The sequence below is a fragment of the Microtus oregoni genome, unplaced genomic scaffold (assembly GCF_018167655.1).
Source record: "Microtus oregoni isolate MIOR12 unplaced genomic scaffold, Mior012 000050F_003, whole genome shotgun sequence".
Taxonomy (NCBI): Eukaryota; Metazoa; Chordata; class Mammalia; order Rodentia; family Cricetidae; genus Microtus; species Microtus oregoni.
The window spans coordinates 26,168-92,500 of record NW_024543227.1 but is presented as its reverse complement, the minus strand read 5'-3'; the positions used below and the strand labels follow the sequence as shown (position 1 = coordinate 92,500).

Genomic DNA, 66,333 nt, shown 5'->3' with positions numbered 1-66,333 from the left:
TGCTATGTTCAGAGAGTCCGGTTTTATCCCAGGCTTTTCCAGACCCAGGCCAGCTGGCCTTGGTGAGTTCTCAGTAGAACATCCCCTTTGTCTCAGTGTATGGGTGCACCCCTTGCGGTCCTGAGTTCCTTGCTCATGCTCTCTCTCCTTCTGCTCCTGATTTGGACCTTGAGATTTATGTCCGGTGCTCCAATGTGGGTCTCTGTCTCTGTCTCCTTTCATCGCCTGCTGAAGGTTAATATTCAGGAGGATGCCTATATGTTTTTCTTTGGGTTCTCCTTATTTAGCTTCTCTAGTATCACTAATTATAGGCTCAATGTCCTTGGTTTAAGGCTAGAAACCAAATATGAGTGAGTACATCCCATGTTCCTCTTTTTGGGTCTGGCTTACCCCACTCAGGATAGTGTTTTCTATTTCCATCCATTTGTATGCAAAATTCAAGAAGTCCTTGGTTCTTACTGCTGAGTAGTACTCTAATATGTATATATTCCATACTTTCTTCATCCATTCTTCCATTGAAGGGCATCTAGGTTGTTTCCAGGTTCTGGCTATCACAAACAATGCTGCTATGAACATCGTAGAGCATATGCTTTTGTTGTATGATAAGGCCTCTCTTGGGTATATTCCCAAGAGTGGTATTGCTGGGTCCAGGGGTAAGTTGATCCCGAATTTCCTGAGAAACCGAAACACTGACTTCCATAGTGGTTGCACAAGTTTGCATTCCCACCAGCAATGGATGAGTGTACCCCTTTCTCCACAACCTCTCCAACAAAGGCTATCATTGGTGTTTTTTATTTTAGCCATTCTGACAGGTGTAAGATGGCATCTTAAAGTTGTCTTGATTTGCATTTCCCTGATCACTAAGGAAGTTGAGCATGACCTTAAGTGTCTTTTGGCCATTTGAAGTTCTTCTGTTGAGAATTCTCTGTTCAGCTCAATGCCCCATTTTATAATTGGGTTGGTTAGCCTTTTACGGTCTAGTTTCATGAGATCTTTATATATTTTGGAGATCAGACCTTTGTCAGTTGCGGGGTTGGTGAAGATCTTCTCCCAGTTAGTGGGTTGCCTTTGTGTCTTAGCGACAGTGTCCTTTGCTTTACAGAAGCTTCTCAGTCTGGACAGCCATCAGAAAGAAGTGGCTATGCCACACCCCACTTCTCAGGTATTGATTCAGTGTCTGTTGTGGACCCAGATATCTAACATTTTAATAAGCATGATTTAGTGTCTGTCGTGGACACAGATATCTACCATTTTAATAAGCACTCCCTGCAAATGTGATGCAGTAATGCATGGCCCTTTAGGGGAAATGGTCTGATGGGGATGGCGTGCATTTCAGTCCTGGTCATTTAAAGGAACCCATGCAGACTTCTGTCATCTGGGGAGTCTATGAATGTCATTGTTCTACAGTGTGCTGCACTATGCTGCTACCTGCTCAACAGGATGTGTTCCTACAAGGCATCACAGACCAGCTGCTGGTCACACGGATGGGAAGAGAAAAGGAAATGACTGACTTGGTGAGTCCCACATGATCTTGTCACTCTTGCTCAGGTAACAGGCTGACCAGACCACACCACACTTGGTTCTTCTCCAGGAGTTGGTTCTGCATGGAAAGTTCACTGTTTTCTCCCCTGTTCTACTAGAAGGCAGAGAAGGAGGAGAGAAATCTCATGGAGAGAGGAGGAAGGCAGATGAGAACGCTCATGCACTCTACTGTAGTGAATATAGGGATGGAGTAGTCTGTCTGCATCCAGTCAAGTCAAAGATGTGCAGTGACATCTTCCTCTTCTTTGTTGATCTCACAGACCCTTCCTATACAGACACACACACACACACAAACACACACACACTCACACACACACACACACACACTCACACACTGGTGGCACTGATGACTCACATACTGGAAACAAGGGCTCATGTCAGCTTCTTGTCAACCTTCTGTGTGTACTCTCTACAGTCTTGTTGTACTTCTCATAGAAGAGACCTGACATTGACAACCTTGAAAAGGAACAAACTTGGAGGATGAACACCTGACTCCCAAACTCCTTATAAACATAGAGAAATGAAGACAGTGTGCCTCATTGGTAATTACAATAAGACAGAAAAGAATATGAAGGGGACAGAAGAGTCACACACGTGTGAGGGGACACCTTTAGCAAAGACACAAAGACACTTCAGTGAAGCAGGCATATGCTGGTCACCGAGTTTTTCTGGGACTGTTGGTGGTTATAGGAGGTACAGCCCAGCATCGTGATCAGCTGCCTAAGGATAACCCTGTTCCTTTGATGACCATGACCTTGGTAAAGCTGGATCTATGATTAGGCTGCAGAAAAGAATTTCAGGAAAAGCCAGAATGAAGCAAAGCTTGTGAGCTTATTCATGCTATGGAAGAAGCTCACATAGTATAGGGATGGCTCAGGAATGAAGGCCTGAGTGAGGACTAGAGAGACTTGAGATTAGGGTGTGTGAGGAGGGCAGGAGAGTGAGAAATGTGAAGATTTTTATGGTTCTCAGAGTTACATTGTTACATTATTACATTGTTTGAAAATTACATGCTTTGAGTCTTTGAAATGGTTCTGTTTTTCCACTTGAAGAAAATATACAATAGGTTATTAAAAGTAAAAAATAATAATGCTTTTAAATGTTCTTATCCCTTTTAAAAAAATTTTAGTAAATTAAATTGTAAGGTGAATATGTGATTCTGCAAACATTCTGGTCCTAAGTAAGCATAATTAATTAATTTTTTTAATGTTTTTCACAAGGAAGTCTGTGCACCATCTGAGTGAATACCTATTGCTCACAGAGGACACCAGAGTTTGAGATCTCTCAGAACTGGAGTACAGACAGTTGTGAATCATCAGGTAGGTGCTGGGTATCAACCCTGGATCCTCTGGAAGACATCCAGTGATATTAAAGAATGAACCCTATCCTCAGACCCTAGTTTATTTGCTGTATTTTTTAAACACTATTTGGGATGTCTTTAGTACTACTTGCATTATATCTGTGGGTAATTTCGACTCTATCAGTTGGGTGGAGGCTTCTTGAATGTCAGTTAGAAAAATGTAAAAATGATCACAGGGACGGGTGGTGTTGGCTCACGCCTTTAATCCCAACACTTGGCAGGCAGAGGCTGGCAGATCTCTGTGAGTTCGAAGCCAGCCAGGTCTACAAGAGCTAGTTCCAGAACAGGAACTAAAAAGCTATGAAGAAACCCTGTCTCGAAAATCCAAAAAAAAAAAAAAATGATCACAGGGTGAGGGGCTGTGTATTCCCCTCTCATATCCCCTTCAATGCCCTGTTTTTCTGTCTTATTATGGGACAAGTGGGCATCCTCATGGACAAATATAAATATAGACAAGTTGTTTATCACCGGATACAAAAGTCAACCAAAATTAACAAATGATCTACATAGGACTAGAGAGACATCTCCGAGGTTAAGAGTGCCTTTGGCTATTGCAGAGGACCTGACTTCAGCTTACAGTCCCCATATGGTGGCCCAGAGATACCTATAACTCCAGATCCAGGGGAGCTGACAGTCTTTTCTGGTCTCAGCAAGCATCTGCATTCAAATGTGCATACGGCACACACAAACATATAGGCAGATACCCAGTAAATAGTGAAAGCAAATCTAAAAGGTAATTAATCCAAAATACAACCTAAGCATGAATCTTGTAACAGAAAGCAATTGAAAGAATTATAGACAAAATTCATAGATATAACAAACCCCTTTTATGAAAAGAAGAACTGGACTGTTAGGACTTCCATAAAGTGAAAAATGTACACTGTGATATAAAAGATATTTTCCCTGCCTGGGAAAAAATGAATGTAGGAAATTGTGTATTAGATGACAGCCTTATTGTTTCCAGAATACAGAAAGCCTAAAAAAGAGTCACTAAGAAAATACACAATTCATGAAATAAAAGTTGTCCAGAAGGGTGAGTAGATGCTCCACTAAGCGGAACATACAGCATCAACATCCTTAACACTTAGGGAAGAGAGACAGGTGACTCTAGGGGACTCTTGACACCCCCACAAAATATTCAGAAATAATAATACGAAGACCTGGCAAGGTTGTGGGGGATGAAACTATCATACTGACTGCTGGTAGCCATGGGAAATAGGACAATAACTTGGAAAAATATTTCTCAGTTTCTTGATATGTTAATTGTCATTTGACCAAAGCTGTAACAACTTTCCTGATGGAGCAGAGCTGTTACTTTGAGGAAAGCTTTCCCTGAAGCAGATCTGTAAGCTGCTAAGCTTATACTGACTTTGTGGTATTCCTTGCATCTGGACGGCCAGGATCCCTTTACATTTGAGCTGAAATGTTTACACTACACATATATGTTTTTAATTGTACTCATTGTCTGGCAGAAAGACATCTCCACTCTGCCTTATGGCATCCAGGTCCAGAAGGTACTAGCCAATCACAGTCCAGCCAGAGTCCTCAAAGCCTGGTCTGGCTGGTAGACAACCAGAGGCCTGCCCAGAGCTACAAGGCTTCCATTACAATGAGCAAAATGTGTGGTGGAGAAACAGGAGAGAAAGAGTAGGGGGATGGTTCATGTGCTGTGAAAAGAGGGAGAATAGAAGGTGGTAAGGAACAGGCTGAGGGGGTGGTCTTCTTCTCATTCATGGTCATGGGGTCATCAGGACCGAGGTTGCTACCAAAGGTCATTTCTGGGTCTCTGTTCTTATTGCAGCTTGGGTCTATGTTAACATCCATGGTCCACGCTGCCACCAAAGGGCACACAGGAGCCTGGAGTCTGGGCTGTGTCCTCTGGCCTTGTTGGGATCTGAGCGCTGTGTTGCCATTGGAGTGACAATGATCTGAGAGACCCGAGCTGCCAACCTGGGCCATGGTGTTGTCCATGCCTGAGCTGCTGACCAGGGCCATATCTGTGACCCAGCAGTAGCCAGGGTCTTTGTCTTCCTGACTCCTGTTACCATTGAAGGCCATGCGGATGCCTGAGGTGTGGGCCACCACCTGAGGCCACGTTGGTGTCCAAAGGCTTTGCTGCAGCTGGTGCCATCCTGATCTGTGTGGTCTGTGAAACCACCCGGGAAATGGTGACATCAAGGACGAGTTGTTGCCAGGATCATGTTGGGTCTATGGTCCTACCAGAGCTAGGGTATGTGCTGATGTTTATGGCCCATGTTACTACAGGGGGCCTTAAGAGCCATGAATGATGATATCCAAGGGCCAGAGTGAGCTGGTTCTGCCCTTTGGTGGACATTGTGTCAAGAGCTGGCCCTGACTTTCACAGGAGAGCTAGTCCCACACCTCACCATGGGCATTGGAAAACTGGGCCTGGTGCCATGGGCATAGGTGAGCTGGCTTCGGCCCTATCCTTAGGCAGGCAGCTGATCAGCTCAGCTACCACCCAGGTCCATATTGGGGTTCTTGGCTTGGCCCATCCTAACATCTATACCATCTAAGGCCTACTGGAATGCTGGAATTGACTGGTCCTGGGGAACAATACCTGCAGAATCTCTGTTACTTGGGGTGACTGCAGGATATCCTAGAGGAGTTTTGTTGAGGGTCCCATGATGATAGTGTACCAGAAACTAGAGGCCATGAACAAGTTCAATGACTCATTGCAATGAATGTTTACAAGTAAATATGTTGGACAAAAAGGTATACTGTGTGACTCACCTTATATGTAGATCGTATTAAAGTGTAATAGAAGCCCGAGTACTGCTTCTGATGACTTCAGTTGGATCCCCAGGATCCACATTGTGGAAGCAGAGAAATGACTCCTGCAAGTTGTCCTCTGACCTCTACAAGTACACTGTAGATCATGTATGGCCTTGCCAGACACACAAAATAGGCAGACAAATAAATGTAAAAAATGTAAATGGACATAACTTACCAAACACAAAACAAAAGCCAAAAATAACCGATGTTCTTATTGCTGACTGAAATAGACTCTAAAATGATTGCTTTTTTCAAGACATATATCTGAAACAAAGGCATTAAAATGTTAACTTGAACACTTAAAAAGAAGTAAACACATACCATCCAGGAACGAATTATTAGAAATCTAGAGTTATAATCTTAACGTTTAAGAAAGAACTAAAACTAAAGTGGAATAAAACAATTTTAAAACATGCAGGAATGTTATGTGTAAAATTCATTAGGAGAATGCTAATCTTTCATACTTATATTTCAGTCACACAGCAAAATATGGATTGAAGGAGAATTACAAGAAAGTATAAAAGCCGGTTAATAATTGCAGATGAATGCAAAGTAGATTTCTCAATGTGACCACAATCATAGGAAAATAATTTATTAAATGAGAGGCCCTGCATAACCTAACCTCAAAGGCATATGCCCTGGGAAGACATATGGAACTCTTACGTCTGATATAATCTTTTTTGTTGAAAGCATGGATTATTCCGTGATGGGAACTTCATTTGATGTGTAATGCAGTTTCTCCCCCTTTCCTTATCAGCATTTACAGGTTATTATTGACAGTCAGAAACAAATGAGAGAAATGTCCCAGAGACAAGTCCATGGCCATCGCCACAGATATCACACGCAAAAGACATACATAATTTTGTAGCTCTCACTATCCTGTGTGTGGTCAGAGATGAATGTGTTTTAACGTGGTTGTACCCCTTGAGCTCTCAGTAAACACCAGGGAGCTAGGAGAGTGAGAATGAGAGGTGTTGTGTGTGTGTGTGTGTGTGTGTGTACAGGAATTCCTTGGCAGAGGCTGGTCTGCAAAGCCTGGTTGATTGACTCTTAGACCTGCAGTGATATGGAGATGGTGGAAGTCGCAGTCCCAGGGCCTAATTACAATTTCCTTTGTGTTCTCTTGAGCCCATGAGTAGCCACTCCTTGGGCCCCCTGAGTTGGACTTACTTAACACCTTGTCACTAACAGATGACGTTGGACCTGACATTTAAAATATCAGAATATGTCTCCTTATCAAAGCTTTAAGTTTCTACCAGTCAAAGGACTGCTTTTCATCACATAGCAGCTAGTGCCTGTAGCTGAGGTTTCTCTGCTTTACCATAACAGTCTACTTAATATTATCACCCATGTACTTAAGGAGAGTCTATAGTTTCTTCATTCTGTGATTATAAAAACTTCATGAAACTGTTTCCACATTGTAACTTGCAATTTGTACTAACATAAACCTGTCTCACTCATGTTTACTCACAGATATTTGACTCCAGAATGAACTCTCTTCTTCCTTCGAGGTGAGAGCTGTGTGTTTACATTGACATTTGTTAGTGTGTGTTGTGTATATACTCATGCTTGTGCAAATATGTCCCTGGATATATATGTGTGAAAGTTAGTTAATCACTTACTGCTGTGATAGGCTATGTGTTATAATTCTCCTGGTCCTCTTCAATGATGACCTGGTGTGTAGTACACTGCTTACTTATCTCCATAGTTCTTTACTCATGTGCTGACCGATATCAGTATGGCTCAACACCCATTTTCCCAAACTGTTTTCCTCTATTGCTGTTCTCTATTTCCATGCTCCATTTGTCCCAGTATGGCTAGAGGAATCCTTTTAAGATGGCATCTGTGTTCATCTGGTGCCTCTGGAGAATTTCCTGGGTCTACGCATTGTACTCTCTGAGCCCCTGTATGGAAAGGAAGTAATGATGCCTACCTCAAAGAATCATTTTCAGGGCCTGAATGGAGAGGAAACAAAACCTGTGTATTTTTGTGGTTGGCCGATTTCCCTTGCCCCCTTTGTGCTGCCCATGGAAGGCTGTGGCATGAAAGTAGGGGCCTGAGTGCACACAGAGAAGGGGAGTTCTTGCCATGGGAATGGGAAATGCACAAGCTCACATTCCCAGTATGTGTCTGCAGTCACAGTTATCACTGTATATGCCCAGGGTGGTGAGATGACCTGGGAGGAGGAAAAACATCATTGTGTACCTTCCATTGATGTCGTCTGCACAGACAAGCACCATCATTCCATCCCCTGGGATTTATGTGCTTCCTCATCCTGGTTTCCTCTATTTCATGAGTTTTCTTTTCCCTTCTGCTACCTTCTAGTGTAAACATAAAGGGAAATATCTGCAACCCAGAAGCAGGAGTTTGTATGGAAGAACCCAGTGTGCTGTGATGTCTGCCAGACCGGACAGAACATTGGGACAAAAGGGTGAGTTAGATCCCTTCCCCCATCCTTATCCATTCAATATAATAACAATACCTCATCTTCTGTTCATTAGCAATCCTGAGGTTAAACATGATCCTGTGTGCATAAATGCCTTCTCATCTCAGCTGGATAGAAAGACCAAAGCACTTTGGAGTAAGTATGTTACAGCAGCTATCCAAGATCTCCCTGATAAGAGCTAGAGAGTGGAACTCAAACATTGTGATTGCCTGCGAGTCTAACCCTATTTGATATTATTGTAATTATAGCTCCTTCACAATCACCCCTTGTAAGAACAAAATCTACAATACATTTACTCTATGTCTATAGAGGACCACATCACATCACTACGCTTCCTGCTTAAAACATCACACAGAACTGAGAGATATTAAGAGGAAAATGAAATTTGTGTTTTGTTTAATCATTTTCTGCATTGATTTTATTTTTCCTTCTTCCAGATATTTCTATGTTTCCTCTATATGTAGGGATAGGTCCCGCCCCTTGGGGGGCGTGTTCGCCTCGGGCTAATGTCTGCCTATAAATTTGGCGAGCATGCTCCCAGCCATCACTTCTGCTTTCCTGGTCTCCACGGGAACGGTGCTTCTGTAAGTCTATTTCTACATTAAAGCTATAGATATATATTTTTTTACAATCTGTCTGCATTTGTTTACGCCGTTACAGATTGGCGCCCGATGTGATGGACTAAACCCACTTAAAAAACCTGAGAAGGCTTACAAATAAGGGAGAGAGAGTTTAACACAGATTTTTGCTGTTCGTTGGTGGCATGCTGTAGAGAGATTTCCTGATTCGGCAACAGTAGCAGAAAAAACGCTGTGTCATTTTAAAGTGCGACTTCCTGGGGCTGTGCCGCCATTGCGATCTCTTTCTGGCTCCTGAGGGAGACAGAGCTTTTGAATAGAGCATTTGGAGTAAAGTGCTACGATTTGTTTGATGGCAACTAGACTCGCTGTGTTCTCGGGTCTGCTCTGCTTGCTAGAGGCAAGCAAGCGCCTCATCTAAGAGAGGCTTCCTGACTCAGCTTCAGCTGCAAAACCCTGCAGCTCTTAAGAGGTCCTGCCACGAAACACTTAAATGGTGTTGACGAAAAGCTGAACGCATGCTTTTCAGTTTTCAGCCATAGCAGAAAAAAAGCTGCGCCATTTAAAAATGCGGGGAATGCAATCTTGTGCAACCACTATGGAAGTCAGTGTTTCGGTTTCTCAGGAAATTCGGGATCAACCTACCCCTGGACCCAGCAATACCACTCTTGGGAATATACCCAAGAGATGCCCTATCATATGACAAAAGCATTTGTTCAACTATGTTCATAGCAGTATTATTTGTAATAGCCAGAACCTGGAAACAACCTAGATGCCCTTCAATGGAAGAATGGATGAAGAAAGTATGGAATATCTACACATTAGAGTACTACGCTGCGGTAAAAAACAATGACTTCTCTAATTTTGCATGCAAATGGATGGAAATAGAAAACACTATCCTGAGTGAGGTATCCCAGACCCAAAAAGATGAACATGGGATATACTCACTCATAATTGGTTTCTAGCCATAAATAAGGGTCACGGAGTCTACAATAGGTGAATCTAAAGAAGCTAAGTAAGAAGGGGAACCCAAGGAAAAACATATAGTTATCCTCTTGGCTAAGGGAAGTAGACAAAATTGCCGGGGAAAAAATTGGGATCTTGGGGGTGGGGTGGGATGGGGGTAAGGGGAGATGGGGAGAGAAAAGTTAGAAGGGAAGGAGGTCGGGCCTTGGGAAAACAGGAGGATTGGGATAAAGGAAGGTTGGACAGGGGAGCACGGAACCACAATTCTTAGTTAAAGGAGCCACTTTAGGGTTGGCAAGAGACCTGACTCTATAGGGGCCCCCAGGTGCCCAAGCCGAGGTCCCCAGTTAGTTCCTTGGGCAGTTGAGGATAGGGAACCTGAAATGACCCTATCCTAGAGCAATACTGACGAATATCTTGCATATCATCATAGAACCTTCATCTGGTGATGGATGGAGATAGAGACAGAGACCCACACTGGAGCACTGGACTGAGCTCCCAAGGTCCCAATGAGGAGCAGAAGGAGGGAGAACATGAGCAAAGAAGTCGGGACCACGAGGGATGCACCCACCCACTGAGACAGTGGAGCTGATCTATTAGGAGCTCACCTAGACCAGCTGGACTGTGACTGAAAAAGCATGGGATAAAACTGGACTCTCTGAACATGGCGAAAAATGAGGGCTGATGAGATGCAAAGGACAATGGCACGGGGTTTTGATCCTACGTAATGTGATGGCTTTGTGGGAGCCTAGCCAGTTTAAATGTTCACCTTCCTAGATATGGACGGAGGGGGGAGGTCCTAGGACTTTCCACTGGGCAGTAAACTCTGACTGCTCTTTGGACTGGAGAGGGAGGGGGAAAGGAGTGGGGGGAGGGGGAGAAGGGTGGGAGGAGGGGGCATAGGGTGGGAGGAGGGGGAGGGAAATGGGAGGCTGGGAGGAGGTGGAAACTTGTTTTTTTTCTCCTTTTCTCAATAAAAAAAAAAAAAGAAAAAAAATAAATAAATAAAAATAAAAATGCCGCTTTCTGGGCTGTCCTGCCAGGGCAAACTCTGACTCTTTTACGCAGGCGGTTCGTGCGGTTTGCAAGCACAGGCTGCTGAAGTTCGCTTGCTGGCAGGGACCTTGAAATGCCATAGAGTTGTGGCAGTAAACATGGCTACAGCCAGTACCTCAGCCATGAGGCTGGAAAGCTAAGGAATGGGCTGGATCCAGTCGGCAAAGCCACACCTTTAATCCTACTGATATTGCTTGGTAAATTAAAGACTCATGTGGTCAGAAAAAGAGAGATATACAGTAAAGAGAGATTAAAAGACAAAGAAAATTTTTAAATGGTTTAAAGTGTGTTAAAAATATATGCAGACTAAAAGTTGAAGTTCTTAAAGTAAAAAACAAAAAAAGGAAGAGAGTTGTTGTGTGTGGTAGCACACGCCTTTAATCCCAGTGCCTAGAAGGCAGAGACAAACAGATCTCTGTGAGTTCAAGGTGTAGTAGTGTACACCTTTAATCCCGAATGCCTGGGAGGCAGAGACAGGCGGATCTCTGAGAGTTCAAAGACAGCCTGGTCTACAGAGTTACTACAGGTCAAAGATACAGAGAACCTGTCTCAAAAAGCAAAGAGTTAAAAGTAAAAATAAACAAAATAGAGGTTAAAACAAAGCTGCACAAAGATGTAAAATACACAGAGAATTTTGATACTGTATGCTATTATGCTCTCTTTGAATTATTTGAATGCTGAGGAAGGAGCAACAGCTGCTAAAAGATATTTATTTATAAATGCTGCTGAACTAATCCAACATAGATATTTAGAATTTGGATCTAAGGATATGATACTTTGGAAAAGAGATTCTTCTTTTGTTTTCACAGAGGATCAGACCTTGTGGATTGCATTTATCCCGATATGGTATGATGGACCACACCCTCCTGAAGGGTTGTTGTGAACATCTTCAGAAAATTGCTTCGCTCAACTGCCAACTGAGATGAAACTAGCACACAGGTTATACCATGAAAGACCTAATTAATGACGCCCCCATTCAGCAGGAAGCAGTTTGGAGAGAAAAAACTGCGCCCATGTTCCCAAATATTGTTTATAAATGTTCTTTTACATTTAAAGGGGCAAATGATATAGGTATGAATAATTTGCATTGGTATGGATTTTAAGGTCAATTTGGTTATATGTATATGTATTTCTTGATCTTGATTAAGGTATTGTGATTGTGTAGTTCATTTAAAAATATAATGTATAATTAGAAATATAGATTGTTAATTGATAATCATAATAGTCAAGTTTGTAGTCATGTTAGTTAAGATTTTCTAGATGTACATAGATATATTTTAGATAGGCATTCTTCATATCTTTCAAAGATTATAGAATATGGCATTTTAAATGTTTTAATAACTTAGGACATTTTATGACAATGAGACACTCTGCGCCTGGCAGCACCAATCTACTTTAAGAGGAAGATGGGCATCGAAGAGGCACCTTATGGAGTTTGATAGCCATTTGGGCAAGAAACTGCTCTTGCCTGGACTATTGCATAAACTGGACACAGAGAACCCACAGAGAGAGGACTACTGAACTTGCCTAAGGTGAGATGATCTTTTGGGGTTCCTGATTCATGAAAAAGTCTGCGAGACATTCTGCAGGACACAACAGATAGTGACTGAACTGACTTTGAATTTTCCTGCTTTATGGAAATGTCTGCTGAATACCATGGGCCTGAAGGCTGAAGATGGATGCCCCAACGGTACAGAGGAACCTTGGGTGACTATCCAGGCAGCAAGATGTCTCTGTCATTTCTAGAGTTTTAAAAGTTGCTTTTTTCTTGTTTGCTTAGGTAGTATTGTATCTTTCTGGAGTCTTTGATGGAGTTAAGAATAGTTAGTTATAGTTATAGTTTTCCTTAGTTATGATAAAGATTATTGTAACTTTTACTTGATAACTGTTTTGTTATATGTAATTTTGCTATGTTAAAGTTAAAGCCTTTTTTTTTTTGTTTAAACAGAAAAAGGGGAAATGATGGAGGAAGGTCATTGGCTAATAAAGGAACTGCCTTGGCCCATTTTATTGGTTAGAAGATAGGTGGGAGGAGTAAACAGAACAGAACGCTGGGAGGAAGAGGAAGTGAGCTCAGACTCCACAGCTCTCCTCTCGGGAGCAGACGCCTGAGAGAGACGCCATTCTCCTGGCTCCTGGGCAGACACACGCTATGAAGCTCAGGCCCAGGATGGACATAGGCTAGAATCTTCCTGGTAAGCGCACCTAGGGGCGCAACACAGATTATTAGAAATGGGCTAAATTAATATGTGAGCATTAGCCTAGAAGAGGTTAGATAGAAATGGGCCAAGCAGTGATTTAAATGAATACAGTTTGTGTGTTGTTATTTCGGGTAAAGCTAGCCGGTGGTGGGAGCTGGGTGGCGGAATGCAACCCGCAGCACCCCACAACATCTATAGATTTGCTTCTGTTTGTAAACTTCCTTTAGTCCTTTTTAGCAGTATGTCTCATATTGAGAAACACTTATGTTTACTTTTGATGATATCTTTTTATCTCCACTATAACCCTGGAGAATAATATATGTAGACCAAGAGATTCAGAATTGAAAATTGCTTCTATTTCAGCACTTTAACAAATATTGTGCTTTATCCCTTGGACTACATGCCTCATTGTAATTACGTGGTTTTCTTTTTGTCTTTTTTCTTCTACCAAAAACAGAATTCCTTCAACGTGATCTCAAGGTTTTTTTGCTTTTATTTTCTGAAGTTTGCCTATATCAATCATTTCATGTATTTCTTGGGTTCATACGCTACCTGGTTTAATCAACACTGTTTTAGGCATATCTCTTTGTGTTCCCATCCACAAGTAGTTTGCACCTTCTGTTTTCATGGCCCACATATTTCACTGCCTTCTCTTTTCCATCCTCTTTTAAGCCCGTGTTCTTCTCCTTGTAGTCTAATTCTAGTTTCATGACCTGCAAGCATGACCACACACAGCCAACTCATAAACGAATTCAAGTCTTGATTCGATATCTGAGAGAAAACTTGGGTCTTTTATCCTTACTGAGTCTGGTTTGTTTTACTGAGCTTCTGGAAAACGTGGGTCTTCTCCTACATTTATGGATGCAAAGAGTTCACCATTCTTGGAATATTTTTCTCTTTTTGGGTTAGCCAGGATTTCTACTGCTGTGAAAGATGCCATGACCAAATGCAAGGTGGATAGGAAAGGGTTGATTTGGCTTCACTTCCACAGCACTGCTCACCGTAAAGTTAGTCAGGACAAGAACTTCAGTAGGGCAGGCACCGTGAGGCAGGAACTGGTACAGAAGTCATGGAGGGGTGCTGCTTACTGGATTGGTCACAGGGCTTGTTCAGACTGGTTTCTTATTGAACCAGGACCACCCTCCATCAGTCACTCTTAAGAAAATGCTGTATGGATCTGCCTACAGCCTGATCTTATGAAGGCATTTTCTCAGTGAGGCTCGCTCCTGGCTGAGGACTCCAGATTGTTTCAAGTTGATGTAAAACTATCCAGCACACTTGGGTACGCTTTATCCCTTCATTTATGTATATATTCATCTGTGGCTTGATTTTGTTTTGACATGTATTTCTAGCCGGCCTGGAACTCACTATGTAAAGCAGGCTGGACTGGGACTTTTCATCATCTTCCTTCCTTTTTCTCTTTAGTGCAGAGATTTTGGTCACTCCGTACCACACTTATCTTGCAGTTTATTTTTCTAACCCCTTCATTTCTAAACTGATGATTAAGTATTATTTTATTTTACATAGTGGACAATTTGGGTTTCTCTCTGAAGGTAAAGAATAATCTTATTTCTTTCCAAGAAAAATCACAAAATGTAGGCAAGCTGTAAGTTTCGGTGACTGTCAGGAGGAACAAAATGGACTAGAGAGGTAGAGAAGGTCATTGCCTTTGAGTTAAGGTTCCAGAATTCAGGAAGGTTCAATAAGCAGCTGCATTGGTGGTGGAGCACGTTTAGGACAATGGTTTTCCCAAAAAGAACGAGATGTCCACAGTGTCAGGACAGGCAGGCTTAGGATTTTTACTGGGGTCTGGAAAAAGTAAAAAGAAAAGTGACACCTTTGATTTATAATTCTGAAACGGTAAGGGGCTGGGTAAATTGTTCTGTTCTTGCTTCTTTGTTTGTTTGTTTTTTGACTTGCAGATGGTTCAGTAAGGAAAAGTGCTTACTTCGAGGGCAAGCCTGATGATCTGAGTTCAGATCTCAGAGCCCATGTAAAAGCCAGATGTGGTGCTCACATCTGTAATCCCAGGATTCCTACAGCAAGATGGGAGGTATAAGCATGAGAACTGGCTGAAAGATTGTGGTCCAGGGACCCTGGAGTACACAGTGTATGCGGCAGAAACTAGAGAACTCTGCCTCAAAAGGTTGAAGACAAGAACTGGCTCCAAAATAATTTGTTCTCTTACCTCCTCTCTTGTACGATGACATTTCCATACCTGTGATCACACAAATGTGTGCTCATACGCACACACACACACACACACACACACACACACACATTGGTGTACTTAGTACTATAGATCTCTAAGCAGCTGTCATGGTGACCAATTATTTGGGGTTAAAAAGTGTGTGTGTGTGTGTGTGTGTGTGTGTGTGTGTGTGTGTGTGTACCTTTCAGGGAACCAGTTCCAAGGTGCATGTGTGCCGATCAAAGACAGTTTGTGATGATTGGTTCCCTCCTTTCACCTCATGGGTCTGGGTATTGAACTCAGTAGGCAGGCAGGATTACATGTGCCTGTCTTTTTCCATTGAGTCACCTGCAAATTGAAATATTTCAATACATATGTGCATTTGTATACAAATTTAACAGCTTCATGTGGAGTTGGTTTTGGTGAATCTTCCATATTTATCTGGAGAGTGAGTAGGTTGTCTTCTATCAGGTTTCAGAAATTCATTGAGCTACATATAGGATCTACAGGGAAATTAGCTTTCATAAATCTTTTCAATGTATTATTTCCCATATGATTATTGTTGCATCGAAAGCAGTGTGTTCCAATCTACTATTGTTCCTGAGCTTTTCCTTATCCGTTGCATTAGTCAGATCTCACTAAAGCAGTGGTTCTCAATCTTCCCAAAGTTGTGACCCTTTCTTTAATACGGTTCGTCATATTGTGCTGACCTACAACTACAAAGTTATTTAATTGCTTCTCATAACTGTAATTTTGCTATTTTTATGGACAACAATGTAAATATCTTTGTTTATCTATGGTCTTATCTGATCCCTGTGAAAGGGGTCAAACTCAAAGGTTGAGAATCACTGCTCTAAAGAAACATAACTGATAGAATGTGGTCAAGCTAGTCCATTAAGGGCTATTGTCCCTGCACAGAAAAGCCATAAATGGTAGTTGTTCAGTCAACAAGACTGGATGTCTCAGAGGTTGTCATTTGGCATGGGAGTTCTAGAGGATTCTTAGGGACCTGCTATTAGTCTTTGTTCAGTATTGGACTCCCCAAAACATAGGTTCACCTCCAGCCAAGGCCTCAGAAGCAGGGTAGATGAACTTGCTGGTAAGAATGAGGGCACACAAAAGCAAAAGCTTTCCTCTTCCATGTTATTTGATGTGGTCTTCCAACAGAGATATTGCCCAGATTAGGGTGGGTCTTCTCACCTCAAATAATTCAGTGAAGAAAATCTCCAACGGGAGTGTTCAGATGCTTGAGTTTTAGTTGATTTCAGATATAGTCAAGTTGAAAACCAAGATTAGCCATCACATTCCTCAAAAAAAACTGCCCATGATTGCTATATCCCTTGAAAAAGTAACATTTTGCCACTAAAGTTGAGCCCATAGAATTATTGTGGGTTTCAAAGATATCTCTTAATTGCATATTCTTTTAAGCATTTCTCAAATATCAGAATTTTTATCTCAGGTTTCCTTTTATTTGTAATTGGCTACTATGTTTTTGTTCATTTCTAAGTGTTCAGTGTAACATTTAAGGGGTATGTGCTTTAAAAGTCAGTAGTTATCTTAACAGGCAACCTGAAGAGTATTTTCTTTGCTTGATAAATTCATATACATTTACATTTCTTATGATATCAGTACGCTTGGTCATTTAGAATCATCTGTTCTATTATATAAGTAGCACTTACCTTAATGATGTCTGTGAGATGCTCTGTATCCTAGATACAAGAATTCCTTGATCTTGTGCATGGTTTTCAAACTTGTATTTCCCCATCAGGGCATTGTCTTCATTTATCAACCATTACTTGGAAGAGTGTACATCTGACACTTGATGGACGTCCTAACAACACGCTTCTCAACTTATGAAAAGAGGTTTGTTATATCTAAGAAGTTTGGTTTTTATTGTTTTTATTGAGCTATACATTTCGCTCCGCTATCCTACCTTCCTATACTCTCCCCTTCCTCCTCTCCTTTGACCCCCCCCCCCACACGGCCAGTTTTCTCAGGAATTCTTATCTTTTTCTCCTTCCTATGTAGACCGGCAATGTCTCTCTTCCTTCTCTAGGTTGTCTGGGGTTGTGGAAAGTAAGCTGGTTTTTCTTTGCTTTATGTCTAAAAGTCACTCATGAGAGAGTACATATTACATTTGTCTTTCTGGGTCTGGTAAGAAGTTTGTTTTTAATCCATGTTCCTGAGCTTGAAGGTATTTAGGTTGTCTACTTATTATATTGTCTATTTAGATTGATTATTCAGTTTTAACTTATTTTTATTTTTCGTCATGAGATTGGAGTGTATTTGTGTGTGAAATATGTACACATGAATTCACATGCCCATGGTGGCCAGGAGAGGACACTGGTTCCCCTGGATCTAGAGTCACAGAAAATTGTAAGCCACTCAGGTCCTCTGCAGTGGCACAGTGCACTTTAACCCCTGAGACATCCCTGCAACCTTACTTAGACCTGCTTTCTCTCAGGGTGCATTCTCACAGAGCCCAAAGGTCTTCAAAGGCATTTTGCTCTCAGAAAAAGTCTAGGGCACAAGGGAGGATGGGCAGGGCATCTCTATATGCAGCTTGTGCCAGATTGTGGTCATAGAAACCAAGATGACATTTATGGAACACAAGAATACATGACAAGGACAGCAGACGTTCCCCGCCCCCAATAATGGGACTGAGCTGAGAGTGTGAGTGCCCTATGGTGGGGGCTGACCCCTATGGACACAGGAAGATAAAACTCTTAGATGCAAGCCAGAAAATGCTGCTTCACTTCCTGAGGGAGAAAGACATGGAGGCTTCTGGATATACAAGCATGTACCCGTCCTGATTCAGAATGACCATAAACCATTTTCTGGGAAAAGGTGGGGTGTTTGTGGAAAATAAAATAGGCATCAGTGCCTGCACTCGCCCAACTCCCGGCTCTGTGAAAAGGGATGTGAATGGCTCATCCACAAATCTCTTGAACCTGTAGTGATAATGCCTGCTTAAACCATCACCAGTGATAAGCGTGAATGTCTCAGATGGATGTGAAAAGACTCCTTTGACAGACTTGCTAAGAATGTGATTTGAACATAAAAACTTTTATTGATTTTATAGAGCTATACATTTTTCTCTGCTCCCCTCCCTTCTTCTCCCCTCCCCTTTTATCCACTCCCATGGTCTCCATGCTCCAAATATACTCAGGAGATCTTGTCTTCTTCTACTTCTCATGTAGTTTAGATCCGTGTATGTCTCTCTTAAGGTCTTCATTGTTTTCTAGGTTCTTTGGGATTGTAGCACAAACTTTTCTAGATTTTAACAGAGACTTTTCTCTGGGCACCAGGCTGGTGCCAAATACTTAGAAATGTACTTTAACAAATTCTGTTGATTACAATTTCAACATAATTTCTTTATAGATCCTCTGGGAATTTCACATCATGAACCCAAATCTGTTTGTTTTGAGGTACCTGCATATATGCCCCTCACCCAACAAGAGAATAAGCCACTAAAACAAAGGTAAAGCAAACGAAAATCTGAACCCAAGCCAACGACCAACCTCTTTGCCCCTCGATCTTTCCCCCCTATACAACACATCTGGTCATTCATCTTAGTGGCATTGGGATCCTTGGTGATCACATACCACACCATTTTGTCCAATCAGCTCTTGTTGCAAACATTTATTGCAATGAGTCTTTTGTCTCATTTGTGGCCTCTGGTTTCTGGTACCCATCGTCAGTGTACCCTCACCAAAACTCACCTCAGACATTCCGGGTCCACCATGAGTAATGGAGATCATACAGGTATCATTCCAGAAGACCTGTCCCTTTACGAGTTCCAGCCAGTTAATGATGGGGGAGATGTTAGGATGGGCCAACCCAAGGCCCTGAATATGGGCCTAGGATGTAGTTGAGCTTGTTAGTCCAGCCCACTTGAGATACCCCCCTCAGGCTAGGGGCAGAGCAGCTGTCCTATGGCCATGCCATCAGCACCCGTTCTTGTGAACAGACTTCACTGTGGTTTCCCAGCCACCCAGACCCGAGTAATCACACAGAAACTATATTAACAAAACAGCAGCAATGCAGGCCCCACAGATCGGCATGGCCCCAGTGTCATCATGACACTCAGACACCAGCATGGCCCCAGGTGGTAGTCCAGATCTCTAACAACCACATGGCCTTCAATGCTGACAAGAGCCATGGACATGAACTCAGACCCTGGCCTCTGTAGGGCCACAGAGCCAGACAAGACCCTTGGCAGCAGCTCGGGAATGGACAACACCAAGGCCCCGGTTGGCAGCATGCGTCTCTCAGATCAGGGACACTCCAGTGAGAGCACAGCCCTAGGACACCAACAAGGCCAGTGGACACAGCCCAGACTCCAGGCTTCTGTGTACCCTTTAGTGGCAGCATGGACCATGGACATTAACACATACCCAGACATATCATTTAAAAACAGCTTGAGTCCTGATGGTTGGCGTGGTAAGAAGACCACCCACCTCAGCTTGTTCCTCACCACCTTCCCGTCCTCCATTGTCCCTCTTTTCATAGCTCATGAACCATTCGGCTGCTCCTTCTCTCCCATTTCTCCACCACACATTTTGCTCACCATAATGGCTTCCTGGAAGTACCGGGTCGACCTGTGAATGTCTTCCCGCCAGCCCAGGCTTTGACAATGCAGGCTTGCCTGTGGGTGTGTGGCACCTGCCTGAACAGAATGGTGTCAGGCAGCCTGGGGATATCTTCAAGGCACCCAATGACTGCAATGTTTTAAAAATTGTGTGTATATGTTGTAAACATTGCTGCTCAGATGGAAAGGGATCCTGGCAGTCGGGAGGCAAGGAATACCACAATTCACCATAAGCTTAGGAATGCACAGCCCTGCTTCAGGGAAAGTTTTCCCCAAATGAACAGCTCTGCACTGATAGTTGAGGGTTTCCCCAGCCAAGTTGTTGCAGCTTTGTTGTTACAGTCTCTGAGAGATTGGTTAGCTTTTTGCCGAATTGGTCAGTGGAAGAGTGTGTTTCTATGGCTTTGGTGTCAGGGGCAAAGTGTGTTTCTTTCACTGGCCTGTTTAACCTTTTGTCTGTGGTTTCAGGGCCAGTGAATTGATTCTAATCTCAGGGTCAGTGTATGTTTCTTTTGCTCTGGTTTCAGGATCAGGGTGTGCTGCTTTGGACAGAAATGGGTGTTGTTTCCCCTAGAAACAGATATGCAGTCCATTGTGGTCCACCAAGTGAGTGCTGAGAACCCAGCCCAGGTCTTCTATAAGAGCAGCAAGTCCTCTTAACCATGGAGCCATCTCTGAAGTCCAAGTCATCGAACATTAAATGTAATTACTATTTTTCTACTTTTCCCCATAATGACAATAGACATCTTCTTATACTCAGGTAGGTATAAGTTTCATTATTATTTACCAATCCATAAAGTTTCATTTCTATGTTCCTTAGGTTCTCAATCCCAACCACTGCCCTATCCTGTCTGCAGGAAAATACAACAATCTGATATCATAGATAAATTTATATATGCTGGAATGTATTAGGATAGAACCAGAGTTCAGAGACATCTGGCCTTCATTCATCTTGAATATATGTTTAAATTTATCTATTTTGTTGCCCATGATCATTGTTCATTCTTACTATTAAATGGTGTCGCAATGTATAGCTACGCTGAAACTTTGATAATTTAGTTTTATTTCATGTGTGTATATGCTCGCCTACATATAGGTATGAAGAGCAAATGTATTTCTGGTGCCTGTGGAGGCCAAGAGAGGGCATTGGATCCCTTGGCACCATAGTTACAGACAGTAGGGAGCGCCATGCCAGTTTTGGGAAATGAGTCTTTTACCTGTTGGCTATTGTTTAGGTTGTTTTCAATTTCAGTGTCTTGTATATAAAGCTGGTGTGAACTGAAATAAATAAATCATTAAAAGAAAATATGTCCTCTTTCTCCAGGTTATATATTTGGGAATGTGATGGCCAGATGACAATTAACATATGAAGACATTGGGAAATACTTTTCCAAGTCTCTGTCCTGTTTTCCATGGCCACCAGCAGTGGGTATGAGAGTTTCATCCTCCACAACCTGCCAGGTCTTTGTATGACAAGTCTTTATTTCTGAGTATTTTATGGGGGTGTCGACAGTCCCCTCAGAGTCATCTGTCTCTCTTCCTTAAGTGTTAAGGATGTTGCTGCTGTATGTTTCTCTTAGTGGAGCATCTACTCACCCTTCTGGCCAACTTTAATTTCCTGAATTGTCTATTTTCTCAGTGACTCTTTTTGAGGTTTTATGCATTCTGGAAACAAGAAGACTGTCATCTGATACACAATTTCCAACATTCATTTTCCCAGGTAAGAAAAATATGTTTCTAACATATATTTGGTAGAGTGGACATATTCTCACTTTATGGAGTTCTTAACAATTCAGTTGTTCATTTAATGAAAGGGGGTTTGTCATATCTAAGAAGTTTATCTATAATTCATTCAATTGTTTTCTGCTACATGATTCATATTTAGGTTGTATTTTGGATCAATTACCTTTTAGATTATTTTCACTATTTACTGAGTGTCTGCCTGTATGTCTGTGTGTGCCATATGTACGTTTGAGTTCAGTTGCCCACCGAGACCAGAAAAGACTGTCAGTTCCTCTGGATCTGGACTTATAGGCAACTTTGGGCCCCCATACAGGTGCCTGAAACTGAAGTCAGGTCATCTGCAATAGCCAAAGGCACTCCTAACCTCGAAGATGTCTCTCTAGTCCTGTGTAGATCATTTGTTCATTTTGGGTTGACTTTTGTATCCTGTGACTAACAACTTGTCTATATTTATAGTTGTGCATGGGGATGTCTGCTTGTCCCAAATAAGACAGAAAGACAGGGCATTGAAGGGGATATGAGAGGAGAAAGAGTCTCTCACCCTGTGATCTAATTTATATTTTTATAACTGACACTCAAGAAACCTCAACCCAACTGATAGAGCCGAAATTATCTACAGATATAATGCAGCTTTTTCTAAGACATCTCAAAGAAAGTTTTAAAATAACAAAATATAAACTAGAGTCTGAAGATAGGGTTCATTCTTTAATTTCTCTGGATGTCTTCCAGAGGATCTAGGGTTGATATGCAGCACCTACCGGATGGTTCACAAGTGTCTGTAACTCCAGTTCCGAGACATCTCAAACTCTGGTGCCCTCTGTGGGCAGTAGGTACTCACTCATGTGGTGCATATATTCCCTGTGGAAAAACATTAAACAAATAAAAATAAATTAATGAATTGTGCTTACTTAGGACAAGAATACTTGTAAATTCACCTAATAACCTTACAATTTAATTTACTTAAAGAAATTTTAAAAGGGATAAGAACATTTCAAAAGATTATTTTTTCATTTTTGACTTTTGAATAACCAATTGTATATTTTTTCCTAATGGGAAAACAGAACCCATTTAAAGACTCAAAGTATTCTTACATGTAATTTTAAACAATGTAACTTTGAGAGCCATAAAAATCTTCACATTTCTCACTCTCCTGCCCTCCTCACACACCATTGGCAATGACACCCAATCTCATGTCTCTCTCTAGTCCTCACTCAGGCCTTCATGCATGAGCCATCCATATTCTATGTGAGCTTCTGTCCAAAACATTAATAATCCCACAACCTTTGCTGTATTCTGGCTTTTCCTGAAATTCTTTTATGCAGCTTAGTCATAGATCCACCTTCACCAGGGTCAAGGTTATTAATGGGACAGGGTGATCCTCAGGCTGCTGGTCACTGTACTGGGCTGTTCCTCCCAAACACCACAGGGAGTCCCAGAAACACTCGGTGAAGAGCATATGCCTGCTTCACTGAAGTGTCTTTGTGTCTTTGCTAAAGGTGTCCCCTCACACATGTGTGACTCTTCTGTCCCCTTCATATTCTTTTCTGTCTTATTGTCATTTCCAATCAGGCACGCTGTCTTCATTTCTCTATGTTTATAAGGAGTTTGGGAAGTCAGGTGTTCATCCTCCAAGGTTGTCCCTTTTCAAGGTTGTTTTCAAGCTGCGGTTCTTCATATTCCTATGAGTTCCAGGATAAGCCCATTAGTTTATGAAAAGTCTGTTGAGAGTTCTCTTGGTATTGCACTGGATCTACAGATCTGTTTAAGGAGAACAGACACATGCATATTCCATCGCATGAAGGTGATTGTAGCGTGAGTTCTAATTGGTCTTAATAATAAAATCGGGAGTCAGATATTAAGTATTTGGAGCTATAAGATCAGAACAGCAGAGCAGCCAGACACTAGTTCTTTCCTCGACAAAATCCTCAGACCAAATGGAGCATCCTGTCTCTACAAGACCTCAGACTGACTGCCTGAATCTCCTATCTCCTCCCACCTTATAGTCCTCTCTTGGCCCAGCCATATCCCTTTCAGTCTCCATCGCCCTAATGCTGGGATTAAAGGTGTGTGACACCAAAGAACTTTGCTGAAAGATGTGAGTCACCACTACCTGACTTTGTTTATTTTTTAAACTGGATCAATCTTATGTAGCCCAGGATGGCCTTGAACTCACAGAGTTCTGTTTCTTTTTTTTTTTATTGAGAAAAAGAGAAAAAAAAACAAGTTTCCACCTCCTCCCAGCCTCCCATTTCCCTCCCCCTCCTCCCCCCTTACGCCCCCTCCTGCCCCCCTTCTCCCCCTCTCCCCACTCCTTTCCCCCTCCCTCTCCAGTCCAAAGAGCAGTCAGGGTTTTCTGCCCTGTGGTAAGACCTAGGACCTCCCACCTCCGTCCATATCTAGGAAGGTGAACATCCAAACTGGCTGGGCTCCCACAAAGCCATCACATTACTTAGGATCAAACCCCCGTGCCATTGTCCTTTGCGTCTCATCAGCCCTCATAGTTCGCCATGTTCAGAGAGTCCAGTTTTATCCCATGCTTTTTCAGTCACAGTCCAGCTGGTCTTGGTGAGCTCTCAATAGATCATCATTATATATTGTGATGCTTAAATTATCCCATAATGTGCCCATGGGAGGACACACATTCAGGTGGACCTGCTCTTCACTTGTTATCTGCCTAGAACTCTGGATTATCTGACCATCCCTGGAAGACTGTCACCAGCAAATGCTAATTGTCAGTGACACTTTGTGTCCTCTGTCTATCAATGTCTGGTCTCTTCTATGAGAAGAACAGCAGGACTGCAGAGAGAACACGCAGAATGTTGACAAGAAGCTGACATGAGCCCTTGTTTCCAGTATGTGAGTCATCAGTGCCACCAGTGTGTGTGTGTGTGTGTGTGTGTGTGTGTGTGTGTGTGTGTGTGATGTGTACATGGGTGTGTATAGGAAGGGTCTGTGAGATGAACAAAGAAGAGGAAGATGTCACTGCACATCTTTGACTTGACTGGATGCAGACAGACTACTCCATCCCTATATTCAGTACAGTAGAGTGCATGAGCGTTCTCATCTGCCTTCCTCCCCTCTCCATGAGATTTCTCTCCTCCTTCTCTGCCTTCTAGTAGAACAGGGGAGAAAACAGTGAACTCTCCATGCAGAACCAACTCCTGGAGAAGAACCAAGTGTGGTGTGGTCTTGTCAGCCTGTTACCTGAGCAAGAGTGACAAGATCATGTGGGACTCACCAGGTGAGTCATTTCATTTTCTCTTCCCATCCGTGTGACCAGCAGCTGGTCTGTGATGCCTTGTAGGAACACATCTTGTTGAGCAGGTAGCAGCAAAGAGCAGCACTCTTTGGAACAATGGCATTCATAGACTCCCCAGATGACTGAACCCTGTAGGGGTCCCTTTAAATGACCAGGACTGAAATGGAAGCCATCCCCATCAGACCATTTCCCTGAATGGGCCATGCATAACTGCATCACATTTGCAGGGAGTACTTATTAAAATGGTAGATATCTGGGTCCACAACAGACACTGAATCAAACCCTGGGAAGTGGGCTGTGGCATAGCCACTTCTTTCTGATGGCTGTCCATGTTAAAACGTGTTGCTAGTGGGTTTGATATTCTGTCTTCCAGGATATGGAGTCACAGACTGTTTAATTCCATACCATGTCCTCTTGTTACTGCCTTAAATATCGGTGTCTTATATGGCATATCAAATAGGCAAATCAATTCTTTAGATATGTTTATCCAGCTATTCACATACTGGCCTCTTTTGTGGGCACCGTGTTTCTGCACTGAGATTACCACGGATCTTGGAGTATTGTGTTATATGGGTAAACTGTCAGGAAGCAGAGGAAAGCAGTCCTAGATACACCTGAGATCATGCTGTCCCTCTTTCCTTCCCACAGACGATTTTCATAGTTCTCCTCTTGGAGTTCTACAGTGTTGCTCTGACAGTCTTTGTGTCCCCTTCTGTGTTCTTTGGGATGGATCCTTAGAAGAAAGATCCCTGGTCCCCAGAATGCACGCTTGAGGTTTTCACTAGCATAAGATCCATCCATAGGCTTGGAGAACAGTTGCATTCTCTCCAGCAATGGAGAAGAGTGTCTTTTTGCTCTCAGACTACCCACGGGGAGAGCTGAGAGGAGGTGACTGCTATGTGAGAAACCTGTGGTGAGCATTTCCTGAAATCAGGAGAGTTACATGCTCAGACTAGACCCTCTGCCTGTCTTTGTCTTTGAAGACGTGGTTCCTCTTCCTCTCTGTGTCCTGTAGCTCTGGTTCTAGTTCCACAATGTGGGAAAGGGAAGTCACGTGCTTGGTGTAACCTCAATGTCCTCCTTAAACAAATTGCTTTCTTATAGATCATCCATACTTGGTTAAGTATGGAGACATGTTAACTGCACTATCACATGGAAAGCAGAATCAGAAAAAAATCTATTCCGCACCCAGGATAACTTCCAAGACAGACACCACACAAGGTTTATCCTCCCTCCCCTCTGTAAGGGAGATATAGCCAGGAGCAGGGTGGGGCCTTATAGCTATCACTATGGGAAGGATGGGCCAAATTTTCCTTGGTTTCCAAGGCAGCATTTGTTTTTCTTTGTGGACCAGACAGTTTAAGGCAGTCTCTTTGAATGGTTTCCATGGGAATCCACTTGAGCAGATCAAAGAAGGGAAAAAGGAATTGTGTGAGACATGTAGATGTGGGGTTAGAATGATGATGCCTGGCCCACCATAAACTACTAATTCACAGAAATAAATTGACGACATGGCTGAAGAAAGTGTGTGTGTGTATGTATGTTTGTGTGTGTGTGTACGTTCACTAAATCTTGTATAATTCCTGTGTGCTCAAGGCCTTTACAGTTTCAGTATACAGTTTCAGTATCCATGAAGAGAACCAAAAGGGGACTACTGTCTTCTGAAGAGCACATTATTTCAGACAAGTAACTTGAATGGCCTCCTGCTCTCCCCAAATGTCACACAGTAGTCTCTTCTATTAATGACTGACATCTTGGAACCGATTCTAGTCTATGCACTTATGAGTACTCAGCCAACCACAATTCTCCCTCTGCAGCTTGATGGGGCAGAGGAAATCCCTTATAGTGGTATTTTGAATGGTGGTAGTTTGAATGAGGATGATCTCCATACGCCTCTTTTGGTGAATGTTTCAATCCCAATGGTGGATGGTTTAAGAAAGATTAGGATGTGTGGCCCTATTGGACGAGGTTTGTCACTGGGTGTGAGTTCTGATGACTCAAAAGCCCTCTGCCTCCTGCCTGTGATCAGGATGTAAACTCTCAGTTTCTGCTACAGTGCCCTGCCAGGCTGCCTGCTGCCATGCTGCCCACAGTGATGGTACTGGACTAACCCTCTGACACTGAAAGTAAGCTCCCCATTTAATGCTTTGTTCTGTAAATTCTCTTCAGTACAGCGCCTCTTCCCAGCAATAGAACAGTAGCTCAGTCAATGTCCTGTGGCTGTCAAGGGACTTGGGGTTCCTGCCTCTTTTCTTCTGTGTTATCTCTTCTTGTAGGGCTCAGGGGATAATTTCTCTTTCAGTATCTAGTTAGTGGCTCCAAAATGAGGGTGAGGTAAAGGAAATACTTTGGAAACCTTCGTGCAACAGAGAAGGGACCCCAAGCTTGGTCTAAATCGTAACGGTGAATACATATTACATCTAAACCATATGCAGACCATATTCATGGAAAAGTACATGGCAACCACACCACAAACACCAGGTTGCTCTTGGAAGTCCCCAGCAGGCATGGTGCAACACAATTGCAGTGACTGACCAGGATACAACTTGCCTGGGAGGCAGAGATCTGGGGACTGTACCACAGCCTCCTGGAGAGGAGATGGAAAGTCTAGGAAATCCATCCATTCCAGTGTCAGGGGATTCAAGGTGACCACCACATTCATATTCTCTACAGAGCACCACTCTGTATCCCGTGTGCACTGCCCACTTTACACTCAGGGAGGATGAAGTGAGTTGTGGAGCACTACAGTTGCTGCAATCCATAAATGGAACTGCTCTAGTATTGTATCAAGTTTCCAAACACACTGAAAACGCATTGCTATTCCATAAAACATCAGCCCCTTTAAAAAAAATAAATGTAGGCATGTAGTTTGAATGCCACCTCCTGGCCATAATGGGGACTACATCAGTGAGAGTCTTGGGCCCAGTGGCGTCTATGTTTGGGTGGGAGGGAACATTGGCTGTGACCTGGACTTGAAGGGACCTTACCTCTGGAGATAAAGCAGTGTTTTTTCACTTCAGTATATTTTCCTGGTACATAAACCTTGACATCTTAGGTATATCAAATGTAAACCCAAGATTGGAGACCAATCCCAGTCTAAGGCTAACATAAAGCAGCCTCATTAGATAGAGATGGTGGAGCTCTGTGTGCAAACACACACACACATATGCACACAGGCATGCACAGAGCATGAGAGTAGATTCCATTTGTCCTTCTACTTCATTGCCCAGAAACGGAACACAATGACTACTTCTAAAGTACAGAAGGTATAAACATCGTTTATCCAGTGTGTCGTTGTGTGCCCGTGTGCATATGTGTGTGCTTCTGCAATTGTATGCATACATGCATGTGGCCAGGGGACAGAAGGCAGCCTCCGGTGTTGTACCTCAGGCGCCATCCCCCTGAAGCTTTTCTTAGACAAGGTTTCTCACTGGCCTGGAACACGCAAGGCAGGCTGGGTTGGCTGGGCAGCACACTCCAGGGATAGGCTTGCCTCCACCTTCACACACAAGCAAGTCCCACCACACCTACTACTTTTCCTGCTGTAGTTTAACTTCATTTTCTTGATGATGCTCTCTGTGAATGACACTCAGGGCCTCATGCCCACAAGGCCAGCAATTTATTGATTTAGCTGTCTCCCCAGCCCCACTTTCACCACCCGAGCACAAGCAATTTTCTCAGTTTACACTTTAAAGTACTTTCCTTCCTGGATACGAAATTTCAAACACCACAGGAAAGCACATGTAGTACCATAAGGAAATCTGTGTCTGTCGCTGGGCTTATTCCTACCCCTAAGGCACAGGGCTGTCTGCAGGGAAATCTCCAGAGAGTGAGCTATCTGAGTAGAGTCCCAGCCGCCATTGTCTGTGCGCCTTGCTGTATGTGGTGGTGAGGAAGTCACTTCCCCATTTAGGGGATGGTAATCTTTAATGTGTCTGCCAGGGACACACAGGGCTCTGCCTAACATCCAGTGAAAAGAGGATGGTTTCCCATGACAGAACTAAGCTGAAACTTTCCCACAGTGAATGGAATGATAATAGTCCTGCTAATTATTTTGTGTGTTTAGTGCAGAGTCTCAGAGCAGCCCAGCCCAGCCTAGGACTCTTCCCCTTCCTCCCTCAGCCTTCAGAGTGCTGCTGGACCTCCCAGCTTACCACACTGCCCCAGCTCAAGTATTCATTTTAATGTAAACACATTCTTAATGCTACTGTTTTCTTCTCTGCCCAGTAACATTTTCATTCCATTTCTACATGTATATTGTTGAATTGCCACGAAATAAGTAATTTTATCATTGATTTCCCTGCAAAAAATTTATTTTATAATGATCCACATCTCTTGAAAAACCATGTACTCTAAGATTGTTTTTCTAAGAAATTTCACATTTTCTGAGATATTTCTGGTTTTTGTTTGGTTTTCATTTTGAGGCAGGGCCTCTCTGTGCTATTAAGGCTGTTCTGAAACTTCTTAGCAGTAATGATCGTGTAACCCCAGTATTCAAATAGCTGGAAGTGCACGCATTTGCCACCTAACGCTGATGAAAACTGTTCTCATTATTGCCTGGCATTTGACCATTTTTCTTCATTGTTTCACAACAATTATTTTAATTTGTACATAATTTTAAAATGTACATAACTTAATAATAATTACGTTGTGTATATTCCTATGTGTATGTACACATGAATTCCTATGCCTCCAAAGGTCAGGAGAGGTCATACCTTCCTGGAGCTGAGGTATGGTCCTTCAAGGATGTTGGAAATGGATGCTGGAAACTACCTTGGATCCTCAGCAACAATAGAATGCACTCTGAACCACTGAGTCATCTCCCCTGCCAGACTGTAGACTGTTAGATTCCGTTACCATTTATAATGTTCATATTTTAAATTCCACTGTGTTTTCCCCTTGGTCAATGACCTGGAGTTGATGCTTCTTTTTTTTTCTTGTTTAGAATTTAGTTATACTTTTAATTATGTCTGTCTGTCTGTCTGTGGTATGCACATGATTGGCAGAGGCATTGACTCCTGATGGGGCTAGAGTTAAAGGCAGTTGTGAGCTATCTGCCATGGGGGCTGGGAGTCATACTCTCATAAACAGTAATGACTCTCTTGTCTCTTTCCTCCTCCCTCTACGCCTTGAGTGCTGGTATTACAGGTGAGGGTGAACATGCCCAGAGGGTCAAAGAACACAGAGCAATTTCCATTCTAGGCAATCATTCTGCCACGAGAGCTATGTCGCCAGTCCCCATACTGTGGCTTTTTAAATTCACCAGTGATTTCTTTTCATGGTATAGCATTCTCATTGAACAGCTACCAGAGAAATCAAGAATATAGCTGGGAATGTGTGCACAGCCAGGGGAGCAATAGCAGTGTCTAGGGACCACTTTTAAAAATCCCCAAATGTGCTCCCACCACATTTGTGAAGAGCTTGGGACCGGGCCGTCAGATGCTGGGCAGATCTAAGTGCTGTAGCATCCTCGAGTCCAGCCTCTGACAAGGACATCCTGTTCCTGAGAGCAAGTCTCCTGCCAGCAAACCTACCTTACATGCCCAGCTTCCCAAAGGTCAGCAACAAGGGACTAGAGGCTGTTGTTGTACTGTCTGTGGATGTGTGTGCACAGCCAATGACCCAGACCCTGCAGAAGAATCACAAAACAGGAAAAAGGTTGGTCAAAGAATCAGACACATCCTTAAGCTCAGTGCTGAAGACATAAAAAAAGAAAATTTGGAAATATAGCATAGTGTGTGGAAATAGAAATGACGGAGAAAGAAGAACAGGATTTCCCTTGCACGGAGATGTGAGTGTATGTGTCCTGATGTGGGGCTGTGCCTCCCTAGGAGTTTGGGGACAATGATGAAGGGATCCCAGAGATATCTGAGAAGCCGGATTCTGCATTTGGATGTCTGTACAGCAATGGTTCTCAGCCTTCCTATGCTGTGACGTGACTCTTAATACAGTCCCTCATGCGTGGTGATCCCAACCAGAAAATTATTTCTGTTGCTTCATCATCGCTGTAAAGTTGTTACAGGTAAGAATCACAATGGAAATAGTTTTGGAGATAGACGTTTGCTGAAGGGGTCAAGTCACAGGTTGAACCACTTTTCTAGAGTCAGAGAGATGTGGGACCTTCCTAGCCCCAGCAACTTTGGTTCCCTGAGCCAGGATGTCCTGGACCCATTTTCCAAACACAGGCTGGGAATTTCTCTGAGGAGAAAACAGAGTGAGACCCTCTGCTCTGAGCTGTGCTTCCCACTCTGTGAATTGAGAGCATCACACTGCTCATGTGCTAAGTTGGGGGTCTTTAGTGATAATACCTGCTTTAAATACCAGTCACAAGTTCCTGCATATGTGACAGACTAATGTTGATATATGCAATTGGAATTACAGGCTGGCCTTGAACTCAGACATCCAACTGCCTCTGTCTTGTGAATGTTTGCTCCATGCCCAGCTGTCAAAAATAAGCATTTCTAAAGGCAGTCTTCTTCTGGAGAAATAGGGACAAACAGTTGCTGCAGAATTTAGAGACTGATTTCACTTCAACTTTGCCTAAAACCTACTCACTTCCTTCATCTGTAAACCTGCCAAGAGCAGTACATGCTGTAGAACAGCATTTTCAAAAATACACTGAATTTTGGGTTCACTTTTTAAGAGACAAATGTTAGATTCTTATTCTGTTGGAAATTATGCTACAGTTAGCTGTACTTAGAAAACTTTACATCTGAAAATTATTCATCAGCAACTCGTTATCAAATTGTTAAGTTTTACAATGACTAGTTTGGGTATTCAAACTATCCTGTGTCAATACACGTGGAATAACTGATGTCAGTAAATGGAAGCACTGTGTCTCCATGTGGTCAGACAAATCCAGAGATGTTAGAGCAATGTCTCCACAAGGAAAATGCACAGCGCATCCAGGTGCTATCTGCCCTCTCCCAGACAAGGCTGCACAGGGCAGCTCTCCTGCTGATCACTGCAGCATGGCTTCATCCCTCTTTCATACCTCCATCCCTCCCCTGTCTTCGGAACCATCTCCACTGTCTCCACACACTACCTCATCCCGCCCTCCCCAGGCCTTTCTCTGTTCAGTGCCAAGTCACCTTCTACCAAAAGGAAACATATCATGACAATTCCATAACTCACCTTCCACACAGATCATATAATCCAAATGTCATACACAGCTGACAATGACAACATTTTCCTTTCTGTCCTATCCCCAAGCAGTGTCCACGTTGTCTTCAAGGTTCTGGCAACTAGCCTTGTTCTCTGCTCTTAGATCCACTGTTCTCCATGGAAGCAAGCACGCCCACAACTTGGTTTGTGCACGGTCTTGCTTCTATTTGCCATTCAGGACTCAGATCACATGCTAACTTCTGAAACCTTTGGGGGTAACATCACATACGACAATCCCCATCACAACTATTTCCTGTCCCCTTTATGATCTTTAAAGCGCCAATAATACACGGAATTGCTGTGATTACTGATTTCTTCTGCTTACTGACAGTTTGCCTATCTAACACGATATACAAGGACCCGTGCTAGTCTTCACAGTGCAGGAACAAGGTGTTCAATAAAGAGGCCACTATGTGAATATCTGGATAAACGTACACGAAGGAATTGATTTGTCTATTTGATATGCCATGCAACACACTGGTATTTAAGGCAGTAACAAGAGAACATGGTATGGACTTAAGCAGTCTGTGACTTCATATCCTGGAAGACAGAATATCAAACACACTAGCAATACGTTTTAACATGGACAGCCATCAGAAAGAAGTGGCTATGCCACACTCACTTCCTAGGGTTTGAATCAGTGTCTGCTGTGGACCCAGATATCTACCATTTTAATAAGCATGATTCAGTGTCTGTTGTGGATCCAGATTTCTACCATCTTAATAAGCAATCCCTCCAAATGTGATGCAGTCATGCATGGCCCATTCGGGGAAATGGTCTGATGGGGATTGCTTCCATTTCAGTCCTGGTCATTTAAAGGGACCCCTACAGGGTTCAGTCATCTGGGGAGTCTATGAATGCCATTGTTTCACAGTGTGCTGCTCTTTGCTGCGACCTGCTCAACAGGATGTGTTCCTACAAGGCATCACAGACCAGCTGCTGGTCACACAGATGGGAAGAGAAAAGGAAATGACTCACCTGGTGAGTCCCACATGATCTTGTCACTCTACTGTACTGAATATAAGGATGGAGTAGTCTGTCTGCATCCAGTCAAGTCAAAGATGTGCAGTGACATCTTCCTCTTCTTTGTTCATTTCACAGACCCTTTATACACAGCCATGTACACATCACACACACACACACACACACACACACACACACACACACTCACATTGGTGGCAATGATGACTCACATACTGGAAACAAGGGCTCATGTCTGCTTCTTGTCAACATTCTGCTTGTTCTCTCTGCAGTCCTGCTGTTCTTCCCATAGAAGAGACCTGATATTGATAGGCAGAGGACACAAAGTATCACTGACAAGAAGCATTTGCTTTTGGCTTTCTTCCCAGGGGTGGTCAGATAATCCAGAATTCTAGACAGATAACAAATGAAGAGCAGGTCCTCTTGAATGTACTCCCACGGGCATGTTATGGGATAATTTAAGCATCACAGTATATAATGATGACAAAGGAGTACTCCTTTAAGAAATGGGTGTTTCTGAGTAGACACAAACGCATGAGTAAATCCATTAATAAACAAAAGATAAAAGGGAAACTTTACTCAAAGACAAGCAATGCTTGTATACTAGTAACTGCACAGGGAAGTAGGTATCAGAGCAACACTTAGCAGGCGTCATGGTTATAATAAACATGGAAAGAACCATACATAAAACACCCCCTCTGTACAAGTCCACAGCAACACTGCTAAAATCTGCATGACTGGATGGGAAAACAAGAGGGAAAACACACGAGTACTAACCTTTTCCTTTTTGTGTTGGGGAAAATAATATTAGATATTTTGAAAATAATTACCTAAGTATTCTTCATAATACAAACCTTTCTGGAGTTACACATACATACCTAACTCTTCACATGTATCCCCTTCTTTCTCTCCACCGTGATCTCAGCACCTCCCTGATGGAGCTAGCTGGGAGGTAAAGGACTATCTCTATGATTCCAAAGATGCCATTGGGGCAAACCTTTGACCTGTGGCTGCCTTAGAAATTTTCCCCCAAACTGGGTGTTGGACATTTGTTTCTGTTCTCCTAATTCACTTGCAACTTAAAAGTACTGAATTTTAAACACAGCAAATATATGTTAGCATCAAAGACATTTTCATCATAGAGAATGTAATTAAATATTTTAACCTAAAAGATTCATCAATAACTCTGTCTAAATTTAACACAGACAGCTGACCACAGTGAAATGAATGTGTGGAAGCTGTAATTTAAAATCCCTGTCACTGGAGATAGCATCAGGAAATATGAAATAATTAGGAAAACTCTGCCCACTTCTCTGTAGTGCCTAGACACTGAATGGGACAACTCATTGCTGAGAGTAAAGATGTATAGATTCATCGACTGTGGCGATATTTTGTTTCTTCCATGACAATAAAGCTTGCCTGAGAATCAGTGTGTGCAGATAGCCACTAGTTAGCCACAGAAGACAGGCAGTGTTGGAACTCACCTTTCCCAACACTTAAGAAACAGAACTCTGTGAGTTCAAGGCCATCCTGGGCTACATTAGATTGATCCAGTCTAAAAGAGAAACAGAGTCAGGCAGTGGTGACTCACATCTTTCATCAAAGTGCTTTGGTGTCACACACCTTTAATCCCAGCACGAGGGAGATGGAGAATGAAAGGAATGTGGCTGGGAAAAGAGAGGAATATAAGGTGGGAGGAGATAGGAGATCCAGGCAGTCAGTCTGAGGTCTTGTAGAGACAGGATGCTCCATTTGGTCTGAGGGTTTTGTTGAGGAAAGAACTAGTGTCTGGCTGCTCTGCTGTTCTGATCTTATAGCTCCAACCACTTAATATCTGACTCCAGATTTTATTATTAAGACCAATTAGAACTCACGCTACAATCATCTTCATGTGATGGAAGATACAGGTGTCTGTTCTCCTCATACAGTCCTATAGATCCAGTGCAATACCAACAGAACTCTAACAGACTTTTCATAAACTAATGGGCTTATCCTGAAACTCACAGTGAATATGAAGAACCCCAGCTTGAAACAACCTTATAAAGGAACAAACTTGGAGGATGAACACCTGACTTCCAAACTCCTTATAAACCTAGAGAAATGTAGACAGCGTGCCTGATTGGAAATGACAATAAGACAGAAAAGAATATGAAGGGGACAGAAGAGTCACACATGTGTGAGGGGACACCTTTAGCAAAGACTCAAAGACACTTCAGTGAAGCAGGCATATGCTCTTCACCGAGGATTTCTGGGACTCTTGGTGGTGGTAGGGAGGTACAGCCCAGCACACTGACCAGTAGCCTGAGGATAACCCTGTCCCTTTGATGACCTTGACCCTGGTAAAGATGAATCTAGGATGCAGTAAAGAATTTCAGAAACAGCCAGGATGAAGCAAAGGTTGTGAGCTTATTAATCCTGTGGATAGAAGCTCACACAGAATTAGGATGGCTCCTGCATGATGGCCTGAGAGTGGACTGGAGAGAGACTTGAGATTAGGTGTCATTGCAAAGGGTATGTGAGGTGGGCAGGGAGGGAGGTACAGTGGGAGAGGGAGAAATGGGAGGATTTTTATGGCTCTAAAGTTACATTGCTGAAAGAATGTAATTCAGAAAATTTCAAGATTAAATTACATTAAAGCCTATATTCAGGTTTTTAAATTAACTATAAGAATATTTTTACTCTTTAAATGGGTTCTATTTTTCCATTAGGAAAAAAATATTCAATAGGTTATTAAAAAGTAAAAAATGAAACTAAAAAGCAATGCTTTTAAATGTGCTTATTCCTTTTAAAGTTTCTTTCAGTAAATTAAATTGTAAGGTGATTATGTGACTTAGGCGATAGAATAGAGTGCTATCATCATCCATCTCAAGGCTACAAGTATTCTGCCCCTAAGAAAGCATAACTGCGTTTTTTATTTTCTGCTTTTGAATGCTTTTCCACAGGGAAGTCTGTGCACCACGTGAGTACCTAATGCCCACAGACAGTACCAGACTTTATGAGATCTCTCGGAACTGGAGTTACAGACAGTTGTGAACCATCGGGTAGGTGTTGGGTATCAACCCTGGATCCTCTGGAAGACATCCAGTGATATTAAAGAATGAACCCTATCTTCAGACTCTAGTTTATTTGTTGTTATTTTTAAACATTATTTGGGATGTCTTTAGGAATAGTTGCATCATATCTGCAGGTAATTTTGGCTCTATCAGTTGGCTTGAGGTTTCTTGAATGTCAGAAAAATGTAAAAATGATTACAGGGTGAGGGGCTGTGTGTTCCCTCTCATATCCCCTTCAATGCCCTGTCTTTCTGTCTTATTTTGGGACAAGCAGACCTCCCCATGCACAAATATAAATATAGACAATCGTATATCGCAGGATACAAAAGTCAATCGAGAATGAACAAATGATCTACACAGGACTAGAGAGACATCTCAAAAGTTAAGAGTGCCTTTTGCTATTGCAGAGGACCTGACTTCAGTTTCCAGCACCCATATGGTGGGTGACAGATGTCTGTAACTCCAGATCCAGGGGAACTGACAGTCTCTTCTGGTCTCAGTGGGCATCTGCACTCAAACGTGTATTTGGCACACACAGACATACAGGCAGACCCTCAGTAAATAGGGAAAATAAACCTAAAAGAAGTCCAAATTACAACCTAAACATGAATCTTGTAGCAGAATACAATTGGATGTTCAGGTTCATGAATTACAAACAAACTTCTTAGATATGGCAAACCCCCTTTCATTAAATGAAGAACTGGAGTGTTATGAATTCCATAAAGTGAGAAAATATCTATTCTTCCAAATATATGATAGAAACATATTTTTCTTACCTGGGAAAATGAATGTGGGAAATTGTATATCAGATGACAGTCTTCTTGTATCCAGAATACAGAAAGCTTCTAACGGAGACACTAAGAAAATAGACAATTCAGGAAATAAAACTTGACCAGAAGGGTGAGTAGATGCTCCACTAAGAGAAACATACAGCAGCAACATCCTTAACACTTAGGGAAGAGAGACAGGTTGTAGTAATAAGGGCGGCAGGGCTGCATCCCAGGCACCCGGCCGCCCCCACAGCTAGCTTTACCCAAAATAATTACACGGAAACTGTATTCATTTAAACACTGCTTGGCCCTTTAGTCCTAGCCCATACTGGCTAATTCTGTTATCCCGATCAACCCATCTCTAATAATCTGTGAGCACCGGTCTTACTGGGAAGATTCTAGGTCGGAGCTTCATCTCGTGTGTCTGCCCAGGAGCGGGGCATGGCGTCTCTCTGAGGCATCTGCCCCCGAGAGGAGAGCTGTGGAGTCTGAGCTCACTTCCTCTTCCTCCCAGCGTTCTGTTCTGTTTACTCCTCCCACCTATCTTCTAACCAATAAAATGGGCCAAGGCAGTTCCTTTATTAGCCAATGACCTTCCTCCATCAACAGGTGACTCTGAGGGGACTCTAGACAACCCCATAAAATACTCAGAAATAAAGACTTGTCATACAAAGACCTGGCAAGTTTGTGGAGGATGACTCTCCCATACCCACTGCTGGTGGCCATGGAAAACAGGATGATAACTTGGAAAAATCTTTTTCTGTTTCTTCATATGTTAATTGTCATCTGGCCATCACAACCCAAATATATAACCTGGAGAAAGAGGACATATTTTCTTTTAAAGACTTATTTATTTCAGTTCACAACAGCTTTATATACAAGACACTGAAATTGAAAACAACCTCAGCAACAGGCAACAGGCAAAGACTCATTTCCCAAAACCAGCATGGCAGTTTTCAACTGTTAACTCCAGTGCCAAGGGATTCAATGTCCTCTCTTGGCTTCCATGGGCAACAGGCATGCATGCGCTCTTCATACCTATATGTAGGCAAGCATATATACACATGAAATAAACTAAATTATAAAACTTGCCGTGTAGCTATACAATGCTACACTATTTAATATTAAGAATGAACAATTATCATGGGAAACAAAAGAGATAAATTTAAACATATATTCAAGATGAATGAAGGCCAGATGTCTCTAAACTCTGGTTCTATCCTAATACATTCCAGCATATATAAATTTGTCTATAATATCAGATTGTTGTATTTTTCTGCAGACAGGGTTGGGCAGTGGTTGGGTATGAGAACCTAAGTAACATAAAGAAACTTTATGGATTGGTAAATAATAATGAAACTTATACCTACCTGAGTATAAGAAGATGTCTATTGTCATTATGGGGAAAAGTGGAAAAATACAAATTACGTTTTATATTTGGTGACTTGGACTTCAGAGATTGCCCCATGGTTAACAGGACTTGCTGTTCTTACAGAAGACCTGGGCTGGGTTCTCAGCACTCACTTGCTGGCCCACAATGGACTGCATATCTGTTTCTAGGGGAAACAACACCCCTTTCTGTCCAAAGCAGCACACCCTGATCCTGAAACCAGAGCAAAAGAAACATACACTGACCCTGAGACTAGAATCAATTCACTGGCCCTGAAACCAGAGCCCAACGTTTTAAAAAGGCCAGTGAAATAAACACACTTTGCCCCTGAAAACAAAGCCACAGAAACACACTCTTCCACTTACCAATTCAGCGAAACAAACTAACCAATCTCTCAGCATAAAAGGAACCAATCCCAGAGCAGGAAAACAAGCTAATCACTGAGCATGAAACCACCCTGTACCTGTTCAGTTGGTAGCTGCCTTTCACACTCTTGCAGGGTCAGCCACCTCCTGGACTCTTCCCTCCCAGTGAATCTCTTGAATGAGGCTTGGGTAAGACCTTCTTTGCCTAAGAAGAACAGAGAAGCAATGACTTCAACTGGAGCCAAGCAGAGGAGAGGGGAGCAGAACTGGAAAAGTTTCTCTTAGCAGAGCAGTGTTGTTACTCTTCTGAGGATCTAAGCAGAGCTGTAACAACCTGGCTGGGGTAACCCTCCCCTACCAGAGCAGAGCTTTTAATTTGGGGCAAACTTTCCCTGAAGCAGGGCTGTGAGCTCCTAAGCTTAAGGTGAATTTGCGGTATTCATTGATGCCATCTTAAATGGATTCCTCTAGCCAATACTGGGACAAATGGAGCATGGAAATAGAGAACGGCAATAGATGAAAACAGTTTAGGAAAATGGGTGTTGAGCCATACTGATATAAGTCAGCACATGAGTAAAGAAATATGGAGATAAGTAAGCAGTGTACTACACACCAGGTCATCATTGAAGAGGACCAGGAGAATTATAACACATAACCTATCACAGCAGTAAGTGATTAACTAACATTCACACATATATATCCAGGGACATATCTGCACAAGCATGAGTATATACACAACACACACTAACAATTGTCAATGTAAACACACAGCTCTCACCTCGAAGGAAGAAGTGAGTTCATTCTGGAATCAAATGTCTGTGAATAAACATGATTGAGACAGGTTTATGTTAGTACAAATTGCATGTTACAATGTGGAAACAGTTTCATGAAGTTTTTATAATAACAGAATGAAGAAACTATAGACTCTCCTTCAGTGCATTGGAGATAATATTAAGTAGACTATTATGGTAAAGCAGAGAAACCTCAGCTACTAGCTGCTATGTGATGACACACAGTACTTTGACTCGCAGAAGCTTAGAGCTTTGTTAAGGAGACATATTCTGATATTTTAAATGTCAGGTCCAACGTCATCTGTTAGTGACAAGGTGTTAGGTAAGTCCAACACAGGGGGCCCAAGGAGTGGCTACTCATGGACTCAAGAGAACACAAAGGAAACTGTAATTAGGCCCTGGGACTGCGACTTCCACCATCTCCATATCACTGCAGGTCTAAGAGTCAATCAACCAGGCTTTGCAGACCAGCCTCTGCCAAGGAATTCCTGTACACACACACACAGACACCTCTCATTCTCACTCTCCTAGCTTCCTGTTATTTACTGAGAGCTCAAGGGGTACAATCACGTTACAACAGACTCATCTCTGACCACACACAGGATGGTGAGAGCTACTAAATTATGTGGTCTGAATGAGATTCCTGTGACAATGGCCATGGATTTGTCTCTGGGACATTTCTCTCATTTCTTTCAGACTGTCAATAATAACCTGTAAATGCCGATAAGAATTTAACGACAAACTGCATTACACATCAAATAACGTTTTCATCATGGGATAATCCATGCTTTCAACAAAAAATATCCTTTGTAAGTTTCATTGACACTTGTTTCCTGACAGTTTACAGAAGATTTAATAATTTGTTCACAGAAAAAACAATATGTATAAATTTGTTTAAAAAATAATAGCAGTTATAGATGAATCAAAAAGTACAAATATTTGTGCATTATCCCGACAGATAGATCCATAGTGCTGATAGGCCGAGAGATTTCCAAACATTGCTGAATTGGAGACAACCTGTCTTAATGAAGGACAACTATGTTCGCAGCTCAAACAATTCATTATTAGTAAGATGTCTGTTGATTCAAAACTGAGCTACAGATTGGATGCACTAACAACAAAATAGCACTTATTCTTTTTAAAAATTGAGTGGATAACTCTAAACATTGTAGACTAAATATATAGCTTGTGTAAACCTTAGAAACAGACAAATGTTAGAGAACAGCATTGCCTGATAGGAGACCTCTGTTTGAACCTACAGTAATTGGACCAGCATGCTATTGAATCAAAGTTGGCAAGAAAAAGTCCAAAACCAACATTCCACGCTCACATCCACACATTTACAGACCACTGCCTATATCGAGTCAACATTTTTCCTGTACCTGATGCCGGCATCAAGCTTGTGTGTAGTGCGTGTAGTGTGTGCTGAGAAGAACTGACCATACTCCTGCTGCAGCCTCCCAGGCACTGGGATTACTGGCATATGTACCATGATTGGATAATTGGAGAACTGATGTTTCACAAATAAACAAGGCAATTTGATGCATAAAGATGGCCTTTCAGGAAGCAATACTGAGGCAAGTGTATATCCATACCCACAAATATAAACTAGGACCTACATCGTATCATATGTGAAGACCATTCAAAATAAATTACAGATGTAAAAATATAAAAATCAGCCTATAAATGTCAAACAGAACACAAGAAGAAAATCCCTGTCACTGAGTGCCAGGCAAAGATTTCGCAGACAAGACACCGAATAAAAACCGTAATTGAAGAACTAGAGAAGGTGGGATCTTACAATTTAAAATCTCCTGCTCTTCCAAAGACATGGATGAGAATTGAGATGATAAGTCTGAGGCTAGGAGAAAAGTTAGAAATACATATATCTGATAAAACATTTCTAACATTTCTATGAAACATACGGAAAACCTCAAATGTCAGCGAGCAATCTCACGCACAGAGTGGGAAGTCGGGATCACAGAGTGCTCATTTGGCCTCATTTCCCTCCTGCTCACTCTCCGACAACTCCCCTCCTGGACAATGGCTCCAGCACAGCCCTGTGCAGAACAGCACAGGAGGAGGCAGAATGGTCCCAAGTCTCTCTCCTTCCGGAGAAACACAGGCTGCAAGCACGAGGTAGGAGTGGTCCTACTTGGGTCTGGAATCCCTGCATCTGCCTCCCAACCCTCAGAAAGATTCTGGTGCTCACCTCCGGGAATCCATAAGCTCAACTCAGTCCAAACACCAGGAACTGAATGCTCCTTTCCAGGACATCGTCCGGTCGCCATTTGAAAAGAGTCGCCATAATGACCCCGGTTTCTATGACAACCGTAATGCTGCCTCCCCCTTAGTAACCAGGAATGGCTCCGCCCAGCCCTCCCTTACTTCCTCTCAAAGGAAGAACTCTTCACCCTTGTTTTCACCCAAGAAAGCATACCCATTAGAGAAACTGTCCCCACTACGAATGCAGAGCTTTTCTTTTTTTTCCGCTCTGTGAACAAAGCATATCCCTAAAAGCCCGACCACATTGTACTCACCAGACCATGGTGGTATCTATGGAAATGTCGTCACAAAGATGAACATTGCTGTCACGGTGACAAATGAGCAATTTTATCCAATAATTAGCTATGCATATATAACCTCATCACGGGACTTTAAATTCTGGGACACCTTGTACAGAAACATCCTGAAAAAAGAAAATCAAAGGTTAAAAGTATTGTTTTGGAGATGCCGGGGCTCGAACCCGGGGCCTCATATATGCGAAACATGTGCTCTACCTCTGAGCTACATCCCCACACCTGGTAACAGCTTCATCAAAGCCCTTGTGAAGTCAGAGGAACCGCGCCAACGTTCAGAGTCTCTGCAAAGGGTCTGCATCAGGTCCTTTGAGCATACTGGATTCCAGGTTGAGTTTAGTGCTTTGATAGGATTCTTGGGACATTTGTTGCATGAGAAAACAATCTATTTTCAATCAAAGGAAAAATAATAACAATAAAAATAATAACAACAACAATTATAAGAACAAACCTTATATTCTTTGAAGCATGGTAAGCTAACAATGAATGATACTTTGAATTACTCAGTCCCATCAATTTTACTTCAACTTTACCTGCAGGTGGTTCAACATGCCAGTATCATGGGGAATTAATAATAATATGTTGCTGATATGCGGTCATATTTGAGAGTATGGGTAGCTTCCTGAAACCCTCTCTAGCATACCTCCTTTCTCTTTTAAAAGACGCCTTAGTTTCCGGGCTTGAAAGGCAGTTTTTATAATCTTGGTCAGGCTGCTCATTTTGTTTCTTAACGTTGCCAATACTGTCCATCACTCCATTTACGGCAATAACTAAATGTGCGGTAGCTATTGGTTCACAAAACCCTAAGGTGCTGTCACTTTCTGCATGTTTATGTATCTCACCGCATGCTTTGTAAGTTTCAAAAATGAGAGGTTTTCTGAAATATGTCCTCTTTTCATACATCACCTAGTATATGTCTCAATATACAAAATCATTAAATAAATATTTCATGTATGTTCAGATGAGTTAGAAAAGTGAGTATTTTTAAAAAGAAAACAATCTATTTTTTTCATTTACATACCATCCAAGTTTCTATTCCCTCTCCTCAGCCCATTCCCTCTTCTTACCCGTCCCCCCAACCTTCATCTACTCCTCAGAGAAGGCAAGGCACATTGCCCAGAGGAATTAATACCTGGGGCTTTAATTTAATTCATTGGTCCATGTGTCTGCTTTTATGCCAATACCAAACTGTTTTTATCACTACAGCGCTATGGTGAAGTTTTAATTCAGGGATGGTGATGCCTCTGGAAGTTCCTTTATTGTACAGGATTGTTTTAACTATTGTAATTTTTTTTTCACATGAAGTTGAATATTGTTCTATTAGTCTGTGAGAAATTGTGTTTGGATTTTGATGGGCATTTCTTTGAATCTCTAGAATGTTTTTGGTAAGATTGCCATTTATAATATGTTGGTCCTACCTATGCAAGAGCATCCATGAGCGTGGGAGATCTTTCCATTTTCTGATATCTTCTTCAGTTTCTTTCTTTAGAGACTTAAAGTTCTTGTCATATAGGTGTTTCAGTTGTTTAGTTATAGCTACCCCAAGATAATTTATATTTGTGGCTCTTGCAAAAAGGGATGTTTCTCTGAGTTCTTTCTCTTTATTTTATCATTTCTATATAGGAGGGCTACTGATTGTTTTGTGTTGATCTTGTATCCTGCCACATTACTGAAGGTGTTTATCTGCTGTAGGAGTTCTCTGGTAGAGTTTTTGTGGTCACTTATATGTACTATCATATCATCTGCAAATAATGAAAGTTTGACTTTTCTTCCTTTCCAATTTGTATCCCTTGATCTCCTTTTGTTGTCTTATTGCTCTAGCTAGGTCAACTAATACTATATTGAAAAGATACGGAGGGAGTGGACATCCTTGTATTCTTCCTAATTTTAGTGGAATCACTTTGAGTTTCTCTCCGTGTAATTTGATGCTGGCTGTTGGCTTGCTGTAAATTGTTTTTATTGTGTTTAGATAGGTTCCTTGTATCCTGATCTCTTCAATACTTGTACTCCAGATGGGACTCAAACTACCTCATATTCCACATATAGCACTTGGGGCATATACCCCAAGGACACTTCAACCTCCCAGAAGGTCACTAGCTATTCCATGTTCATTTCCACTCTATTCCCAATAGCCCAAAATTAGAAACAACCTAGATGTCTCACAATATAATAATGGATAAAGAAAATGCTGTCCACTTATATAATAGAGTATTATTGTTATTTCAGAAAAAAAAGACATCATGATATTTGCAGGTTAAATGATGGAACTAGAAAAAAAAATTCTGAGTGAGGTAACCCAGACTCAGAAAGACAAACATAGTATGCACTCACTTCTAAGTGTATATTAGATGGAAAGCAAAGGGTAACCAGGCTGCCATCCAGAGCTCCAGAGAAGCTAGGTAACAAGGAAGCCCCAAGGAGGGATGCATGGATCGCCCTGGGAAGGGGAATTAGATGAAATCCCCTGGGTAAACTGGGGGTGAGGCCGTGGTGAAGGAGAGGCAATGGGGAAGGAGAACATGAGGGAACAGGATGGTCATAGAGAATGAAGTGGGAAAGCAATGTAAGAGGGAACTTGATAGAGAGAGTCACTATGGTTTTAGGGAGAAACCTGGTGCTAGGGAAATTCCCAAGAATCCACAAGGATGATCCCAGCTAAGATTCCTAGCAGTAGTGGAAAGGGTTCCTGAACCAGCCTTCCCCTATTATCAGATTGGTGACTACCCCAACTATCATTATAGAGGCTTCTCCAGTAATTGATGGACTCAGATGGGCCTTCTGTATGTGGAGAGATAGTTGTGAAGTTTGGACTATCTGAGGGGGCCCCCAGCAGTGGGATCAGGATCTATCCTTGGTGCTCAGCCTTGTTTGTTGGTGCCCATTCTCTGTGTTGAGATGTGATGCTATCCTTAATGCAGGAAAGAGGGACTTGGTACTGCCCCAAATTAATGTGTCCTTACCCCTCGGGAGAAGTAGAGAAGGTGTGGGCTGCTGTGGGGAGGCATGGGGAGTGTGAGCAGAGGTGGGAGGGAGAACTGTGGTTGGAATGTAAAATGAAATTTAAAAAACAAATTGATCAATTTAAAAAACAATAGAACCCACCCCCCAAATCCTCTTAGCCAAGACTGGTGGTTCATGCTTACAATCTCAGCACTTAGCACGTGGAGAAAATAGAATGCAAGATACAATAATAAACATTATTCTTTATTTTTGTTTTATTATATTTTATTTTGTTGTGGTTTGTTGTTATATCTTAGAAGCCTGTTTTTCAAAATGAGAGACAGAAAGGAAGTGGACCTGGATGAAAGAGACTGGGTGGAGCTGGGAGGAGTAGAGAAAGGGAGTCAGGAGAAATTGTATTCAGATTATAGTGAACTTGAAAAGAATCTGTTTTCAATAAGGGGGGTGGAGAAATGTTTTAAAAAGAGAAGATCATTGTAGGACTTCAAATTAGAGGAAACTTATTTAAGTTTCTGTGCCAAATGATAAAGTGCATATAAATATATATCTATATCTCATGCAACATGTGGAATATATCATACCTGAAAATACGGTTGCTATTTATCTGACAGTGCTGGTGAACATGGTGCATCTCACTGTGCACTTCTAATTTCTAGGTTTCATGCTGAATGTGAAGAGACAAAGAGAAGACAGATATGTGTAGCTGAGTCCCAAACTTTGCCTCATCCATACCCTCCTGAGCCCATACAAGCATGCACAGAGGCAGAACCTTTCCCTGCCCCTCTAACAACAGCCAAGGCAATGAACAGAGGCTGCTTTGTAATAAGGCATTTACTTTTGATGCTTTCCTCCCTTTAGCAGGGCAGGGTTCTGGGAAGATAGCAAAGGAGGGGAAAGAGGAGAAGGGGGAAGGGAGGGAGAAAGAGAGAGAAGGGGTGTGGAGAGGGAGACAATGGGAAGAGTCAGGCTTCCAGCTAGAGTCAATTTACCACACCAAACAGCCTGGGAACCCTTTGGGACTAAGAGGTTATCTGGGTTGTTGGTGCATATTTTGAGTGTATTCACTCTTGATTTTAGCTCCATTGTAGCCAGGCCTACATTTTCCTCTAGCTTCATGTGCAGAGATTTCCAGGGCCAGTCCTTTTCCATTAGCTGAACTCAGTTGGCCCATCTGTATACTGGGACTCTGCCTTCTAATCTTGGCTCTCAGTGCCCTTTTCAGCAGGCTATGCTTTTGTTTATGAGTAGGTTATTCTTCTACCCCGATCTGTCTGCTCACGCTAGATATGGGCCATGTTGTATCTGCTCCTGTACTCAGCCTCATGGTTCTTTTGTGAGGCCCTCCATTTGCGCTCCATAGACTGGGGAGGGGAGTCCCTGCTAAGTCTTTATTCTTACTAAGTGCCTGTTGTATGCCAGGTGCTGTCTTCCATGTTACCAACTCCTCTTGGCCGCACTTGTTATAGATCTGCTTGGATTAAATGCCCCTTCTCCACCGAGTTTTCTGTGGCAGGAGTGGCACCTTTCTCTTGGTGTTCTTTCTCCTCTACCTAACCTCAACAGAGCAATGTGCTGCTAATCCCCTTCTCAATTGTCTGTAACTAGGTCTCTGACGTCAACATTCAAGTCTGCATCATTTCCAGAACATGGGAGACATACCTCCTCTTGGTACCATGCAGACTTAGGCCTGTAGTGAGGCTTTCCCTTCCAAACCTTTCCTGCCCTTTCTGGAGACTAGGACAATACTCCGTGCTTTCCACTGCCCTCCACTCTGCCTCAGCCAATGGATCCTGAATAAATAGCTGCGGTGGATTTAGGAGGTTGCCGGGGCAGTGGGCCTCTGCCTGTGTTTAACAGTACCTGAACACACTTTTTTAAAAAAAAAAATGGAGAGCTCACCATCAGATTCAGACTCCTTCCCTTCTATTGGGAAATCCTTCCTTGAAAGGAGCTGAAGTCCATCTCTGGGACCGGGAGTCATACGTAGTCAGCTAAAGAAAGCTCATGGACACCAGGCAAGGCACCCACCCCCTCAGCTATAGGAATTGTATCCAGAGTCAGATGATCAGCTCCAAGCGATATAGAAATTGAATAAAGGGTTGGATCCTCTGATTTGACTCAACAGTCCTGGTCATTACCTATGGACCTCCCCGACCTTAGACTACGGAATATGGTGGCTGAGGCCATGACTCGAGTCTTCCCAATGCTGACCACCTATCTGCAGGCTGTTCGTGGCTAGTTTCTGGAACAGAAGCATCTGACCCTGAAACTTTGGTGTTTAGCTCCTCTACCACTATGCCTTCATTCCACGTCCCCTCATTCCTCCCTGTTCTGATTGGTGTGAAAGGAAAGGCAGATGACATTAATGCCCACTATGTGACAGATACTTTCTTACATGCTAGCTACTATGTCTCATAATGCTGTGCAAGCATGTAGCATTGTTATTCACATATGATGAACACAGTAACTGAGACCTGAAGCAGTGGAGGTATAATTTTAGTTTTGCATTGCTCTGGTTATGGTAGCAAGCTTAAGAGGGCAGGTTTTTAAAGCCAGATTTCATGAATTTGAATCTCAGCCCTTCCACTTCACAGCAGTGTGACTGTGAGCAAGTTACTCAACCTCTCTGAATCTCCGTGTTCTTACTTCTAAAATGGTAGTAATTATGCTAACAATTTAAGAAACATTGTGATGACTGACTATATATAACACCAAAGGCCCAAGTTGTTAACATTGAATATCATATCAAGGATTTCTTATAACTATTATTGTGTTAATTTTTCTTGTTAGAATTTATTGAACCCCCCATTAAAGACTGGGTATGCTAGGCATTCTGCATTTAAGATGGTCCCTGACCTTAAACCAAGTGTGGTGGCTCATGTTTGTAATATCAGACTATGGGAGGATGAGGCAGAAAGATTGCACGAGTTCAAGGCATATCTGGGAGGCAGCATGAAGGCCTGCGTCAAAATAAAAAATGCGTAAGGATCTTAAATCTTGTTAGTTACACAAATGCTTCCTTTTTCTTGAAGAGAAGCTCAGGAATCAGGTCTCAGAATTGCCTAGCCTGAGGTTTCCAGCTCTGAGTAGTACAATCATTTCTGCAACTGGAACCACAGCTTGGTGGGATTGTGGGAAATGCGAATAAGGCAAATTGTCTTTATTAAAGGGTTAAATAAGACAAAGTCTTTTTTTTTTTAATAACAGAGAATCCACTTGAAAAAAATTGAAATTTCCCCCGGGCCAGCACTTCTTCAAATCAAAATGTGTGTTCCACGATGCATGGTATTCTCAGAATTTGTGCTTCAATTACCAGCTAAGCCATTCAAGTTACCCAAGTGGATAATCATGTCAGGCCCAGCTCTGACCCCTCAGGCTAAGGCACAGGCTCCCTTTTGTGGTAGAAATAAAAACCAAAAACCAAATGGGATCCTGCTCAGTGTTCTTGACTTTGATTGGGCACGGCTATGTGCCATTCTGCGCAAGTCAAACTTCTTGCCTTGCTAAAATGGCTTTGTGATTATTTTCTTGAGACTCCAGACCTAGTTCTATTTCTTTTCTTTTCTTTCTTTCTCTTTTTGTTTTTATTTATTTGTTTGTGTGAGGGTTTGTTGTTGTAGTTGTTGTTGTTTGAGACAGGGTATCTCTGTGTAACATCCAGACTTATTTCTAAGAAGAGTAAGGCCTACATCCTTACAGTCCTGCCCAAGAAGAGTTTAAAACAGTTCATTGCTGTCAGTCTCTATTTCTTTCCAGTGAATTTATCAGTCCCTTGAATTAGAAAAGGGTATGGATTTGGAGAGGATAGTGATGGGAGTGTATGAATCCGTGTTCTGAGAGCAAGGAAGATGCAGGATCTGCCTATGAAAAGCCTTGAGATATTCTGTTCTCAAGGAACCCATGTCTGAAAGTGACACCCACTTCTGTTCCTCGCTTCATTGAGTCTGAAGGTGGTCCAAGCTCTTTGTTAAGAGCTCTCATGTGAGGAAGGAGCCTGAGCTTCTTCTGAGTTACTGTGAAAGTAGCCCTGTTGTAGACCTGGACGTCCCATTCCGTGGAGAGACTTGACAGAATCTTCCTTTGTATCTTTCTCTTGAAGCCACAACCCCCACTTTCTGAATTTCAAGGAGACTAATCCCTTGTCTTGGAGCTTGGTCCCATCCCAATATACAGGCAGTAAGATGGAGGACTCCTGGGTTTCTCCCTCTTTGTGCCAGTTCCTGTTGATCTCCACCAGGGATCTCTTCCCCGACTCTCCCAACTTTTCCAAGAATAAACCTTGGAACATGAAAGATTCCAGAAAACTAGGTGAGAAAGGCTCCCATTTAAACCTATAAGAAAGATTTAGGATGGGGAATATGGGATTTCCTTGGTGGAGTCTAGAACCTCTGGGTAAACCCAAGAGTATGAGCTTGGTGGGAGGACAAGGGATACCTTACCTCCAGGAAAAGAGGAGGCTTCGGTTCAACCTCCATTCCTGTACAGGTGACCCTGCAGTGGGAGTTGCTCAGTGCTTGCCATAGGACAAAGGATCCTTGAGAGGTACAAGCTTCTGGGCATAGCTCCTATGTTGGGGGTAGCTGCTGTAAGAATCCTATTCCTGACCTAGGAAAGGAGTTAACCTCTCCTGGTATTGGTCAGGAAAGCTTCTAGGGGACCTAACTTCCCAGAACATGTAGTAAGATGATTACAATTTGAGTTAATACTCCTTAGGAGGAGACAATGGGTCCCTGGCAGGGGGCTATTGAGATTATAGATCACATCTGATCTGAAGCAATCTACCACAGGATGGAACAGAAGAGATAGGGGCAGTATATCAGCTATCTGAGTCACCAAGAGAGTTATGAATTTGGGCCACAGTTAACCTAAAAGGGGCAAGGAACCACTCACAAACAGACAAGCTATGTGCTGTCCTCACCTTCACATGGCAGGAAGGTATTACTATACTTGTGTGACAAAAAGAAATGGATGCAATGCATAAAAGACTTAGCATGACATCAGCAAAGCACTGTGCTCAGGGATTTGTACTTAGCCTAGTCCCACTGCTGTGCAAGATGGACCTGAAGGTATCACAGGGAGTAGATCCAACTGTATGTGGGCTTAGATGGTGTGGAAACTGGATTGGAACCCATGTTATGGCACCTGGTTGGAGCTCTTGCTTGTGAGAATACTCTTTTCTTCTTGGTGGCTGTCAGGTAAGGAAGGACGTGGCCCACCTCCCCGTTTCCCCTTGCCCTTGAAGGCTCAAGGGTTATGAGCTCTGAGGGTTATTCTAACACCTCATCACTCACCTCTTTGCCCAGAAACTTGTCACCTCATTTGCCCTGAGGCCAAGACAGATGCAAGTTGTTGAACATTTCTGGGAAATGCTGAAGAACTGTCAGTGGCTCTGCTATGGATAAAAAGGGAGGGAAGAGGCTAGTAGCAGAAATAACAGCCACATCAGGAGTTAGACATTTAAAGTCTCAGGAAGCTCTGAACATAAAGAAATCCAGACATGATCTCAAGTCAGCCTGGGGTGTTATAAAGTCGTCTAACCTGGAAGAAGAGATAAGGTGTGTGGGTAAGGCTCAAATGCAGCCAGAAGTCATTACTTTACCAACTATGGACTTCTGAGATTCAACAAAGTACCCAAAGCAATCTATCATGAAGAGGAAAAGTCAAGTGCACTAACTACATCAGCCATGGGGACCTCAATGTAGTCAGGAAATGGGGACAGAGGTGGGCCCTGTATGTCTAAGGTATCTAACAACACAGGCCACTCTCTTACTTAGACATTTTCTTTTTTTTTTTGTTATTTTTGACTTATGTTTTTCTTTCTTCCTTTTATTTTTTGTGATTCTTAACAAAAAATAAAACTTGGAACCAAAAACATAATTCTTGATCATAATGTAACCTGTCTTTACCATACTAAAATAGGATTCTAATATAAGTTTTAGAATTTATTTATTAGTGGGCACAGTTTTAGAAGATCATAAATGACAGTAAACTAAAAATTACTGACTTTTCTAGTTGATTTTTCTGAAAGTCATATACCTATGCTTGGGAGCAAGTGAGTCAGTTGAAAAACTGGAAAGACAGGAAAGGGTTGTGTCTCAGTGAAAGATTGTGGGCTCATGCTGTCCAAGGTCCTGGGTCCAATTCTCAATATTAAGAAGTAAAAAGTAGAAGTAAGGTAGCAGAATATGGACAAAGACGAAGAAACTAAATTACAGAATTAATAAATTTTAAAGAAATAGGTTACTACAATATAAAAAGTAAGTAAGGTCTAAGGTTGGAATAAAATTCAGATCATTATTTGACTAAGGACCTATTGTTTCCTCTGGGTGTGCTGAAAAGGGTCTATAATATATAATGCTAACAAAAGCTGTGAGGGAACTGAGGCAAGAGGATCATGAGTTCTGGGCCAGCCTATTATATGGTGACAAATGATCCTGTCACAAAACAGAAGAAAGTATCCAAAGTCAAACAACAAGCATATGTTGTTTTTATATTCTGAACCCATCAGGGGCTATCACAATGATGAAGCTTGGGATGATCTTCTATACAGAAAAATTACTCAAAAGTTCATTATTCATTGACTCATGAATATTTCAGACCAAGAAGGCTTTAAAGGCACCAAATAAAAAGGTATATCCCAGTCTAGAGTATCATATAAATGTCATCATCTGAGTAGAAAAGCTTTTAGATTTTAGTCTTAACAATCCCCAATTTCTGAGTCACAGATGGTCATTTTACAATCTCTTCTTATCTTTCACATTATTGCTTACATCCTGTGAAAACAATAACTACTTTTAAAAAACTTGGCAATATCTCAAACCATTTTAGAATAAGGACAATGTATTGTTGCCATATGTGATCTTGTAAACAATCTTAATTGGGTTAAGAATGTAGCCTCAAACAATTTTTTTTCCTTTTTTACCGATTTCATTGAGCTATACATTTTTTCCACTCCCCTCCCTTTCTCTTTCCTCACGTTCAACCCTATTCTGCTCCCAATTTACTCAGGAAATCTTGTCTTTTACTACTACCCATGTAGATTAGATCTATGTAAGTCTCTCTTTGGGTCCTCATTGTTGTCCAGGTTCTCTGGGATTGTGATTTGTAGGTTGGTTTTCTTTGCTTTATGTTTAAAAACCACTTATGAGTGAGTACATATGATAATTGTCTTTCTGGATCTGTGTTGCCCCACTCAATATGATGTCTCTAGATCCATCCATTTGCCCACAAATTTCAAGGTGTCATTATTTTTCTCTGCTGTGTAGTACTCCATTGTTTAAATGTACCACATTTTCCTTATCCATTCTTTGGTTGAGGGGCATTTAGGCTGTTCCCAGGATCTGGCTATGACAAAAAAATACTGCTATGAACATAGTTGAGCACATGTCCTCGTGGCACGATTGAGCATCCTTTGGATATATACCCAAAAATGGTATTGCTGCGTCTTGAGCAGAGTTAGGAAGGGAAAACTAAACTGAATGCTGGGGAAAAGGAGGCTGATTAAGAAAGAAGTCATAGAGCCACCACCAGAAACAGCCATGCTGAAACTAATTCCTAGACTGTATCTGTCCCATAAAATCGATTCAATGAATCCTTGAATGGATTAAATAATAAATGGGTGGTCAGAGGAATGAATGAACCATTCACGTTATGAGCTTTACCTAGTCTCTAATCTCAGCTTTTCCACTTACCAACAGTGTGACCTTGAGAAACCTCCCCTTAGCCTCAATTTGTTGTATGTCTCACAGGGCTGATTTAAGAATTTTAATGAGATAATCTGTGTAAAGTGTTCAGCACAGTTCTTGGCATATAGGAAGAATAAGTGACATGTAAGATGATAATTACAAAGCTCTTTGTAAAAGTGCATACTTGAAAATATAAAAGATGGGTTCCTCAGCTATATCCTGACTGGGGTGACTGAACATGTCCTGCAAATCTTATACTTACTTTACAACTGAATAAAATCTCTCTCTCAACCCGCCCCCCCCCCCCGTATATGTGTATACATACATACATACACACACATACATATATATCTCAGTTTGATTATTCATCTAACTATTGATGAACATCTAATCTAGTTTGATTCCATTTAACTTTTGTGAGTATAGTCACGGTGAACATGGATGTGCAAGTTCAGTGGAAAGCCCCAAAAGTGAATGGGTCACCCTGGGTACCCTACCAGCATAAGCAAAAAGGGGAACTCACCGAGAGGAAGTCATTGATCCAGTCTGGCAGAGAAGGTGCACAGGAAGGGTGTTTTCCAGCACGTGGGCCTGGGCCCTGTGCCTGCTGGAAAAACAGAACCTTTTGATAGGAAACTTCCATCTGTTAAGAAAAATCTTAAAACGATCCTCTCCACCCACGCAAAATAACTCCAATTAGACCAGATCACACCAAACCCAAGATGCTCACGTTTAATGACTGCAATGTTCTTGAGAGTTCCAGTGAGCCGAATTAAAGAATCCAACTTAAACAGGTCAGATACATCCCCCTCAATTCCCTCGTCCTTATTTTTTTTCCCTTAATTTAACTTTGTTCTTTGTTCTGACAATACCTTAAACAGGATAAGAGATACCAGATATTTCCATGCCATAGACACCGGCCAGAAGCAAACAGACCAACTATGCCAGGATGTGGCCAGCACATAGCTTTCTCAGATTCCTGCACACAGCCTTCTCAGGTTCCCTGCCCCCCAAGGATAATGCCCACAAATCAGCAGGAAGCAGTTTTGAGAATTCGCCACCCCAATTCCTTCTAACTGTGGTGTCTAATCTGCTGCTTTTTAATATAAGAAAGACCTTGGGAATATTTTTTTGTCTCTTTAAGAGTCAAGCCACGCCCACTCCCTCCCCCATCCATGGAGGCAATCTGATCTTCAGCTTCCTGCTTGAGTGCATTCTCTTTTCCATCTTTCTCTCAGAGAGACAGCTTTGCTTCTGCCTCACTCCCCACTTCTCGGCTCCCCCTCTCTCTCTCTCTCTCTCTCTCTCTCTCTCTCTCTCTCTCTCTCTCTCTCTCCCCTTCACCCTTTCCCCTACACAACCCCCTAAATAAACATTCAACCTCACTCTGCATGTCGTGTCTATCCATGTTTCTGTCTTCTGCCTGCCCGCCATGTGTCTCTCTGAATGGGACCAGCCATTGCTCAGGTACAAGAGTCCTGCTCTGCCTGGGGTCCACTGGCTGCTGACACATGGCCCGCCACCACCTCTCTGAGACCAGCAGCTGTCTCTGCCTGGGAGGAGGGTGGGGAGACAAAGAGAGACCATGCAAAACCTGGGACCATATGTTAACTGGCTTGTGAGAGTGGTTCTGACCCTTCCTGGAGAGGGGTCAGGACTTGGCAGGCTTCCCCAAGGTGGAGTCTGAACCAAGGCAACTCCCAGGGGGAAGGGGCTTAGGATGGATGCCAGGGACGGGGATGCTGCTTCCAATTTTCCCAGACTCATTGGAAATAGGGGTGTTAGAGGGCTGGGGTTTCACTTATGAACAATTATTCCACAAAAGACATCTGTAATTTGTTCATCAATGAGGAAGTTTAAAAACAAAGGGAATGCCTGTTCCTGATTACTGATTAACTCCGTACCTATTAACACTTAACTATCAGGTACAGACAAGAGCCCATCAGCAATTGTCATACATCTCTAGAAACACATAGGCTTACAAAAAAAAAAAAAACAAAAAAACAAAAAAAAAACCCACTAAAACCAAGATCGTTGGGCAATGTCGACGTTTATTCTTCAAAGGTTTTCCTAATTTTATGTTTTTTTTTTTCTCCAACTCCTTTTCTTGTTGGGTGGCTAGGGAAAGAAAAATAGAAAAAAAATCCTTAAAAGGGATTTTCCTCTTTCTTTTATTTTTTCTTTCTTTTTTTGATTTTCTTAAAATTAAGTTAGGTTTCTTCTACAAGATAGATTTACTAAGTCACAGAAGGTGCTAAACATGCAAAAGCCTTAATCACTTATCCTCATAGTGGAGATATGTATGTGTTAGAACACCTGAAGACTTTACAATAATCCATATATTCTTACATATAAAGTTTATATTTAAGAAATAGATTTAAAATATTGTTAAAATATTGTTAGTGTCCACAGAGTGTTCTACGAATGAGGAGTAAGTAAGAATGGCATTCAGTTTTATCCTTATAGAACGAGGAAGTTTCATGTTTTCAGATGATTTTTTGAATTCTTGAGTTTTCATTTAAAGCTGACAAGATGAAAATACCACTCAGCTTTTAAAAGTTCAGTTTATGTTTTTCCAGGAGGTTGTTATTCTGAAGAGCAAACTGATTCTTTGAAGCTGGGAAGCCGGGATACACACAAACTCTAAACTTAGTCTTCCACCTTATTTTATAGCTATTTCTAGAAGACTTAAACTACAGGTTGCACAGTTTTTATGTGTGAAAGCATAGATTCAAACTATTGCATCCTGAAAAATGTGTAATACTCACATTAACATAAAACCTTGGCAAAATCGAGATTGATATAGTGCCACATCCAATATTCTAGAATTAGCTTTAATGTAATTTTAGTAATTTTGTGAGAAGAAATGAATCTAGATACTATTATTACTATAACCTAGCATACAAACCATGTACATTATCTAAATAAAAGACAACTATTTGATATTTTAACTGCTGCATTAATTATCATAATTCTCTTACTACTACTTAGGTTTATTAACTGACTATGCTAACTTTCACCACTGTTCCTCTCAACTAGAAACCTCCGTGACTTACTTTCCTTCGATGGAAACATATTTTGTTCTGCGGTAGTAATTTTTTTCAGTTTTGATCTCTCAAACTTTTCAATTTCCGATATGTCAAGTTTTGTCAGCCATTTTGAGTGAAAGAAGAACAACAAAAAATGTTACCTGCTAGAACTATGATCAGATTAGGAATAACAATTAAAACTTCATACAAATTCAAAATATCAATGAATACATTGTATGTTGGTTTTCAACAAGGAAACAGCCGGTCTTAGAAAGTCCTGTTTTCGTAGGGTACTCTGATTGCAAAGATTTAGTCCTTTTCTGGTGGCAGCAAATGACAGCAGATGAAGATGCTCCAGAAACTAAGATACTCTAGAAACCCAGGGGAAAATAAAAGCCTGACTTTTAAAATCCCAGCAAAGGTAAAATGAGACGATGAGCATCTTCACTTTCCAGTCAGCTACTTTTAGGGGATTTGGGAATGATGGTGAGCATCACACGCTAAAAGAGAGGCACACAACACTGTACTAATTTCTATTGAATGTCCAAAGTCAGTGTATTAGAACACTGCAATAAGACAGGGAAGGGTTTAACCTAGTCATTGCCAATTACATGTCTCAAAGTACCTTCTTGTAACCTTGGAGAGTGTATAAAAGAAAAAAGAAAAGTCACTATTTATGATCAAGACTCAAAAGCTTTAGTAGAATGAGGAATACCAAATACAGCTGAGTCCTAGTTCCAAAGATAAGAAGGCAGAGCTCTTCAGCTGGCTTTATCTTAACAGGGCTAGGACACAATCTACTGACCAGGGTAGACTACAGAGCCCTCTACCCCACCCCAGCCCCAGCTTCCATGTCTCAAATCCTTTCAGTCATGGGTATCCTAAGGCCTCCTTTGCCAGGTGAACATCGCAGATCTCAAAGCTGGGGTAATTGTCCCCATCCACAGTGAGGACAGACCTTCACATACATCAATCATCAATCAAGAAAATGTAGGTTGGGTGTAGTGCTGCATGCTTTTAAGCCTAGCACTTGGGAGGCAAAAACAAGTGGATCTGAGTTCAAAGTCAGTCGTGTCTATATAGGGAGTTCTAGGCCCAACAGGACTACAAAGTGAGACAGTGTCTCAAAAAAAAAATGAATAAATAGTCAGATAGACCTCACCTTTGAAATGTATGTATAGAATTGCAGTGCTTGGTAAGCAGAGACAGGAGGGACAGGAGCTTAACATGGTCATTGTAGTCTACATAGTGAGTTCAAGAACAGCCTGGGATACATGAGACTGTCTCGAATAAGAAGACAGACCCACTGAAGCAGATTAGTGGTTACTATAGCATCTAGAAATCGAAATACAGGAGTGACTGCTGAAAGATAAGGAGTTATGTTTGTTCTTCATTTTCTCTTTAAGATGTGGGAAATGTTCTGGACTTTGATAACTCTGACAGTTGTATAATATTTTGAATATAATGATGCCCTGCTCCTGTATGGAAGAGATCCATTCATAGGGGTATGTGTGTGCCCGCTCGACTGGCCGGTCTAATCTCCAAAATATATAAAGGACTCAATAAACTAGACATTAAAATTCTAATTAATCCAATTAAAAATGGGGTACTGAACTGAGCAGAGAATTCTCAACAGAAGAAGTTCAAATGGCCAAAAGACACTTAAGGTCATGTTCAACTTCCTTAGCAATCAGGGAAATTCAAATCAAAACAACTTTGAGATACCATGTTACACCTGTCAGAATGACTAATATCAAAAACACCAAAGATAGCCCATGCTGGTGAGGATGTGAAGTAAGGCAAACACTGATCCATTTCTGGAGGGAATGCAAACTTATGTAACCACTTTGGAAATCAGTGTGGCAGTTTCTCGGGATATTGGGAATCACCCTACCTCAGGATCCAGCAATACCACTCTTAGGAATATACCCAAGAGATGCCCAATCATACTACAAAAGTATTTGTTCAACTATATTCATAGCAGCATTATTTGTAATAGCCAGAACCTGGAAACAACCTAGATGCCCCTCAATGGAAGAATGGATGAAGAAAGTATGGAATATATACACATTAGAGTGCTACTCAGCGGTAAAAAACAAAGACATCTTGAATTTTGCATGCAAATGGATGGAAATAGAAAACACTATCCTGAGTGAGATAACCCAGATTCAAAAAGATGAATATGCTATGTAGTCACTCAGTAGTGGACTCTAGCCATAAACCAAAGACATTGAGTCTAGAGTTCACAAGTCCAGAGAAGCCAAATAACAAGGTGAACCCAAAGAAATATATATAGAGAGATTCTCCTGGAAATTGAATGCAAACAAGATTGCCATGTTAGGAACATGGGGGTAAATGTAAGGGTGGGGGATGGATGGGGGAAGGGGAGAAGGGGAGAGAGAAGAAAGAAGGTAAAACTGGGGAGAGTTTGGGGGAGTGGGGAGGTGAAGATGGAGGAAGGGCTGATATAGGAGCAGGGAAGAAGATATCTACATTAAGGGGCCCATTTTAGGGTTGGCAAGAGACTTGCCTCTAGAGATGATCCAAGGTGTCCACGAGATGTCCCCAGCTAGGTCCTTGGGCAGCAGAGGAGAGAGTGCCTGAACTGGCCTTGCCCCACTATCACACTAACGATTATCTCGAGTATCACCATAGAATCTTCATTAGACGAAGGATGGAGATGGAGACAGAGACCCTCATCAGAGCAACGGACTGAGCTCCCAAGGTCTAGTTGAAGAACAGAAGGAGGGAAAAGATGAGCAAGGAAGCCAGGATTGTGAGGGGTTGGTCCAGCCACTGAGACAGTGTGCCTGATCTAATGGGAGCTCACCAAAGCCAGATGGACCAGACCTGAATGAGCCTGTGATCAAATCAGACTCTCTGAATGTGGCTGACAATGGGGGCTGACTGAGAAAAAGCACTGGGACCTATTTCTACTGCATGTGATAGCTTTTTGGTACTCTCGGCTAATTGGATGCACACCTTCCTAGGCCTGGATGGAAAGGGGAGGGCCTTGGACTTCCCACAGGTCAGGGTACCCTGCCCTCTCTTAAGGAGGGAGGGGAGGGAGGAAGGTGTGGGGGAGGCGGGAGGGGAATGGGAGGTGCGGAAGAAGTGTAATTTTAGAATGGAAATTTAAATTAAAAATAAAACACAAAAAAATAACAAAAGAAATTTCTTAATTGGGAGCTGGAGAGAGTACTCGTTGGTTAAGTGTCCTTGCCATTCAGACACAAAAGATACTGGAATCCTTGTAAGAAGTTGATTGTGGCCATGCAGGTTCCTGTAACCCCTGGACTGTTGAATCTGAAGAGAGTGGAGACCCCAAAATCTCTGGGGCCTGCAGATGGCCAGCCTAGCTCCAGGTTCAGTGAAAGATGCTGTCTCAGCGGAATCAGGTGTAGAGTGATAGATCAGAGCACCCAGCCTCCTCTTCCGGTCTCTGTGCATGAAGGGTACACCACATGTATGCACACAACACACACACGTGTATTCACAGAACACACATACAAACACGTGTATTCACAGAACACACAACACACACACGTGTATTCACAGAGCACACATACAAACACGTGTATTCACAGAATACACATACACACACGTGTATGCACAGAACACACACATACAGACACGTGTATGCCCAGAACACACATACAAACACGTGTATGCACAGAGCACACACATACAGACACGTGTATGCCCAGAACACACATACAAACACGTTTATTCACAGAACACACAACACACACACGTGTATTCACAGAGCACACATACACACGTGTATGCACAGAACACACAATACACACACGTGTATTCACAGAACACACATACACATGTGTATGCACAGAACACACACATACAGACACGTGTATGCCCAGAACACACACACATATACACCCTCGTGTACAGACATAAAGAGGGAGAGGGAAACCGAGAATTTACCTGGACACTAATATTTTGCCTTTTTAAAGTTTTTTTTTTTTCCTTAGGGTTTCTCTGTGTAGCTTTGGAGCCTGTCCTGAAACCTGCTCTGTGGTCCAGGCTGGCCTCGAACTCACAGAGATCCGACTACCTCTGCCTCCCAAGTGCTGGGATTAAATGCGTGTGCCGCCACCACCACTCCAGTTAAAAAAAAAAAATTGAGCCAGTGTTTCACTATGTCACTTTGTCAGTACTGAAAGTCATCACATAGAAGCTGGCCTCTAATTTCCCCAAATCCACTTACCTATTTCCTAAGTCCTGGGATTAATATAAACCACCATGCCTGGCTGGGTTTTGTTTGATTGTTTTCGTTTTTAAGACAGTATCATGAAGTTCAGACTAGTCTCAAAATTACAATCCTCTGCCCTCACTCTGTGTGTCCTCATGCCATAACTCAAGAATGTTACCACAAAATTGCCTCATTTTATTTATACTGCTTTGGTCTGCTGATACTAATTTCTATTGTTGATGAGAACTGTTGATTATATTCTCTGACAAGTGATACATTGGGATTCACCTGCCTCTGTCCCCTGCAACACTGTGGTTATCGACATATACCAGATCTGACTTTTAATTGGGTGCTGGGTAATAAAATCTAGGTCCTCATTCTTAGGCAACAAGCCCTTTAGCCAAGGAACCCTCTCCTCAACTCAATATTAAAACATGTTATTTTATTTTTTAAGGTTTTGTTCTATGTGTAATTCTCTCTCTCTCTCTCTCTCTCTCTCTCTCTCTCTCTCTCTCTCTCTCTCTCTCTCTGTGTGTGTGTGTGTGTGTGTGTGTGTGTGGTGTATGAGTGTAACTCCTACTAAAGTCCAGAAATTGGCATCAGATCCTTGCAGCTAGAGTTACAAGTGGTTGGAAGCTATGGGTTTTGGTCGTTGAGAATCAAATTTGTGTCCTCTACAAGAGAAGATGAGCTTTTAACCACTAAGCAAATTCTTCACCCCAAACCCTGTGTTTCTTAAGTCGCTATGATAACAAGGTTTGCAAAGCCTGAAATATTCGGGTTAGAGTAAAACTGTAACACTAATCTATGCTCCAAAAAAATCAATAAAATCTACCCAATACTGTTCCTTATATATTAAGAAATAATACAACTGAATAAATTAAACCGTGGATATGTGTGTGTTCTGTGCATACATGTGTGTGTATGTGTGTGTTCTGAGCATACACGTGTATGTGTGTGTTCTGTGAATACACGTGTGTATTGTGTGTTCTGTGCATACATGTGTGTGTATTTTGTGTTCTGTGAATACACATGTATAAGTGTGTTCTGTGCAAACACGTGTATTTGTATGTTCTGTGCATACATGAGTGTATGTGTTCTGTGCATACACGTGTGTGTGTTCTATGCATACATGTGTGCATACATGTGGTGCACCCTTCATGCACAGAGACCGGAAAAGGAGGCTGGGTGCTCTGATCTATCACTCTACACCTGATTCCGCTGAGACAGTGGCAATCTTTCTGCCTCATCCTCCCATAGGCTGATATTACAAACATGAGCCACCACACTTGGTTTAAGGTCAGGGACCATCTTAAATGCAGAATGCCTAGCATACCCAGTCTTTAATGGGGGGTTCAATAAATTCTAGCAAGAAAAATTAACAGAATAATAGTTATAAGAAATCCTTGATATGATATTCAATGTTAACAACTTGGGCCTTTGGTGTTATATATAGTCAGTCATCACAATGTTTCTTAAATTGTTAGCATAATTACTACCATTTTAGAAGTAAGAACACGGAGATTCAGAGAGGTTGAGTAACTTGCTCACAGTCACACTGCTGTGAAGTGGAAGGGCTGAGATTCAAATTCATGAAATCTGGCTTTAAAACCTGCCCTTTTAAACTTGCTACTATAACCAGAGCAATGCAAAACTAAAATTATGCCTCCACTGCTTCAGGTCTCAGTTACTGTGTTCATCATATGTGAATAACAATGCTACATGCTTGCACAGCATTATGAGACATAGTAGCTAGCATGTAAGAAAGTATCTGTCACATAGTGGGCATTAATGTCATCTGCCTTTCCTTTCACACCAATCAGAACAGGGAGGAATGAGGGGACGTGGAATGAAGGCATAGTGGTAGTGGAGCTAAACACCAAAGTTTCAGGGTCAGATACTTCTGTTCCAGAAACTAGCCATGAACAGTCTGCAGATAGGTGGTCAGCATCGGGAAGACTTGAGTCATGGCCTCAGCCACCACATTCCTGAGTCTAAGGTCGGGAAGGTCCATAGGCAATGACCAGGACTCTTGAGTCAAATCAGAGTTTCCAACCCTCTATTCAATTTCTATATCGCTTGGAGCTGATCGTCTGACTCTGGATACAATTTCTATAGCTGAGGGGGTGGGTGCCTTGCCTGGTGTCCAGGAGCTTTCTTTAGCTGACTACATATGGCTCCCGGTCTCAGAGATAGACTTCAGCTCCTTTCAAGGAAGGATTTCCCAATAGAAGGGAAGGAGTCTGAATCTGATGGGGAGCTCTCCATTTTTTTTTTAAAGTGTGTTCAGGTACTGTTAAACACAGGCAGAGGCCCACTGCCCCGGCAACCTCCTAAATCCACCGCAGCTATTTATTCAGGATCCATTGGCTGAGGCAGAGTGGAGGGCAGTGGAAAGCACGGAGTATTGTCCTAGTCTCCAGAAAGGGCAGGAAAGGTTTGGAAGGGAAAGCCTCACTACAGGCCTAAGTCTGCATGGTACCAAGAGGAGGTATGTCTCCCATGTTCTGGAAATGATGCAGACTTGAATGTTGACGTCAGAGACCTAGTTACAGACAATTGAGAAGGGGATTAGCAGCACATTGCTCTGTTGAGGTTAGGTAGAGGAGAAAGAACACCAAGAGAAAGGTGCCACTCCTGCCACAGAAAACTCGGTGGAGAAGGGGCATTTAATCCAAGCAGATCTATAACAAGTGCGGCCAAGAGGAGTTGGTAACATGTAAGACAGCACCTAGCATACAACAGGCACTTAGTAAGAATAAAGACTTAGCAGGGACTCCCCTCCCCAGTCTATGGAGCGCAAATGGAGGGCCTCACAAAAGAACCATGAGGCTGAGTACAGGAGCAGATACAACATGGCCCATATCTAGCGTGAGCAGACAGATCCGGGTAGAAGAATAACCTACTCATAAACAAAACCATAGCCTGCTGAAAAGGGCACTGAGAGCCAAGATTAGAAGGCAGAGTCCCAGTATACAGATGGGCAAACTGAGTTCAGCTAATGGAAAAGGACTGGCCCTGGAAATCTCTGCGCATGAAGCTAGAGGAAAATGTAGGCCTGGCTACAATGGAGCTAAAATCAAGAGTGAATACACTCAAAATATGCAACAACAACCCAGATAACCTCTTAGTCCCAAAGGGTTCCCAGGCTGTTTGGTGTGGTAAATTGACTCTAGCTGGAAGCCTGACTCTTCCCACTGTCTCCCTCTCCACACCCCCTTCTCTCTCTTTCTCCCTCCCTTCCCCCTACTACTCTTTCCCTCCTTTGCTATCTTCCCAGAACCCTGCCCTGCTAAAGGGAGGAAAGCATCAAAAGTAAATGCCTTATTACAAAGCAGCCTCTGTTCATTGCCTTGGCTGTTGTTAGAGGGGCAGGGAAAGGTTCTGCCTCTGTGCATGCTTGCATGGGCTGAGGAGGGTACCGATGAGGCAAAGTTTGGGACTCAGCTACATATATCTGTCTTCTCTTTGTCTCTTCACATACAGCATGAAACCTAGAAATTAGAAGTGCACAGTGAGATGCACCATGTTCACCAGCACTGTCAGATAAATAGCAACCGTATTTTCAGGTATGATATATTCCACATGTTGCATGAGATATAGATATATATTTATATGCACTTTATCATTTGGCACAGAAACTTAAATAAGTTTCCTCTAATTTGAAGTCCTACAATGATCTTCTCTTTTTAAAACTTTTCTCCACCCCCCTTATTGAAAACAGATTCTTTTCAATTTCACTATAATCTGAATACAATTTCTCCTGACTCCCTTTCTCTACTCCTCCCAGCTCCACCCAGTCTCTTTCATCCAGGTCCACTTCCTTTCTGTCTCTCATTTTAAAAAAACAGGCTTCTAAGATATAACAACAAACCACAACAAAATAAAATATAATAAAACAAAAATAAAGAATAATGTTTATTATTGTATCTTGCATTCTATTTTCTCCACGTGCTAAGTGCTGAGATTGTAAGCATGAACCACCAGTCTTGGCTAAGAGGATTTGGGGGGTGGGTTCTATTGTTTTTTAAATTGATCAATTTGTTTTTTAAATTTCATTTTACATTCCAACCACAGTTCTCCCTCCCACCTCTGCTCACACTCCCCATGCCTCCCCACAGCAGCCCACACCTTCTCTACTTCTCCCGAGGGGTAAGGACACATTAATTTGGGGCAGTACCAAGTCCCTCTTTCCTGCATTAAGGATAGCATCACATCTCAACACAGAGAATGGGCACCAACAAACAAGGCTGAGCACCAAGGATAGATCCTGATCCCACTGCTGGGGGCCCCCTCAGATAGTCCAAACTTCACAACTATCTCTCCACATACAGAAGGCCCATCTGAGTCCATCAATTACTGGAGAAGCCTCTATAATGATAGTTGGGGTAGTCACCAATCTGATAATAGGGGAAGGCCGGTTCAGGAACCCTTTCCACTACTGCTAGGAATCTTAGCTGGGATCATCCTTGTGGATTCTTGGGAATTTCCCTAGCACCAGGTTTCTCCCTAAAACCATAGTGACTCTCTCTATCAAGTTCCCTCTTACATTGCTTTCCCACTTCATTCTCTATGACCATCCTGTTCCCTCATGTTCTCCTTCCCCATTGCCTCTCCTTCACCACGGCCTCACCCCCAGTTTACCCAGGGGATTTCATCTAATTCCCCTTCCCAGGGCGATCCATGCATCCCTCCTTGGGGCTTCCTTGTTACCTAGCTTCTCTGGAGCTCTGGATGGCAGCCTGGTTACCCTTTGCTTTACATCTAATATACACTTAGAAGTGAGTGCATACTATGTTTGTCTTTCTGAGTCTGGGTTACCTCACTCAGAAATTTTTTTCTCGTTCCATCATTTAACCTGCAAATATCATGATGTCTTTTTTTTCTGAAATAAGAATAATACTCTATTATAGAAGTGTACAGCATTTTCTTTATCCATTATTATATTGTGAGACATCTAGGTTGTTTCTAATTTTGGGCTATTGGGAATAGAGTGGAAATGAACATTGAATAGCTAGTGACCTTCTGGGAGGTTGAAGTGTCCTTGGGGTATATGCCCCAAGTGCTATATGTGGAATATGAGGTAGTTTGAGTCCCATCTGGAGTACAAGTATTGAAGAGATCAGGATACAAGGAACCTATCTAAACACAATAAAAACAATTTACAGCAAGCCAACAGCCAGCATCAAATTACACGGAGAGAAACTCAAAGTGATTCCACTAAAATTAGGAAGAATACAAGGATGTCCACTCCCTCCGTATCTTTTCAATATAGTATTAGTTGACCTAGCTAGAGCAATAAGACAACAAAAGGAGATCAAGGGATACAAATTGGAAAGGAAGAAAAGTCAAACTTTCATTATTTGCAGATGATATGATAGTACATATAAGTGACCACAAAAACTCTACCAGAGAACTCCTACAGCAGATAAACACCTTCAGTAATGTGGCAGGATACAAGATCAACACAAAACAATCAGTAGCCCTCCTATATAGAAATGATAAAATAAAGAGAAAGAACTCAGAGAAACATCCCTTTTTGCAAGAGCCACAAATATAAATTATCTTGGGGTAGCTATAACTAAACAACTGAAACACCTATATGACAAGAACTTTAAGTCTCTAAAGAAAGAAACTGAAGAAGATATCAGAAAATGGAAAGATCTCCCACGCTCATGGATGCTCTTGCATAGGTAGGACCAACATAATATAAATGGCAATCTTACCAAAAACATTCTAGAGATTCAAAGAAATGCCCATCAAAATCCAAACACAATTTCTCACAGACTAATAGAACAATATTCAACTTCATGTGAAAAAAAAATTACAATAGTTAAAACAATCCTGTACAATAAAGGAACTTCCAGAGGCATCACCATCCCTGAATTAAAACTTCACCATAGCGCTGTAGTGATAAAAACAGTTTGGTATTGGCATAAAAGCAGACACATGGACCAATGAATTAAATTAAAGCCCCAGGTATTAATTCCTCTGGGCAATGTGCCTTGCCTTCTCTGAGGAGTAGATGAAGGTTGGGGGGACGGGTAAGAAGAGGGAATTTGCTGAGGAGAGGGAATAGAAACTTGGATGGTATGTAAATGAAAAAAATAGATTGTTTTATTTTAAAAATACTCACTTTTCTAACTCATCTGAACATACATGAAATATTTATTTAATGATTTTGTATATTGAGACATATACTAGGTGATGTATGAAAAGAGGACATATTTCAGAAAACCTCTCATTTTTGAAACTTACAAAGCATGCAGTGAGAAACATAAACATGCAGAAAGTGACAGCACCTTAGGGTTTTGTGAACCAATAGCTACCGCACATTTAGTTATTGCCATAAATGGAGTGATGGACAGTATTGGCAACGTTAAGAAACAAAATGAGCAGCCTGACCAAGATTATAAAAACTGCCTTTCAAGCCCGGAAACTAAGGCGTCTTTTAAAAGAGAAAGGAGGTATGCTAGAGAGGGTTTCAGGAAGCTACTCATACTCTCAAATATGACCGCATATCAGCAACATATTATTATTAATTCCCCATGATACTGGCATGTTGAACGACCTGCAGGTAAAGTTGAAGTAAAATTGATGGGACTGAGTAATTCAAAGTATCA

The 66,333-nt window shown here is 42.0% G+C and overlaps 2 long non-coding RNA genes and 1 other non-coding gene across 3 annotated transcripts; all 3 read right to left on the bottom strand.

Moving 5' to 3' along the window:
• Positions 1–5,733: 5,733 nt before the first annotated feature.
• Positions 5,734–33,440, bottom strand: LOC121436759. The gene is made up of 3 exons (XR_005972766.1): positions 33,065–33,440; positions 30,264–30,358; positions 5,734–5,810 (listed from the first exon to the last, which is right to left on the bottom strand). It is a non-coding gene; the product is annotated as an uncharacterized LOC121436759 (long non-coding RNA).
• Positions 33,441–38,233: 4,793 nt separating this feature from the next.
• Positions 38,234–41,505, bottom strand: LOC121436755. Its single transcript, XR_005972761.1, has 4 exons — positions 41,456–41,505; positions 39,231–39,268; positions 38,551–38,657; positions 38,234–38,300 (listed from the first exon to the last, which is right to left on the bottom strand). It is a non-coding gene; the product is annotated as an uncharacterized LOC121436755 (long non-coding RNA).
• A 463-nt stretch (positions 41,506–41,968) lies between these two features.
• Positions 41,969–42,040, bottom strand: Trnaa-cgc. Its single transcript has one exon. It is a non-coding gene; the product is annotated as a tRNA-Ala (tRNA).
• Between the last annotated feature and the right edge of the window lie 24,293 nt (positions 42,041–66,333).